The sequence below is a fragment of the Gossypium raimondii genome, chromosome 4 (assembly GCF_025698545.1).
Source record: "Gossypium raimondii isolate GPD5lz chromosome 4, ASM2569854v1, whole genome shotgun sequence".
In the NCBI taxonomy this organism is placed as follows: domain Eukaryota; kingdom Viridiplantae; phylum Streptophyta; class Magnoliopsida; order Malvales; family Malvaceae; genus Gossypium; species Gossypium raimondii.
In genome coordinates, this window is record NC_068568.1 from 37,182,627 (window position 1) to 37,254,715 (window position 72,089).

The 72,089-nt window shown below is 33.3% G+C and overlaps 3 protein-coding genes and 1 non-coding gene across 9 annotated transcripts; 2 read left to right on the forward strand and 2 right to left on the reverse strand.

Moving 5' to 3' along the window:
• Positions 1–5,867: 5,867 nt before the first annotated feature.
• LOC105778965 (E3 ubiquitin-protein ligase ATL59) lies at positions 5,868–6,382 on the reverse strand. Its single transcript, XM_012602718.1, has 2 exons — positions 5,996–6,382; positions 5,868–5,888 (listed from the first exon to the last, which is right to left on the reverse strand). The coding sequence occupies exons 1-2, from the start codon at positions 6,380–6,382 to the stop codon at positions 5,868–5,870; spliced, it is 408 nt and encodes a 135-aa protein (XP_012458172.1).
• Positions 6,383–23,208: 16,826 nt separating this feature from the next.
• Positions 23,209–31,565, reverse strand: LOC105779788 (NAD-dependent malic enzyme 62 kDa isoform, mitochondrial). Its single transcript, XM_052629573.1, has 20 exons — positions 31,218–31,565; positions 30,976–31,072; positions 30,749–30,867; positions 30,026–30,193; positions 29,287–29,415; positions 28,712–28,772; positions 28,104–28,207; positions 27,875–27,958; positions 27,515–27,621; positions 26,803–26,914; positions 26,275–26,388; positions 25,984–26,049; positions 25,481–25,553; positions 25,308–25,394; positions 24,991–25,045; positions 24,829–24,900; positions 24,225–24,287; positions 23,998–24,118; positions 23,839–23,908; positions 23,209–23,540 (listed from the first exon to the last, which is right to left on the reverse strand). The coding sequence occupies exons 1-20, from the start codon at positions 31,395–31,397 to the stop codon at positions 23,527–23,529; spliced, it is 1,896 nt and encodes a 631-aa protein (XP_052485533.1). The 5' UTR covers positions 31,398–31,565; the 3' UTR covers positions 23,209–23,526.
• A 170-nt stretch (positions 31,566–31,735) lies between these two features.
• Positions 31,736–33,580, forward strand: LOC105779789 (basic leucine zipper 19). Of its 6 annotated transcripts, none has more exons than XM_052629575.1 (2): positions 31,736–31,833; positions 32,406–33,580. In XM_052629575.1, the coding sequence occupies exon 2, from the start codon at positions 32,458–32,460 to the stop codon at positions 33,205–33,207; it is 750 nt and encodes a 249-aa protein (XP_052485535.1). In that variant the 5' UTR covers positions 31,736–31,833; positions 32,406–32,457; the 3' UTR covers positions 33,208–33,580. The 6 variants fall into 6 exon arrangements, with proteins under 6 accessions (XP_052485535.1, XP_052485537.1, XP_012459164.1 ...); XM_052629577.1 differs by having other exon boundaries at positions 31,815–31,833; positions 32,464–33,580; XM_012603710.2 differs by having other exon boundaries at positions 31,823–31,972.
• Positions 33,581–52,416: 18,836 nt separating this feature from the next.
• LOC128040688 (small nucleolar RNA R71) lies at positions 52,417–52,523 on the forward strand. The gene has a single exon (XR_008195494.1). It is a non-coding gene; the product is annotated as a small nucleolar RNA R71 (small nucleolar RNA).
• The last annotated feature ends 19,566 nt before the right edge of the window (positions 52,524–72,089 follow it).

Below are 72,089 nucleotides of genomic sequence, written 5' to 3' on the forward strand. Positions count from 1 at the left end.
GATATTTTGGCCTTGTGATTCTTGAAACCGTTGGATATAGTTGGCATGCCATAGGATTGTTAGTATTGACTTATATGTTATATGATTTGGGCGTTGAGGCCCTGAGACATGTTTGGAGAAATAAGGGAATGTGAGTTAAGCTCCATTTAACGGGACATGTTTGGTGTGTTGGAGAGCGTTAGCTTTATGCTTCACTTTTGGTACATGTTTGACTTTATGAGTCTATGTGGTGTGTTGGAAATCCATGTATCCGATGAGTGGTGATAGTGTCCACTTTTACGTTTCATAGCTCAAGTGTCAATTTAACGTAAACATGTTTTTTAGTATTGTGATATATGTTTGAATGTTATGTGATTACATGAGTTTTGTGATATATGCTTAAATGTTATGTAATTATATGAGTATTGTGGTATATGCTTAAATTCTATGTGATTATATGTGTAATGTGATATATGTTTAAAAGTGAATATGATTACCATGTAAAAGAACTAGTAAATAATGCACGAGTAAGTATAATATGACACTAGTGTTGGAACTGTTGAGGTTGTGGTATATGGTTGTTTCGTTAATACTTGATGAATTATTTGCATGGTAGTTGTTCTAGGCATTCATTGAGCTTGTTAAGCTCACCCACTCCTTTCTTAAACCCTTGCAAAGTAGTTAAGTGCCGGTGTGAGCAATGTGGTTCCGAGGAGTGATCCAAGCAAGTTCATTTTCACTTTTTCGTAGGTGTTTATTGTTTATTCATTTATGTTTCAAGAATAAGGCAATGTGATAGAATTTGTGCTAGTTTTTGCCATGATGTTTTGGACGTTCCATAGCTTAATTGCTTTTAGGATTTTGAGATTTAAATCGTGTTATGTTGATTACTACTCGGATTGATTTTCGATGTTGAAACTATTATTATGGTCATTTTAACGTTTATTTGATAATGTGATGGTAGCATGATGAATTGGTACAAGTTAGAGCAATCTTTATGCTTATGTATGTTGTATTTTTCTGGTCTGAAGCAGGGGTATTGATATTTGTGTGTTAAAAATGATACCTCTTTGATTTTGAAATGTGCAGGAAGTCAGAATCATAAATTGGTATCGATACCCTATCACGAGTATCGATACTCGAGGTAATTTTATCGATACTTTTTCAATTGTACCAATATTTTCTTGTGTTTTGCATTTTAAATGATAAACAAAATGCTGATTTGGTACCGATTTTCCATACGGTATCAATATCGTGTGAGGAAAATATCGATACCTACGTAGCCCGTTTCGAAATTTTGCTAAATGGACCTTGTGCATGTTTAACTATTAGTATAATACTATTTGATGTATGATTAGCATGTAACGATGATAACTAAAGAGTAAGATGGACTTAAAACATATTCAAATGATAATATGAAAGACGTTTATTTTAGAATGAGCTTTTATTTGTTGTGTATGACATGAGATGGTGGTTTGGCATCCTAATATTCGGGCTTGACAAACGAGCCGGGTATAGGGTGTTAGAAAATAGGGGAACATGGCCGTGTGAGGGACCGTGTGACCCACACGAGCGGGCTACAAGCCCGTGTGGTAGACTGTGTGCACCTTGGTAGTTTTAAATTTTGACTCAAATTTTCGTAAAAAGTCACCCACCTTACTTTCCCAAGATCTCAGGCGACTACCCCACGTTCAAGCTCAATCCAAACACCTACAATGACTTTTCAATTGACAAAACGGGATGATCAATGAGGGGTTTTCAAGATTTGAGGGGATTTTTGACAAAAACGTTAAAGATTGATAGCAGATTGGAAGATTAAATGAAACAACGAAATTCCAAAATTGACAAGTTCTAATAAATCGAAATGAGAATTCTTACCAAAATTTTGATAAAAATACGGGTTGTAATTGACAGAAAATCAACCGGTAGAAAAACGAGTTGAAATCGGGAATAGAATTTGATTCAGGAACAAAAATAATTATCAACAATGGAGAGAAAACATTTTCAAAGGTAAAGATGAAAAAAATGGGAATAAATAGAAATAAGGAGGATAAATTCTATTAGGATAAGAAGATATGAATTTTTATTTTTAAAGAAGGATAAGAGATGAATTCTTGTTGGGATTGGATTAGGGTGAATTTCCAAGCTTTACAAATTTTTGGGCGTCATTGTAAATTTTTCAAAGTTGAGGGCTGATTTGGTAATTAAACCATTTTATCGAATTTATTAAAAATGGAAGGCATGACTGGAACATAGGTAAGCAAAGGAAAAGAGTAAATATTAAATCATTGAGCTATTACCCATTTCTTAGTCATTTTTTACCACATTTGTTTCTTATACTAGATTAGCTTTCATACTTAGTTGCTGAAAAATATAAAGGAAAAATATAAAGGGTGGGGCTTGAACTATTTGTTCCCTAGGGGTTTTACTAAGCTCTTAACCATTAATACTAGGGCTCATTTCATGCTAATTTTAGTCACTTAATTATATATATCTATTTAGGGCTTAACTTACCTATTCTTTATTAGCTTATACTTTCAATCAATTTTTCTTTATTAACTTATTTAACTTTATAATTTTAATACACTCCTATTTTAATTTATATACAATAATTAATACTCATAGTTAAGACTCATTATTAATATTTTAATTTATTTTACCCAATTTTCCAATTAGGTCATAACTCAATTAAAACACACTATTTTTTAATTAAATCTAGTAATCAAGTTTCGTTTTAGATTAATTAATAAAACAAAATCTGATTATATTATTTTAATACTTTAATTAATTATTTAAAGCAAAGTTTAAGGACTAAATCGTAATTTTAATAAAATATTTTAGTAAAACCGTTTTGATAAAATCGAGAGTAAATTTATGGAATTATCCAAATAAGAATTAATTGTTTAAATTTTAATTCATTTCATGCATTTATTACAATAATTCACTAAGCACATGCACATAATCCATTATTCTACCAAAATTTAACAATCAAACCTATTTAATTACTTGGTTATTTATTTCATCATCCCTTATGTTTTGGGGTGTTACAAGTATATATAATATAACAATGTACAAATGTATATAATGATGACAAGTGGAACATTTGTTTTTCTATTTAATTTTTACAGTTTTTTTCAAATAATTTCTATAAATTTTTGTTATTCATTTAATTTTAATAATCTTTTAAAAAATTATTTTATATCTTTCTTTTGATTTTATTTAAGATGATATAAAATAAAAATAAACCAATTTTTTTGCTTTTGAGCCGGGCTTGAACAAAATTTCTTTTTGCTCTTGGGTCGGGCTTGAGTAAATAAAATTTTTAAATGTTTTATTTTAAATTTAATTATAAAATAGGTTAATATTAATTTATTTTTAATAATTTATTATTTTTAAAATAGTGATGAGTTATTTGAATGGGGTGACGAGATATGTTTATTTATTAAATGTTTACAAAATAAGTTACCTTTTCTAAAATATATATAAATTTCTCAATAGAATTTTTCTTTTCACTTTCCAAAACCATTTTATTTATGAAATATTGAAAATTTAAAAAAATTATCAAATAAATATAACATAGTTTGATAAATACACACAACCAATTTTTTAAAAAGAATATAAAATACTGCTAAAATATTTAAACCTCTTAATGATAGAGTTCTTGTTTAAAACAATGATACAATTTAAAAAAATTAAAGACATAATGTAAAAAATAAAAAAATATTATAAAATTTTAATAGTGTTTAAAACTTCCAAAATTTGTTGTTTATAGATTAAAAGTTGTACAATTATTTTAATATTTTATTTTATTACGCTTTAAAATTGATTACTACTCAAAACTGAAGTTTTAAAAAATTCATGGTTATCCAAGTATATACAATTTAATTTGAAATGTTGATGGATGATAATAAAACTTATTATTATTTAAAAAATCAATTAATTTAAAATGGTCATTATGAAGATGTCGCTTTAAACTTATTATATTTATAATTGCATATTTTAATTATTTAATCTAAACAATTAAATTCCAAAGTAATATATTTAAAATATTACAAATCATATATAATTCCAAATAATTTATACATTTAGTCAATTCATGCATCGCACGGATAAGAAAATTAGTAATGTTTTAATATCCATGTGGAGTACTTGATGATTTGAAAAAATTCTACATGTCAAATTTTCATTAGTTTAACAATTCATTAATGATCATAATAAAAAACATGTACCACATTAAATATTTTATGAAAAACACAGATACTAAATTTAATATTTTTAAAGTATAAATATCACATTAATAATGATAAAAGGAAAGAAGGTGGAACTGCAAGTAACCTTACAGCTTATTAGAATGTCTTAGATTGATATTTTAAAATAAAATAATTATAAACTGATAGTATGTTATTTATAACATAATGGTAAGTAGTATTTTGCAACCAAATTAACAACATAGAGGTAAAAGTAAAGATAAATAGTTTATAATACACAAGTAAAGAATATTGTGGATAAAATAATAATAAATAATGTATAACACAAAATAAATATTTAATATTAAAAGATGATAGTAAATTTTATAATTATCAATTATGTAATTATAATTTTTTATAAATATCACCATCTTCATAATACCTAATTGGAAACATATATAAATATTAATATTCATAATAAATAAATTTAAAAAAGTTACAATTTATCAATTATATGTTTAAAATTATTATATCAAATTAATTAAAAAATACTGCAAACAATTATGGTATTCATATTTTACATAAATTATATGTAAATGCGTAAAATAATAAAATCTAAAATAACTATAGATTTATTTTATATTTATAATTTTTAAAAAAACGTACCACTGATTTTGTGGATCCAACGCAGATTGATCTCTATTTTCAAATGCAGAAGGTGGGGTGGTTGGGGTTAAAGTTGAAGCACTATAAGAATTCAAACCAAACACAAAAACAAGAATCAATTCTTGGCTACCTACCACACCATTAACACTCCCTAGTTGGACTCAAAAACAAATTAATTATATATGAAGGAACTTAACCTAAAACAATATGTTAACTTTCATCTTCTTCTTCTACCAAAACCAAACATGTACTTCTCTCCCTCAAAAAGAGCAATATTTGTGGTTCCCATTAATCCATCCCAAATTTGCTATTGGGTGGACTGGCTGACTGACGTGCTCATTATGATGGTCAATCATGATACATCAAATTGCTATGTATTTGTATTTCTCTTTTAAATTCTGGCTCTCGTTTCCTTCACAATCCCACTCAAACATTAATGGGTTGGTAGGATTACACAGAATTATGCGTAACTCCTCAAAGCATAAAACAGCCCCACCCTCCTCTCAATCTCAACTGCTCTCTTTCACCATTGCATTTGCATGCCCTTCCCATTACTTGTTCCCTTTATTCATTTACTTAAATCTTTAATTGAATTCAACTATGGAATGTATATTTGAAATAAATTATATTTTTATGAAATTATTTGTCTTTTTTACATTTTAAACACAACCAATAAAAATTTTTAATCGGTTTATACATTTTCATATTATTATACAAAACTTTTTATTTATTGTATGTGACTTTTACCTATATTTTGCATACATGATTTGTTTCATGATAAAACAATTTTGAAACTTTGGATAAAGAATTCAAGCATGTAATTAAACCCTTTTTTTCTGTCATTAGCTGCAGTTCTTTGTATACTCTGATCCATATATCTATGGCAGATGTATTATAGATGTATATAGAGGTTTCTATGATCAATATAAATAAAAAAGAAGTCGTACTTGCTGAAGTTACCAGTTATTAAAGATAAATGAATGTACTAGTACTGAAGAATCAGGTGTTAGCAGGACTTTTGGGACATTGAGAAAGTTAAGACGAAACAAGGTCTCCCTAGAATAAGAAAACAGGAAATGTAGTAGCTAGTGATGTATTTTCCTAAAAAGATTGTGCAAAAAAGAAACAAGTTGATTGTGTGGGCGGCGGAGGCCAATAGAAACCTCATTTCTACAAAGAGGGCAAGTGGAGCGATATTGGAACCAGGCATCGATGCAATCAACATGGAAGCAGTGTTTGCATCTGGGTAGCCGCCGCAGCCTCTCCCCTTCTTCTGCTTCATATAGACACACACAACAATAGGGTACTGTTACTGTTGCGGCAGCCTTCTTCGTGGTAGGATTGTATTTGTAACGGAAGGTGAAGAAGACATTGAAGTTCATAAAGTTGAGCAATTCAATTACAGACATTGCACAACGAGGAACGGCGAACAAGAAGAAGATGACGATGAGAACAAGGCAGCAGTAGCTACTTGTAAAACCCAACCAACTGCCTATCTCGTCCATCAATTCCATCTCACTTCTCATGCCTACTACCGCCTTCATATCCATCGCCACCTGCTCAATTCCCTCTTTCTGTTTTTATCACCTATTCACAACATGAATGGAATAATATTGAAAGTTTTTCATGTTGCACTCCTATTCATTTCTTCTTCATCACACTTGTTTTTTTTTTTTCTATACCATCTCTCTCTGTATATATAAAGAGATCATATATGGCACACAAAGATAGCACAGTAACTCTAGTTTTTACGAAAGACTTGTAGTATATGTTAATGTTTTAGTGGCGTTCAAGCATTCCGCATAGATATAAATATATAAATATGATGAATGGTACTTTACCCAAGTTTATACCTAGCTAATGTTGCCATTTGGTACATAATTAATCATTCCCCTCCTTTGTTTCTTTTGTTGAGTTTATTATTAATGAGCAGCAATTCATGAAATGAATAGGTTTGGTAAGACTTAGTTTAGTGATACAAAACTGGGAAATTAAATATTGGCAGACTTGGTGATTAACGTGGATTGAAGCAACCAATTGAGGGGCGGGAGCAGAAAACAGGTGTACCAACTACAGCACTGCTTTGCCTTTGGGTTATCAAAATTCAACGTATACGTTGCCGATTGCCACACGTTTCAAATGTTCTAAGGGTGAGGTGAAAGAGATGCTTATATATACATACATAAGATGGGTAAGAAAACAATTGTTCAAATCTAATGTAAGAATCGACTCACCTACATTTTGGGAACATTTGCAAGCTTATTAAGACATAACATAAGTGGTCAGTTTCAGGTTATCAAAGGTTGAACTTTATTTTAAGTACTTTCTTATCTAAGAAAGGAAATCCCTTCCAATGTTGAACTCCTCTTCCGGGTTTGGTTTTTTCGTACACCAAGTTATGCAAAGAAGAAAATTAAACTTTCAACATACAAAAACATCATATTATAACAAGTTAGATATTTATATCATTTCTATATAGAAGATGTCTTAATATATACATTTTGAGATTCTTTTTTCATATTTGTTATTTCACAAAATTGATAGACATAATTTGTTAATTATAAAATTCAATAATTTAATTTGATAAAATTAAATGTTTATGACTTAGGTGAAAGTCAATATACTGATGGACCTAAAATGCAAATTAATCCCGCAAAACAAGGTAAATATTATATATATATTAGATTATGACATATTTAGGGCAAATATAATGGGTGGGGCCTACCTTCCCTCAAAGAGACTTGTAATTCAACCTTGGGTTTTTTTTTTAATGATAAAAAAATGATTATTTATAAAAATAATCCAAATGAAAAATCACGAGAATGACTTGAAATTTATAGTATTTGTCGGTTTCGTTTGCTCTCAGTGATGTCCCAATCATTGCATTTAAAAAAAAAATTGGTGACCAGTATGTATTTTTCAAAAGACTCGTATTTTTTACGGATATTCAGGGAGGAAAAAATAAAAAAATATTTTTTTAATAGGCATTGAAGAAATTAAAAAAACTTATTTTGTCAAATAGAAAAATAAAAGAAAAAAATTTGTCAGGAATCGTTTTTGGTGTCGTCAAGCTGTCTGGCGGCATCAATGTCGGTAGGTAAAAAAGTTATTTTTTCTGTGCCGCCATGTGATCGCCTATAAACGAGTAGTTAAATATAACACCAAAAATAGAAGAATTAAGAACAGCAGTCTCTGCAAGTGCACGGGTCAAATTGTAATATAGTTTAGTACAATAAAATACTTTGGAAGTATTCCGAGGATTGTACCTAGGAGAGGATGAAATAAATAATGAAAACGTTTTTACAATAATAAGTCTAAGTAGTAGTAATTAACTCCTATATTACGATAAACCATAAAATAAGTTGAAGAGATAAAAATAAGTAAATAACGAAAAGAAATAAATAAAGAAAAATAAACAAACGAAATAATTCAATAAACTAATCAGGAAGATTTATTCGCTTTAGGGTTTGCAACTAACTTCGAATTAGGGTTGTAGAGTGGACTAGCTATCGATTAACCAATTATTACCTTCCAGCCTCTAATGAACTAAATCGATTGGTTGATACATGTTTATCTCCCAACCTCAATTTCTCAACCAGGATAAATTACGATTTACTCGATTCAACTTATCTCCCGACCTTGTCTGGCCTATGATAACTTCTTAGGCTTGTCAATCCTAGTGGTTTGAGCATACGCAATTCATACCAACTAATCCCTTTCGGGAAACCCTAAATCCTCTGTTAATCACATTCTTATCCACTCATTAATCTCCCCTAAGGGATTTAGCCACTCATATTATTCATAATCTCTATCTCGATTGAATAAATTATGTGAAGAGCACAGTCGATTCGGGAGAGAAAAGAGATTTGAATAATCATGGATTGATATTGAATGGGGAACGGAGTAGCAAATATCGTGATTGGAATAGAGAAATAAATCGAAGGCAATAATAAATAAACTGAAATACTTTAATTAAATAGATAGACTCTTGAATCAAAACTGATTTCAAGAGGAAAAACAAAAGAGTTATTGGAAAATCAAAAAGAAAATAATCTACTTCTACTCCTAAACTACTAGGGTTTTTGAAGGCGTCTAGGGCAACTTAATTACATCAAATCCCTAATGTCTTATTTATATAGGAATTGGAAGCCCAAATTAGGTTTTAAACACGTCATAGGTCTTCGTAAAAGTTTGATTGCGCGGACAAAATAACCCCGAATTACTTAGGCAGGACGTCGACGTGTGTCGCGCCACACCTCTTGCGTGGCGCGACACGACACCTAATTCCAACCTTTTGTCATTCATTTGGTGCTTTGACATCCCAAAAATCTTGTGCATCACCCGTCCCTTGCTTCCACGTCAATTGGACCTTTATATATTTATTCTACACACTTAATTGAACCAATTGGCACAACATAAGGCCTGCGTCGGCCTATTGGGTCACAATACCTATAAAATGTGTCTAAAAACACTTATTTTATTAACTTTTAATCCTAAGGCCTAAATACCGAAAAAATAAATTAAAATATTAAATTGCTTAGAAAATAAACTCCTTAAGTGCGAAATTGACTCGAATTGACTACTACATTTGACGACAAATCAAATACCCCCACACTTAAGTCATTGCTTGTCCTCAAGTAAACTACCCAAAAACAAAATAAAACTGGAAAAAAAACTAAAACTAAAATAGGAAACAAACATGCATAGAAAAGAAAATGTACTTGAGCTAGCTTGATAGATGAGATTGGGTCGAAACATCGACACTACAAATATTTGTCTAAATATATAATTGTAGCTAGAAATTTAAACAATTCAAAGTTATTATCACCATAAAACCTTATTGACCTTATTTCCTTATCATCTTCATCACCAAAATTTCTAGGGTTTGAACTTTAAAAGAGGGGTTTTGATAAGAGTGTGATGGGGTTTGAATAAGGTAAGTCTTTAAGAAGTCTCATTGATATACCGTAATTTGATATGCCAAATTAGGCTATCCAAAACACTCGAGGAGCTTATTCTCTAGCAATTTACGAGTCTTTTCCATACTTTTGTTGACTTTTAGTTTCTATTATTAATAATCGTTTTTGCTTAGTTTTACTCCTTTTGAGACCCAAGTTGGTATGAGACCCCAACGATGTGTTTGAGTTGGTGTAGGGAGATGACGATGATCCGATCTTGAGGAGAACCATATTCAACATGGGAGTTGCAACATTGATTCTATGGATGTCGGGACATTGAGCTTCCTCTGGCTCGAGGGTGCAAGACTTCAACGAGAAATCAACATAGAGCTGACTGTTGAGAGAGTTGCGACATTGAGGGTGTTGTTTCGCGACATCGAGTCCAAGTCATGGCACCGAGTTTCCAAAGCCGCAATATCACTGAAGGTTGTTTAAGTGAAGAAGTCGTAGTCACCATCAAGGATGTTGCGAATTTGGGCAATGAATGTCGCGACATTAAGAACCCTCAGAGCCATGAGTGTGCCACTGTCGAGGGTATCGCGACATTACTTCCTGACGAGGTGAAAAATACTGCAGGGGTAGTCTTTCGTCTAACATCAACCTAAGTCGGCACACACATTCTAAGGGTAATTTTATCATTTTTAAGGTTGAATTTTCAATTGTTTTAAAGATCTTTTGGCTGTCAACTTAAAGGAGACATATTTTATTTAATATTTTTAGTTTAATTATTAGCTTTTTCTCCATTTTAGGTTTAGGTTATTAACTTTTCTTACCTTAGTTAGTGTAACTATTAGTTTTGTTAGTTTTTACTGTAGCTTTTCTTCTTCTTTTTTCTCTTGCAATTAAGTACTCAAGTTTTACTTTGAATTTTGATTTCTCTTCAAGCCCTTCAATATATTTCAGCTTTTCTTACCTTTAAAGCATAAAAATCTTAACTTTAGTTGTGTTTTCACCTCTATTGTTACTGCTATCATCTTCTTCAAAGCATCCATCCAAAAACCCCTAAGATTCCTCTAACCTTACTTTTATGTTTCTTTGAATGAATCATTTGAGCATCTGTTTGATTTTTGTTTGTATAATGATGATGATGAGTGGTAACTAAATCTAGGGTGGTTGGTTGATGGAAACGTTGTGAGATCGAGAGATAAACTAGACTAAATTGTCTAATTTGGTAAAATGGTGACCAAAAGGTAAAATTAAACCATTTAGAGGTTTGAGCCTTGTAAATCCTTAATCCAAAAATTAATCAACAACATGGAAGTCAACCAACCGCTTTTTTCCATTGAATTGTTAGTTATATACTTTTGACTATTTTACAATTTAGTCTTCTTTAGTGTTAAATAGTTAAATAGTGTAATTACCCCTTGAATTATGAATTGTCGTACTATAGCATTTAGTGAGTAGCTAGCTAGACTTCTTGTTTGCATCCATCTTCCTTGTTAATCAACTTATCACCAGAACTTTCTTGGGTTCGATTCTTGGAATACTCAAAATGTTTCATTATAACACTTATAAATATTACAATCGATCTATCACACTTGCAATAAACCGCTATAGTTAGAATTGTATTTGTGTTGGTTCATAGCCTCAACGTACGTACGTTAGGGTGAAGTCACTCATCTCTCTTATGCATTAGTTACATGTTTATTGAAATTTTTGTTGTTGTTGAGCCATTTAAGTGGCTAAATAATGTTGGTTCAGTGGTGGTTATGGGTATTTACGATGAAATTTGTTTATTTTGATTAAGAAAATCAAGAAGGAGATAGAGTTCTTCATAAAGGAAAGGAGAAAGTTAAAGATTGAAGTGGGAAGTGTTGAACTCTTCAACTCCTTTTTGTAAAATCTTTGAAAGTCTCATAGAAATTGTTTTTATAATTAATATTATAGTTCAATGGTGAGTTTAGTTAGTTTGTATAATTATAGCACCAAGGTAAGTCAAAATGTTATTAATTTTCTTATGATTATGAGAAGTATTTCATTTGAATATATATATTGAATTAACTTATTATATATATTAATTGATGTAGATAAATTGTTATTGTTGAGTTTTAATTAACTTAACAAAAATTTCATACAAGCATTGGATGAGGGGTAAGGCCACTTGTAAAGATAATAAATGTATGCTTGAGGTAAGTAACTCACCTACTTCTTAAAAATCTATTTTAATTATATGAATGTGATGGGTGTTAATAAGAAATAGATAAGAATTATGGAGGTGAAATGGAAATATGAATTTGATAATGTTCTTATGTGAAAAAGAGAGAGATTGCCCTAGTAGCTTGGTACAATAGATGAAGACACATATGGTATGCCATAAGGATTGCTATGTGTACATTGTACGGGGACATGACTTGGACCGAAGACATGATATGTTGTCATACGGCATAGCACTTTGGTGCGACCCGGGTTTACATGACATGAACTTGTGTGATGGTTGGGGGCACCTTTAGTGCCTAATATTTGGGGTGAGGGGGAAATCTCGAGTGTCCGGCACTTATTATACTAGGATATGGAGGGCTTTAACCAATTGTAAATCGAATGACTATTAAGGAATTGTACATATATTATAAAAGTTAAGAATTTAATATTACTTGTTTATGCTTTTAGTATATTTATATCGTGTGCACACTAAGTTATTCTACAAGTTACTTATTCTAAAAACTAATTTATTATTGGATAATAGTTTATTTGAGTTTCTAGAGACTTACCGAGTTTCGTGCTTAACACAAAGTTGTCCTTTGCGCGTAGGTAGTTCGACTTTGGAAGCCAACTCAACCAAAGGATCACCTGCTCAAACTATTGCCATTATTTGAAAGTATGAATCCCATATATTTGCATTTTAGCTTTCTAGCAGTATGTACTAGTGTCACGGAGCGCAGTTCAAAGCCCGTGACCATCGCACACAATGCATCCCATGGAAGTCTATCATTTACATGGGGATCATTTAACCCATGAGAGTTGTCCTGATTCAAAGAGTTGTTGAAGAAGCCTATCCATTTGAAGCCTAGGTGGCCCAATGAAGCTTATATGGAAAGATAAGCTACCTTGGTAAACATGGGAACTAACCTTAGAAGATTGAGGAGAATCATATCTTGTAAGATTATATTAGATTTGATATTGTAAATCTTATAAATTCCTTGATTTTAGGGATAGGCTAAATCTTGTCCGTCGATGTAACTTGATCTAGACTGTCAATTTTGGGGGAACTCAACTATAAATAGAGAGCCTTCCCCTCACTTGTAAATCATCCATTGTATTCCATTCTTTACTGTTTCTTGTGTTCTTTGAGAGAAAGTAATACAATTGAGAGCACTTACTCAAACACCTCTTGTGCATAGTTTTCTGTGGCTTTCTTTTCTTTTGTGCCTTCTTTTTGCTAGAGTTACTTTTGTTATATAAATTGGTGCCTTGGAGGATTTCTTTGTGAATCTTCAATTGTTTAGTGGTTAGGCTGACTTAGGCATGTTTGCATTGAAAGGATCGACTAAAGCCACACGAATTGCGAGACTAAAGTTCTATCCCCATGACACTAGAGGGCCTTGCCTAAAACTTATAGATCGATTTCATATTATCATGTTATGTAATGGATGTGTTTACAAATTCCATCTTTGAACTTAGTTGGTTTTGAGCTATAAGGCTTTATCTTTTGTATATTTGCTTGCATATTAGATTATAGTTATGATCTGAACCATTTTGAATGGTTTTACATATGTTTCATATTGCTTGTTTATTGCTTGAAGTGTTTAACATGAATGGTCCAGTTTCGATTAAGTTTTTAGTATAATTTTGTTGAAAAATTAGCTAAATTTTGATGCATGTGACCTGAATACTTTGGTTGGAGTTGGTTTGGAAGCTGTTTTCAACTTTACAAATGTGATTTTTGGACTCCTAGAGTTTGGATTCAATTTTGGTATTGTTTGGGGTTGAAAAAAGGGTGTTTAGGGGTTATTTTTTTACCTATGGGGCAGAGGTATTGATACCAAGCCCTAGAGGTACCGCACCCTAATTGGAAGAATGCCAAAATGTACAGTACCAGGGCTAGGTATTAGTTCCTTCGGCCCTAGGTACCATAGTCCTTGTACCTTTTGGGGCCACTACACTGTTTTGTGTAAAAAAGGCCCTCTAAGGCCCGAAAAGGGCCCCAGGCACCTTCGAACACCCCTAAATCAATTCAAAATGGCTTTAACAAGATTTTAAAACTTAGAAATTGATTTTATCTATTTTATATGATCTCATAAAAATGTTGTCTTAAATAAATTTGGGATTACTGTCATAAAAGTGGTTTCATGACATCTCTTATTCGTACCGGTTGTCAGGATGGATGAGGGATGTTACAACAACCATTTAAATCTTTCTTATTTTTGGGATACTGGCCGAGTAACCTTCTCATTTCTAGCTTAAGTTCAAATTCAGCCACCCCGGTGATAACAAATCCTTCAATTTGAGGACCTATAATTAAGGCTAAGGTAAGAGTCTCTAGTCTCCACCTTTTCACCAAGGTTGTAAGCATCAGTGATCGTAACAAAATAGGAGTTCTAAAAAACCTCACTTCCTCTAGACGATTTGTAAGTGAATGTATATTACTAAGAATTCGAAGATTTTGTTGCTTGATCTAGAAAGTAAATAAAAACAAAATAAAAATAATTTTCTAAATTCAAAATTGATATAATTTAATACTAAAATTAAATATACATGTCAAATAAATAAATGCTTGTTTAACTTATAGCTTAATAAGAAAATTACCATATTAGCGACTATTAGCTACTGTATGATTTGCTTCCTTAATAGAGCTATAGTAAAGTTAAAATATCAAGTTTAAAGTGAGAAATGAAGGATGATTTGAAGAGGGTTTTTTTTTGTTGGAACATTTTCAAATATTTATAGTATCCCAATAACTATAAATGAATGAGTGTAATTAATCAAAAGATAAATCTTTTGGTCATTGGTCAAAAGTTATATCATTTGATTTAAAAAAAGAATTATAACTATTCAAAATATTATTTGAATAGTTACAAAATTAAATGAATAATTATTATTATTTATTTATTCATAAAGACACCTATTGAAAGATGTCTCTATGAAGAGACATGAAAATTCCAATAAATAGGAATGGGATTTCATTTGGAAATCATATCAACAAATTCTAATATTCTTTCTTTCCTTCCTTCATTTTTTAATATTATTAGATTATTCTATAAAGTATTACTGCAGAAATCCTTTATAGAAATTGAGTTTTTTGTTATACATTGCTCAGTGCATAGTAGACTATTCTCGTCAGTGCAAAACACAAATAGTCATTGGCTTCATTGTATCCTCAAGGTTAATTTGCTTGGAACTCATTTGCACACCGAAGGTAGGTGGGAGCGAATATAACCTTAAAGATAGTGGCTTGATACACGCCTTGGAGCCTGTCCTATTTCTTCTTTTTCTGTTCGAGTTTCGATCGTGTGTACGAGATTTTCCTTACCAGAGTTTTGAACTAACAATTTTAAGGTTATATTTCATTATGACTACCACAACACATTAAAGTGGAACACTAAGGGAGTTGGCTTCCAACTTTGTTAAACTTGATCGGTTTGATGGTGGCAATTTTCGACGATGGCAGAAAAAGATGCACTTCTTATTATCAACTTTGAAGATTGCTTATGATTTGGATACTCCAAGACCTGAAGAGAATGAAAATGAATCTGTTGCTGCAACCCGAGAAAGATAAAAATGGGACAATGCTGACTACATATGCATGGGCCATTTATTGAATGGTTTATCTGATGGTTTGTTCGACACCTACCAAAACGAGGTCACCGCTAAAGAATTATGGGACAAATTGGAGGCAAGATACATGACCGAAGATGTTACAAGTAAGAAATTTCTTGTCAGTCGTTTCAATAATTATCAAATGGTTGATGGTTGTTCTGTTATGGAACAATTTCGTGATATTGAAAAGATGCTGAATCAATTTAAGCAATATGATATGAAAATGGATGAAATGATTGTGGTATCCTCCATAATAGACAAACTTTCTCCATCTTGGAAAGACTTTAAAAGAAGTCTAAAACATAAGAAAGAGGAAATATCTCTTGAGGCTTTGGCAAATCATCTTCGTATTGAAGAAGAGTATCGAAAACAAAATCAAAACCTAAATTCTGAATATGCCAAAGTACATGTTACGGAGGAAGTACAGACTACTAAATCATTCAAGAGAAAGTTCAAACAGACTGATAGAGCACCTAAGTTCAAAAAGAAACAAAAGCGTTCATGCTATCATTGTGGAAAACCAGGACATTTCAAGAATGAATGTCGATTTTTAAAGAAGAAATCATCTTCTAAGTCTGATAATAACAAAAAGTATGTTGCAATGATATCTTAAATTAATATGGCACAATATGATAATACATGGTGGATTGATACCGGAGCAATCAAACATGTGTGCAAAGACAAAAGCATGTTCACAAAGTTCACACAATGTGAAAACGACGATGTCTTGTACATGGGAAATTCTTCCACCGCAGCAATCAAAGGCAAAGGGTCTATTGAACTACAATTCACTTCTGGAAAAGTTTTAACCTTAAATGGTGTATATTATGTATTAGAAATTAGGAAGAATTTAGTGTCTGGAAGTCTGTTGAATAAGTTTGGTTTCAAACTTGTTTTTGAGGCAGATAAGTTTATTTTGTCTAAGGGAGGAATTTTTGTGGGGATAGGGTATATGTATGAGAGCATGTTCAAACTCAATATTATTAATAAGAATAAAAATACTGTCGAAACCATTTTTTGACATTTGAAAAATGGGGATCGACTTTGAAAATAGAAAACTCTGGGAGTCGCCACCGATCTTTTATTAAAGTGTGATCGGTTCACCATTAAAAATAAATTTAGGTCTGCGAATTTTTGAGAAAAGAGGTTCGGGAGTCGATTACGCACGAGGAAGGGTTAGCACCCTCGTGACGCCCAAAATTGGTACCGGTTTGATTGTTTAATGTCTTAATGTCAAAATTTTGAAAAGATTTTAAAATACAATCCTTTTAATTTGAATGAATTGGAAGATAATGCTCATTTATTTTAAAGAAATAAATTGTTATACTCAGTGAGTTAGAGTGCAACATTTCGAATCCTCAAAATTAAGCTTATCCTTTGATTTTTAAAACCTATGCGTTTTGAGAAGGATATCTGATTATTTGGGTCCGATGAGAAAATCAAAACCCAGTAAGTTAGGGTTCGATTTCACCAAATTCCCAAATACCGAACATTGCCTTTATTTTTATTTTTATATATATTTTTTTAAATCCTTGTCTCGAGAAAATAACATGTCATATCCAATGCGTTAGGACACAACGTGTCGAATTCCCGAGAATGGGTCATTTGAAATTTGTATGTTAAAAATATTCGATTATTTAGATTCGGCGAAGAAAATTGGAACCTAATATGTTAGGGCTCAATTCTCTCGAGGATTCCAAACTTCGAGTATTTTTGAAAGTTTTTTGAATGAAATAACTTTGTAATTTGTAATATTTTGAATGAATAAAAAAACGATTGTATAATTATGTACCATGCGTATTGATTATTCGTAAATTAAAACGTATACTAATGAATGTCAAATAAGCGAGATGTACGAGCAAACAATACAATTTACGTAAGAGCAATTATCTCACATCATGTATGAATACTAACATTAAAAGCAAATGAATTATAAGGAATATCAAGCAAATCAATAACAAAGTTTAATAAGTTTTAAAGTAAAATGAAATAAAAACATGCAAGGGAGAAGATTCAAAACTATCAACGTACGATAAATTATATGTATAAAATTTCGTCATAATGTATATATACGAGTTTGCAATAGATTTAAAGGAAAATGAAAAGAAATACTATGTAAAAATGTAATAACAAAACAATTTAAAGCAAATATATAAGAAAAATATATAATATACCAAATAATATACATACATAGTAGTAATATACAAAAATTAAATAAATGAAATGAAATAAAATAACAAATTTACAAAGAATAAGATTTCTATGCATGAAAATATCATTTGAAATTAATAACATATTATTTTATATATATATGCATGTATATATAAAAAAATACTATATACATATATAAAAATATGAAGTATCATTATTAGAAATTAACTTTCATAGAATATAAAGTTAAATATATATAAACAAATATAGAAAAAATAATAATACAATATAAAGAATAAATATGATAAAAAATAACAACGAATTTTCTAAGAAAACTAAATAACAAGAAGGACTAAATCACAAACAAAATCGAATTAACAGGGAATAAATAAGATTAAGCTACAGTGGAGGGCTATACTGCAATGCGCGGATTATAGGGGGAGCCGATTGGGAAATATCCCGCTTCCCCAAAACGCGGCGTTGCAGACTGGGATTAAAATGAAACAAAAATAGCATAAGAGATTAAATTCGGAAAGAAATAAAAGGACGGGATTGAAACACGCTTGAAAAGTAGAGGGACTCAAAGCGCAAATAGTCCATTTGGCTTTAAAACGCGCGGATCCCTTGCCCACTGGGCCGGGTCGTTGGGTTTAGTCCGATACGGCACCATTTTAGAGCCATTGAAACGGGCCCTAAACGGTGTCATTTCTTACAACCTGTAGAGAACAAATCAAAACCCTAAAAGCCATATCCTTCATACCTTTCTTTTAAGCCATCAAAAAGAAAAAGAAAAAAAAAGCTAAGCCCCTTTCGCCCTCCTCTGCCGCAGTTCCACCATGAACAGTGGTTGAAGCCTCATCACCAAGGGCTTCTCAGCTCCTTTTCGCGCGGATCCAAGAGCGTCTAGGTAAGAGTTCTAAACCCTTTTTCTTTTGCTTATTGTAGTATGTATATAAAAAAAATAGGAAAAATGAAAAGAACAACACCAACAAAACGCAGAGAAAAATAAAAAAATAAAAGGAGAACCACCTTCAAAAACCTTTTTTGTATTGATTTTTTTTATCCCCCACTTTACAATATTAGTATGGCCTCTTTTATGGCCAGAATTACAGAAAAAAAAAATAAAATAGAAAGAAAAGAAAATCCTCTCTGCTATCTTTTTTTTTCTCCTGCCTTTCGTGCGTATTTTCTGCTATTTTGTGCGTGGTTTTTGCGTTTCTTTTGTCCTTTCTGCAGGTGTACGGAGATGAGTTGGGACGTGGCGTGGCTCGTGTGAGTGCTGCTACATACGTGGGGAGTGGCTCGCGCGGCGCTGGAGTTGGGCAGAGGCAGGAGCGGCGGCCAACAGTAGTTAGGGCTAGGGTTTCTGATTCTTTGTGTTGGGCTTGGGACAACTTTGGGCTGATGGTTAGGGCCATAGGTTTAATTGGGTCGATTGGGCTTTTTAGATAGTGGGCTATTGGATTTAGTGATTGGGTTCTTGGACATTATGGTTTTTGGACTATTTTGTTTTATTATTTTTTATTATTGGGCCCGGGCAAAAATGGGCTATTACAAATACTATTTCTGCTTATATGGTTGAATCTTTTTGTTTGTGGCATTATAGATTAGGTCATTTGAATTATAGAAAATTGAATGACATGTATAAATTAGATTTAACTCCTGTTTTTAATAATAATATTGAAAAATGCAATACATGTATGTTGACTAAAATTACAAGAAACCCTTTCCCTAAGGTTAAAAGGAAAACAAAATTGCTTGATTTGGTACATAGTGATTTATGTGACATGCATAATACTCCTACATTAGGTGGAAAGAAATATTTTGTTACTTTTATTGTTGATTGTTCTAGATATTGTTATGTATATTTATTGCATTCAAAAGATGAAGCGCTTGATAAATTTAAAGTTTATAAATCTGAAGTTGAACTTCAGTGTGAATCATTTATCAAGTGCTTAAGATCGGATAGAGGTGGAGAATACTATAATCCAAGTTATTTTGAACTCACTGGAATTGTCCATCAAGTTTCAGCCCCTTACACACCACAACAAAATGGTGTAGCTGAAAGAAAAAAATAGAGTCTTGACTGAAATGGCAAATTCAATGTTATCATATTTAGGTCTTGGACAAGGTTTTTGGGGAGAAGCTGTTCTAACAGCTTGTCACATATTGAATAGAGTTCCTAATATGGAAACTAAAATAACCCCCTATGAACAATGGAAGAAAAGGAAACCAAATCTTAATTATTTGAAGGTTTGGGGTTGTAGAGCTATTGTAAAAGTTCCAACACCTAAACGTAAAAAGTTAGGTGAAAGAGGAATTGAATGCATATTTATAGGTTATGCACATAATAGCAAGGTATATAGGTTCATGGTAATTGAACCAAATGATTCAATTTCAATTAATACTGTTATTGAATCAAGAGATGCTATTTTTGATGAAAATAGATTTAATTCTATATCAAGACAATTACAACCACAACAATTGATTCATTCTTCAAATGAGAATGATATTCCATTGAAACAAATTGATAATAATGATGAATCTTGTCAAGAATTAAGAAGAAGTAAGAAGATTAAAAAGGTCAAAGATTTTGGACCAGATTTCATTATGTTTCTTGTAGAAAGAAAAGATGAAAGTATATGCAATAAGATACCTTATTGTTATAATACTGAATCTGATCCTATTATATTTGAAGAGGCAGTGAAATCTCAAGACTCTGCTTTTTGGAAAGAAGCAATAAATGATGAGACGGATTCAATAATGGGAAGTCAAACTTGGATCTTAGTTGATCTTCCACCAGGTTCCAAACCAATAGGTTGTAAATGGATCTTCAAAAAGAAAATGAAGGTCGATGGAACCATTGATAAATTTAAAGCAAGGTTGGTAGCAAAAGGTTTTACACAAAGACAAGGTATTGATTACTTTGATACCTATATTCCAGTAGCAAGAATTGCTACAATTAGACTCTTAATATCACTTACCTCTATATATAATTTGGTTGTTCACCAAATGGATGTTAAAACTGCATTTTTAAATGGTGAATTGGAAGAGGAAGTGTACATGGAGCAACCGGAAGGATTTGTTGTTCCAGGACAAGAGCATAAGGTATGTAAGCTTGTTAAATCTTTACATGGGCTTAAACAAGCACCAAAACAATGGCACCAAAAGTTTGACAAGGTTGTTTTAGCTAATGGCTATAAAATAAATGAATCTGATAAGTGCATATATAGCAAATTCGAAAATGGAAAAGGTGTCATAATTTGCTTATATGTAGATGACATGCTCATTTTTGGCACGGATTTGGAACAAATAGAAAACACAAAGAAATTCTTGTCAAACAACTTTGCCATGAAGGATATGGGTGTAGCAGATGTTATTCTTGGGATTAAAATAACCCGAGATGAAAGCATTATAGCTTTATCACAATCACATTACATTGAAAATGTGCTTAAAAAGTTTGATCTTTTCCACTGTATACCAGCATCTACACCTATGGATCCTCAATTAAAATTAGTATCTAATGCTGGTAGGAAAATTGATCAATTGAAATATGCAAGTCTAATTGGTTGTCTTATGTATATAATGACTTGTACAAGACCAGATATTGCATATGCTGTTGGAAAATTGAGTAGGTACACAAGTAATCCAAGTAGTTTGCATTGGCAAGCTTTGAATAGAGTACTTAGGTACTTAAAGAAAACTATTAACTATGGATTGTGTTATAATGGATATCTTCCAGTTTTGGAAGGGTATTCGGATGCTAGTTGGATTACAAGTTTGGAAGATCATGCATCTACTAGTGGATGGATCTTCATTCTTGGTGGATGAGTCATTTCTTGGGGTTCCAAGAAACAAACATGTATTACTGATTCCACCATGGGAACAGAATTTATTGCATTAGCCGCTGCATCTAAAGAAGCAGAATGGTTAAGAAATTTGCTTTATGATGTACCTTTATGGGCTAAGCCAATTTCACCTATTTCTATCCGTTGTGATAGTGAGACTACTCTAGCAAAGGCATATAGCCAAGTATATAATGGAAAGTCTAGACACATTGGATTAAGACATAGTTATTTCCGATAATTAATCTCTGATGGAGTGATCACTATTAATTATGTGAGGTCAAGTGAAAATTTGGCAGATCCTTTGACAAAAAGTCTTGCTAGAGATGCAGTAAAAAAGACCTCAAAAGGGATGGGACTCAAGCCTATTAATTAGAGTTACCCATGATGGAAACTCGACTCAACGCTTGGTATAACGTCAAGTCTTGAGTTCAATGAGACAAAGTACATCATTAGTATGTGACTGTTAGCACTATAAATAAATCCATCCTAAGATTAAAGTGCTAGGTACCCGTAATGATAAGGGAAGGATGAGTAATGTATTCTTAATGGACCCATAACATAAATATGTTAGAGTGTTATAATTACGGGAACACTTTTGATGGGATCCACCTATGTGAGTGGAAGTGTGGCAGCTTCTAGGAGCTCAAAGGCTTGGCTCTGAAAGCACTCATGAAAAGAGGACATAGACCCATGGCCATAATAGTGTCCCTAGATACTATGCATTGACCGATGTTGAAATCATTGTGTGAGATGTGTTTAGTTAATCAAATGGAATAGTTGGTTCAAAGCTTAGTCTACCATGCAATTTCGATTAACTTTAACATGTTTTCACTAAGTGAATGTTCAATCGTAAGACACCTTTATTTATGCAAATTGATTTTCAAGAATATCAAAATCTAAATATGTTGAAAATGGGGGAAGATTGTTGGAACATTTTCAAATATTTATAGTATCCCAATAACTATAAATGAATAGGTGTAATTAATCAAAAGATAAATCTTTTGGTCATTGGTCAAATAGCCATTGGCTTCATTGTATCATCGAGGTTAATTTGCTTGGAACTCATTTGCACACCGAAGATAGGTAGGGGCGAATATAACCTTAAAGATAATGGCTTGATACACGCCTTGGAGCCTGTCCTATTTCTTCTTTTTCTATTCGAGTTTCGGTCGTGTGTTCGACATTTTTTTTACCGGAGTTTTGAACTAACATTTTTTTTTCTCAATTAATGATGGGAAACAACTTTAGCTTGGGTTTATAGGTGCAGTACTCCAATATATAGGGTTTAGGTTGAGTTAAATAGTTAAAATTCAATTTCAAGTTAAATTCGACATCTATAGATGTCGAGCTTCATATAATATAGTTATTAGGGTTTGGTCTACAATAAATAGTAAAAACTAAATACATATAAATTCAACATCCATAAGTATGCATTTACTAAAATTAGGTTTACAATAAATATTGAAATCTTAAATACATGTAAACTCAATATCTCTAGACAGTTGAGCTCAATACAATTCATATATTAGGATTAGGTTTGGAATAAATAATGAAAATTTAAACACATGAAAACTTATCGTTCATGTGTCGAACTCAGGTTCAACTCATTACGATAAAAATTAATTTCACGTCTCTTATGTGTTATACTAACTTGAGATCTGTAAATGTCAAAATAACACCATCATTGCATACTTATAACTTTAGATAAATTTCACAGCACAAATTTTTCAATAAAACTCCACTCCCGTTAATGTCGAGATACTTCTGATAAATAAGGTTTACAAACAGATTTTAGGGAGTAATAAATATTGACTATATAATGGACAGAGGTGCGAAAATCACAGCCTGCCATTCACATTCTTAAAGCTCAGCCCTAATACAAATGATAAAGGCCAATCTCAGTCGGTGTGAAGTTAGCACAAAGAACAGTAGACAATCCATTCCTGCATAAATAATTACCGTTTGTCGGTCTCCAGTTCATCATCAGCCATCAATGCCTGTCATATGATATATTCATTCATTTCATTTGGAATTGAGGGTGTGCAAACAAAGGAAAGCATGAAACTAAGCTTGCTCTTCACAACAATTTCCTATCCACTCATAAATCTATACAATATATAGATAATGACGGTGCATATTATTAACCAAATTCCTTACACAAATCCAACTATTTTATGCTATTATGCCCATGACATCTGATGTCTTTGGCTGGAACCAATGACACAGCAAGATCAACCCCCTGCTATTTCTTTCCATTTGGAATAAAAATATGGCATATCCACCAAGCCAACTAACCCCTTTTGTAAACTAGAGTTGGATATTCTGGGCTCCACATGCTGTTCTCCACATATTCTAAAACTTCCTCCTGCACCATTACATCACATCTCATTCTTACAATTCATGCGTTTTAAACACAGCAAAATCAACTTTTATTACATCAACAGTCAGCATTACCTCGTTCTGACATATTTTTTGGAGCTCTCTAGCGTCAATGTCACGATATCCTTCTGCCAGATCCTCTTCTACAGCTTCCTTCACCACAGCTGCTGCTACCTCCTTTGTTATATCTCTTATCCTACAAACAAACAAACAAACAAACAAATAAATTTATGCTTAGCCTATGACACCGAATTCATTTTCTAGGTGAGATAATACATATTTCTTAAGGCCTCATCACATACTTTGATATTGGAGGGAATATCATGCCCTTGAGAACTTCATCTTCTGTTATGTAGGCAGCCAGACTGCAATTGTCAATTTAACATAACATGAGTCAGTATCCAACTCAGTACCAAAAGCCACTTTACCATCTTGCTTAAGCCATTAACTTCTTTTTCTTCTTTTCTTTTTTTTGCTCGAGGAGTTTTAAGGGAAAAAGAAATAAATTAATGATCCAAATCCATATGTCAGACAGCTTCTGGCATGCCATTTGGGAACCAACTAACAATATTTTAGTATGTTAATAATATATATTACAATTATTAGAACTTAACGCACTAGTTACTTACAAATGCCTCCAGAAAGTAGAAAAGTACAGCAACCAGATCCTAATCCCTAATTTTCTTGAAGAAAATTTTTATGTGGTTCTGAGCAAGAGGGGATCCAGTCACTGGTACTGTCTTTATCCCTTTGCATACTCATAAATTACCTAAATTTCACATATACTAATAATGGCTAAAAGTTTATTCCAAAGAACTTCAACATAAACTCATAGTCTTGGCAGGTGAAAAATTCAGAAGCATTTGGAGAAATATTTATCAAAAACAAAATATAAATTAACCACACCGTTCTGCTGCAGCCTGTAGCATGCCATCCGAAATGATCCTAGAGCCAGACAGAAGAGTTCCAAGGCCAATACTGCAGAAAAGAAGGGTAAACAATTAAAAATGATGAATTAGAGAATCGTGAAGTAAAACGAAACCTTTGTGAAGCAAATTAAAAACTGACCCTGGAAAGAGATACATGTTGTTTCCTTGGTTGCTATGCCCAATTTGACCATTTCCTAAATTGTTCATGAGTTACAAGAAGTAAGCCTTTCACTCTCAAAGAGGAGAGTAGGGAAAGAATTTCTGTTTCCTTGTATAAAAATCAAGATACTACAGAATTTCAGGCAATAAATGAGGACCTCGTATAATAAGTAGCTATAATTCATACAAGTTTAGGCATTTTTAGCAGACAAAGCCCCACATGGCAAATTGGTAAAGACTAAAAATTAAAAGCGTTACTATGTAGACAATGTCAAACAAGGTAGTCTTGGCACATACCAAGATCAACATCTCTAAATGGACTTCCACTTGCAAATATAATGTTGTCGCCTACAATCGAGAAAGCTTCCTCTGGGGTGCACTCAGCTGTAACAAACAAGAAGGGTAAAAAAGACCATGGAAAAACTCAGTACAAATATGGATGGCCCTAATTTTGTCACCAAAACTCATACCATTTTTTGTAGGGTTTGACATTGCAAAGATAGCTGGTTTAGCTGAAGTCGAACCTTTAAGAGCCTCCAACACCTAAAACATAAAATGCACTTCGATTACTTTGCAAAAAAGATTTGGCAGGAAGGTCAATGAAATGCAGAGATTCTAGGAAACAAAACAGTCTAAAATTTTTAAAATTTATTGTGTTGCAACCTTGAAGCCTATTTACCTTGAAGCCTTTGCCAAATCTTTACAATAAAATCTCAGAAAACTTTCTTCATATTTAATTATATGAGAGAGACATGCAAATATTGAATCTTTACAGGTCAAATATTCTCAGCATAAGGTTGATCACTGGGCTTGAAGATACAAAAAAGTGTTAAATTCTGAACTAATAAAAAGTTAGTTTTGCTAATTTGGCAATTGGTAAATGATGTTTAAACAGTGATCATAGATTTCATAACAGCCACAAACAGCAGAAGCAAATTTTCTGCTTGTCACCTGATGAAAAATTCAATTTTACCTCTTTGGAGAACAATCCTCCAACACCAGACAACCCAAGAAGCACATCAGGCCGCACTTGCCGCACCTGTTTAGCCAGATTAAAGAAAGGCTTTTAACTGTGAAAGAATAAAGAGACTTGACAATGTATTTGATAACATAACTCAGAAGCGATAAAAGAAAACGAAAAAGTCAAATATTGAAATACAGGTCATTCCCACAGGACTAATTTTTTTCACATGTTAAGAATAAAGTTATGCTGTAATCCATATAAAGAGCAGAAAAAATGTTTCTGTGCTAGCACTATACAAACCACTTCCACAAGACTTGAACCCTCCCTTAATCCTTGACGACCAGCTTCATTAGTGTTCCTTGCAAATGGCAGGGCGTCTGGATCAATATTTTCACGTTCGTCAGTTATGAGACCCTAGAAAAAAACAATTCATTTGGTTACAATGTATATCTAATGCAAATTGGTGCCACTCATGGAAGATAACCATGCAAAGGTTGCATTTAACCATTATATTCTAATAGAAAGAATCCAGACCAGCAAAAATGTAAACGTGACCTAAAATAGTTTTGTAATGCATTGATATAAATGAAACTGAAATAATCAAATGATGATTTCTGAATTACAGACCACCAAGAAATGTTGTGATATGGATTACAAGGAATGCGATCAGATAGTTAATTGGCCATCTTTTATCCACTTATGATGGTTCCAATTTGAAGAAGAAATGTTAGAAGAAAAAACATGTGTAACATCAAAAGCAATAAAAAGTCCCTATAAGCACAACTGCCTGGCTGAAATCCAGAGTTCTTGAGAGATTATGCTACTCACATTAGCATCAACAACCCAGAATTGACTCTTTGCACTATCAAAAGCATGCTCAGTATTTCCTAACATCCTTGCCATTGTTTTCCTTGCAGCATTGACAACCCCTATTCCTGCACTGCAGTGGTATAAAGGTTATGCAAACAATTTCTAAAGTCTCCTATTAGCATGCAGGGCCTTCCAATTAATTTTCACAGAAAATACTAAAATGATAAAGAAGAAATAGCAAACAAACAAGTCCGCAGATTCAACAAGTTTGTGAAATGTCAGATAGAATGAGAGGAAATCCACTCACAGGAAAACAAATAATGGACCAGCTAAGCCTTAACAACATAAAATATCCATATAAAGTAAGAAGAAGAATAAGCCAATGGAAACTTGCATCTTATTTTCCTTTTGTGGAATAACTTCTTTCATTTTTCTTCAGACATATAGAGAGAACAAATGAAAATGAGCTGTGCCAGAAGGATACAAGTATAATAAACTTGCTATAATCCAACCGCAGTTCATAAGAGATGAATTTCACCCTTCAACTCAGAAAAATAATGATTAGAGAATGACCATTAAATCCATTGTACATCAGGTGCCAAATGAAAACAGTCTAAGCACCACAAGTGACCATCCAAATATAGGAATAATATAATAATAGCCATGTTATCTCTTCTGTGATATCGGTATTATGATAATCCATAACTACTGGATAGGCTTGAAAACTAACCTTCCAGCACCAGCAACAACAATCTTTTGCTTAGGAAAGTCAATCATTGGCCTTCCCTGTGCTCTTACAGCTCCAAGAAGACCAGCAATTGCAACCCCAGCCGTTCCCTGCAAAGGAAATCAATAGAAAATCAAGGCAAGATGTGAAGGCAAATAAATATCTGCAGATAAAATCAAAGAGTTTTTAAGACATGGTTGGTTTAAAATTATGAATTGCAAAAAAAAAAAGTTCAGTAACATTAGAAACATTGTATACAGAACTAAGAATATTATCCAAAGAAACAGGTGAAAACAAATGGAATGTTTAGCGTTAACAAATTAAATCAAGACTCAAGGTGAATTATACTAAATTTTCAATTACCTGGACATCATCATTGAACATCCTGTGTGCATTTCTGTAACGCTGCAATAACTTGAAGGCCCACTTGCTCTGGAAATCTTCAAACTGCAGAAACCCAATTTAATTCAAGAGAAGATTGTGTTAACAAGATAGACATATCTATCAACAAGTCTTGCCATATCTCTTAAATGAAGATACTGCAATTTAATTCCAGACAAGATTACTTCAACAAGATAGACATATTACATACCTGCACAATCACATTTGGCCAACGAGTAAAAACTGCCTCCATAAATTCATCGATCACTGCAATATACTCATCACCATCAAGGCGGTGTTGTTGAAGCCCCAAGTCTGTTGACAAAATTGTGTGATCACCTTTCTTCTTAAGATCATAAAATTAACTCAAAACATGCAAGAACAAGACAACAAGCTAAGAAAATTGGGCTAGTGCTAGTAAGACCACATACTACAAGCATCAAGAGGAGAAGTCAAGAGCCTCATAATTTCTCTAAATATCTTGTTTAATAGATGATAGATCAAAAGGTTACCTCAGGGACTCTAGCCAATCTTATGCATCATTGCATTCTTAAGCCTGTAGGCTACAAGTCCGAGCCCATATGATATCTAAAATACCACACAAGTACAAAAATCTAACACAAGCGAGGGACCAAAGATGGTTGAGTGAAAAAGTCACATCTACACTTGCATGCATTTTCTGCCAAACATAGACCAGAATTTTCCTTTCTCGATACAGCACCGTTTTAACAAATTTTCAATGCAACACTACCAGCTACTTCAAAAAAATAAAGTCTTTTTTCATATGGTTCCTCAAAAATAGGGTGATGAAAAGCTTACACAAGGGGTTTTTGAGCAACTTCTCATTGTTAGTCCCAACATCAATCATGACAGGAAGTACCTAATGCAAGGGAGAAAACAAAGGAAATATTGTAAAATTCCCAGTAAATGGTCAAGCTGAGAAAGACCAGAAACATTAGCATTACCATTTTACAAGGTTAGGAAATGGTTGAAAATAGGAAAAATGAGTAAGTTAGACTAGCTGGGAGTCCACAAACAATAAAAAAAAACATGTAATAAAGTCTCACTCTATCATAATCGTTTTTAGAAGCAAAACTAACCTGAAGTAAAAAAAAAAAAAAAGGCAAAGAAAATAATTCTAAAAAAAAGAAAGAGAATGGATAAAGAACAAGAACATGGATATTTATCAAAGTACCACACAAATCTTTATTCTAATTCCAGCATTAAAATGCAGGTATAAAGATAGAGAATCATTGGGAGCCGGGGGTTGGGGGAGGATCCAAATTTTATTATTCTTGTAAAATTGTTTAGATAATTGTAAATCCCTTACCCAAGTAAGATATAAACATAGAATTTATAAACACAGATACAAGATAAGAGAAAGAATAACATACCCTCTGAGGATTGATACCAGCAGCAGCAACATACAAATCCAGCTTCCCTATAGCAATTCCAATTCCCTGAACTCCAAGGTCTCCAAGACCCAATATTCTGCTTCCATCTGTGACAACAATCATATCAACCTGTACTCAACAAAAATTAGATAAGTAAAGTGGAAATGTGTGAAGCTGTAAAGTTAACATATTTCGAGCATATTGTCATTGACAAAGCCAAAGAATTTCTGAAATTCTGATACCAAATTATACAAGTTACAAACTAAACCAGAACTGAAATGAGAGAAGAACTCAACACTATTTTGTTGCGGTACAAAGACAAATGATCATGTTACTTGAACACGAAGTAGGTAATTGAATGAGGCAATCACTGAGTTGAAAACAAATTTATGTGAAGAATAAGCCCAAATTCCAAAATTTAAGAGCAGGTTCAAACATTCAAATTCTCAAGAAATCACCTATTAAGTCTTCTGGTAGTTTAAATTAGAAAAATACACAGGATAGAAAGCAAAAGGCGAAGTGATAATTGATCTATGCAAAAGGGAAATAAATGAGAAAATAACAAGTCAAAATTGTAATAAAGCATAGGTTTAAAATTTGCATGTCAGAATATCATTTCATGTTATTAGTATTACCACGTAAGGCTGCACTGCTATAAAGAACTATGCCCACAATTGGGATCAATTCAACTAAATAAAGAAGTTTTAATATTCAATGCATCATTATGAGTAATTCATACCTGATCAGCAGGCCAGTTGTAAACCATAGACATCATTTCTCCCCGATCTTCTGCACTAAAGTACATTCCTCGAGGCCTTCTAAACAGACCACTATAGTTCTGGCAAACAAGACCGACAGTTGGAGTATAAACAATAGGAGCATATTCCTCGATGTTGGCAATTAGAACCTGTCAAAGTTAAAATAAATGATGCTTCAGGTATATCATCAAGAAGATGTCATACACACACTGCTTTACAAAATACATACTCTACAAGATGTGTCAAAAAAATTATATGCACATGCAAATTCACTAACAACATGTCATGGTAATTCTTACTCGTAACACCTTTAGGCTGATTTCATGTAAGACTGTCAGAAAGATGGACATTATCACAACGAGGAAGTTAAATAATTAACTGGACAAGATAATGGAGTCATTGGAAAAATGGACGCGACATGAAACTCGGAGGAAAACAGAAGAGAGATACTAAGTAAATAATTAGTACAACGGAAATTTAACTGAATTATTCCTTAAGATGCTGCATCAAGTAGGTGAAATGGCCATTCTGGTGGTAAACGGTAATTGGTAGACTGTTATCATTAGAAAAGAAGTTTACTACATACCCTGAACTCAAACCATGACATATTGATTAGATTAGCATTAGATGGAAGAAGGGGAAGCTTAAAACTAGCTTGAAAAGTATTACAGAGATCCGAATAAAGCAGATAAAATGAATTGTACCTTGTAGTACATAGTCTCATTTCTGTCATGCAAGCGATTAAGTATCCGCCACTTGGCAAGCGCATTGGGATCAGATGGTCCATCTCTAGCTTGAACTTCAAGTCTCTTCAAATCAACCACTGGTAATTAATCAATTAAAAGGCAAAAAATAAAAATGAAAATCATGGAGATTCAAATTACAATTATCATAGATAAAAAAGATTTGTTTGATCAATACAAAAACTTACTGAAGCGTTCAATTTGCTGTTCGGAAGACATTACATTTGGAGGAAGCAGGCCACGAAGATCCAGACGATCTCGTTCCGTCATGGAAAATGCTGTTCCCTAACATTTAAACATTTGAAAGGGTTAAAAGCTATAAAGTTTGAAGCTAAACGAAGCACAAAAACCGGAGAATAATGGAAATGATTGACATTGAGGGAAGCCCAAGAACAGGGACGTAGTAATGGAACTGAAAAAGAAGTAATACCTTGTTGAACCATGGATCGTGGAGGATATCGAGGCTGCGCTTGTGGACAAGGGTAGGTCGGTGGCCCTCGGTGGTGGTGAAACATCTAGCGCGACTGACAGCAGTTGGATTGATGACGCTTCGTTTAAGGCGTCTCATCAGAGACGAGGCTGCTCTCGTCTGATTGTAAAAGTTAGACATGTTTTTATTCTCCTGCTTTTGTCCAGCAAACACTTAACTCTGAAACAACAACAACACCAATAGTGGAGGAAGAAGACGCGATCTGGTGGGAGTGAAAAGTGGAGGATGGAGCTTAGCTGTCTCAATTTTCCATCAATTCGATTTTTTTATCACAACAAAATTACAAATAAACAATTAAAGATTGTTTTAATTTTCCATTAATGGTGGGTCTTTTTACCATTTTCAGAATTAATTTTTAATTATCTAGATAAAAAAAAAACCCATAGGCTTCAATGCCAAATTCTTATCCATAGCCCATTTACAACCACGTCTTGCAGTTCAGTGTTAGACTGTGGCCCAAACTATTGCCATTAAAGATGAAAACGATAATTACAAAGAAAAAAGAAATAGGAAGGGAGGCAGACAGCAGCCAAACTGCTCCTTGACAACTGACAAGGTGAACGAAACAAGAAAGATTTTCTTTAAAAGGGTTATCAAATGTCTGTGAGTGGGGAAGTCCTAGATAAAAAGGCATAGTAAAACTATAGAGAGAAACAAGCCAACCTATGCTTTATTCTTATTGCCTCTCTGGTCAGGTATTCCATTCTCTATTTTGACGCCACCCAGCAAAAACACCATCTCCCCTCTTAACTTTATTTGGAGTAAATTTTTCTGCTCTTATTCACTTCTATGTCAAAATCTTGTCTTTATGCTTCATTTCACCTTTTTGCGTGGTTTTTCCATCTGGGTTTTTCTTTTCATTGCTAAAATACCATTTCTTTTTTGTTTGTAAAACACCCAGTTTTTGGCTGAGATTAGGGCTTTTTTCCTCTCAAGTTGTTTCCCACTTATATTCTTGATTGCGGTATTTGATGCTCTGCGCTGGACCCGATTCATGGATATAATTTGTTTGGAATCCTTGTGTGACTTCGCATATATTCTTTTCATGTGGATTACTGATTAAAAATGTTTTAATATATATGAAGTAGCTTTAGTGCATAAAATAAAGGTTGCTGCTTATTTATCTAGGAAAAGGTGGAGCTGTGTATCTTGCAGATGTGAATTCTATTTCTGATGTTTAATGAAGGAAAACATGGAGGATGGGGAGATAGAGCTTTCTGACCATGTCCTACTATCAAACACTGCTCCATCCACCAATTTTCAAGATTCAACATCTGTAGATTTAATCATTGATGAATACTTGAAGAATACCAGAACATGTAGTCACACTCACACTTGTAATCCACCCGGCCCTGATGTTGCACATTCACATACATGCTACCATACGCATACCCAACTTCTTACATCTGAAGATGATGATTACCACAACAATAAAGCCAGCTCTGGTTTGAATTTGAAACCAAGAAGGTCTTTGGGGAACAGAGAAGCAGTTCGGAAATATAGAGAGAAAAAGAAGGCACACACTGCTTATCTTGAAGAGGAAGTGAAGAAATTGCGATTACTGAACCAGCAACTTGTTAGAAAATTACAAGGACAGACCATCCTTGAAGCAGAGGTTTTGAGGCTGCGAAGCCTTTTGGTAGGCATTAGAGCAAAGGTTGATAGCGAGTTGGGTGTTTTCCCCTTCCACAAACAGTGTGCCAATGCCACTATTTTGAAGGAAGGTGATTGCGGGGTGCAGTCCATTGGTGATACAATTAGTCTACAATGTCAGACCGATTTGCCATGCTTCCATCCACATCCAGGTTCATTATCATCACATGCCAGCATTGGTGGAAGTGAGAAAGTGAGCATATCCTTGGAAGGAAATTGTCAGCCTGCAACTGTGAACTGTCAAGCTAATGAACATAATTCAGATGACCAGTGTTGAAGGTCATCCAAATGAAAACAGCTGAACCCTGGTGTCATCTCATGTGCATCTCAAGCTGGAGAACAAGTGCAAGGAAAGAAACCATTTGTAAGTTGCCCTATACTTGATCTCGGTGTAGTGTAAAAGTCTGTCCAAGTGTATCACAGCATGCTCGTCGAGCAAACCAAATATTACATATAGACTCTGGTATATATATACAGAATAACGACAATATAAGGAGTGTATATCAGGTTATGTATGTTAGGCGAATAGAACTTTAGTCTGACAGAACCATGTGCTCTAGACATATTTTATATCGTCTTGTCTTGATCTCTAAGCGGCTTATATGATGCTAGTACTAGCATGTAAATAGAATCGTCCTCTTGCAGCTTTACCTATATATTTGTAGGAATTTGGTATCAAGAGATTGAGAAAAAAATCCAGACTCTGAGCAAAAGAACCAAAAAAAAAAAAAACTTGATCTATTCAACTAATCAAGACAGGAGAAGGGTTTCAAAACCCCTTTTTCTGTTATTTTAATTAAAAATATTAAAATATTAAAAGTATTAAAATTAAAATATATTTGCATAATTTTAACGAATGTTGCAACCTTATAGGCCTAAAATTTTAATGGTAAAGATGATTTAAAAGTTATAATGTAATTATATATTTTATGTCTTTTTATAATAAATCATATATATTTTCAAGGTTTTAAAATTATTTTTTTTTTAATTTTTAGAATTTGGACTAAATTGACAAAATGTGCTAACATTGAGGGTTAAATTTGTTGAATTCTTTAAAATTAAGACCAAATTGACAGAATATGTAAAATGTTAAGGGCTAAATTTGAAATTAAACCAATAAAAAGATTGCCATGTCAGCATTTTGTTTGGTGACCAAAGGTGGTAGAGTGACTAAAATTGATAACTTATCTAACGAGAGTGACTAAAATTGACAACTTATCTAACTAGAGTGACTAAAATAACAATTTTTTTAAATGGGTGACCAAAAAAGGAATGCGGGTAAACTTGAGTGACTAAATAGATAGTTTACTCTAATTCTTAAAAATTTTACATCTACTCAAAAGGCAATTCTCATTATTCTAAAGTGCTTGTGTAAATTTTATTTTAAGTAAACTACAAAATTGGTCATTTATATTTTCGTAAGTTTATGTTTTGATCATCGAATTTTAAAATTTATCATATGATCACTCGCATTATTAATTTATTATATTATAGTCATTTAGTCGTCAACTTTTGTTAGGTGTAACAATAAGTAGATGTGACACATTAATTTAAAAATACTTTTACACATGGATGTCACGTAGATTCCACATGTCTATAACCCTCACCACTCTTAAACACACAATTTCGTACAACATTTTTTCATTAATCGAAAACAAACCTACAATCCTCACTACTTTTAAACTCATAATGTTGGATCTAGTGCCCTAAGTATAGTATATTCATTTGTAAACTTGTATTCTTTTTGAACAGATTGGTTTAATAAAATTATTCATAAATTACATTAATCCTTTCTATATTGTCTTCAATGGTTTTTGCACGTAAAGCAAAATGGAAGCAAATATTAGCTTACCGATTATCTAATATTTAACTAATACTAGAGGTGTTCATGGTCGGGCGGCCTCGGCCACCGACGGCCCGCCTTAGAAATATGGGAGGGTTTGGGTAAAAATATAGGCTGAAATATGGGCTTGGGCAAAAAAATGAGGCCCGTTTAGAAAACGGGCCGGGCCTCGAGCACCACTTTTTGGCCTGCCCGGCCCAACCCTACCGAATATAATAAATATATATTTTTTATTTTTAAAAATATTTTAAAATACTTTTTTTATTTTTTAAATATTTTTAAAATACTTTTGTTAATTTTCTAAATTTTTTTTTGTGTTTATTTAAAAAATGGGCCAGGCCCGGGCTTAGGAATTTTCCCGGCTGCCTCGACAAAATTCCAGCCCATATTTTGGTCGGGTGGGCTGGGCCTAGGACTCTGGTCGAATTTTTTTTGAGCCCTACCAAACCCTACCCTACCATGAACACCTCTAACTAATACTAAGTGGTATTACTTGGTCGGATTGTAATACAGAAAGACAACTTGTATTAGTTGATAAACCTAAACATATCCTTAATGTAATAAAAAATGAGCAAATTGATTGAAGGGCTAATATTCTATCTATCAAGTCTAATTGGGGAGATTCTTTGTTTTGGGCATCAAAGCGGATGATTCACAAAAGATAGAAACATAGATGTGACTGACTGGAATTACAGTACATCGGACAGAACCCAAGTAGAATAGATCTTGAATCTGTTTATTGATTTATTCACCTGTGATGTTCATAGTGTGTCATACCTTAATCTTGAGTGGATGATGGACTATGTATGTGTGACTTGTATACTTTGGTATAAGTAAAAGTTTGAGTTCAAATAGATAAGGAATCGAAAGTTGGTGCGTAAGGTATACGACTTCTACAATATGTAACGTCATTCATAATAGTGGAATTCATAGCCCAAGATATAGGTAAATGATACCCTCATTGACATTACATGATAGATGAAAAGAAAATGTGGCCACAGGTCATTTGTCTTTGTGATGAATGACTTAATTACTATTAGACAATAATTGATTTTTCATGAAGGAAGATATTATGGCTACCATGAGATAAAATAGGATCATATTGGTAGAACAGATTTATCCCAAAGAGATTAAGGATATCCTAAGAGGGTAACACACTTATGACAAGGTCATTAGACGAGTACTGATCGAGTAGCTTTCGTAATGATATGTTATTAATGAGAGCTCAATCACGATACTATAGTGGAATGACTTCGTGACTAAATGAGTTTATAATTAATAAGTGAAAAGCTTAAACTTAATTATAAATCATTTGAGTCCTAATTACATATGTCTAGTCGGTCCCTCTGCTAGCTCATTAAAACCATAAATGAATTGCATGTTGAATCAAAAGAACATAAATAGATAAAAATGATAAAGTTAGAAAAATGAGTTACATTCATAAATGAATATAATTTCTCTCTAAGTATGGAAATGACCTAAGAATTAATTTAAGTTTTTCAAATTATTATTTAATTAAATAATTGAAGTTCAAAAATTAAATTAAATTAATGGTTATTGTGAACCTTTGAAAGTAGAAATTAAATATATTTTTCATGATTCTTTTATGGTAAAGTTATCATAATTTTAAAGGAATTAAATTTGGGTTGAGAAATTTGTTTAATTCAAAAATTAATTAATTAAAATTAATTTAATCAATAATTTCCATTTTAGAAAATAAAAAAAACATATATTGAGTTGGATTAAATGATAAAGTGTTGGGTTAAAAGTCTAAGAAACACATGTAATTGGGTCTAATACAGGATAGGCCCAAAACCCCTTATAACAAGTATGAGGGGCGACAATCGTAGTAAAATAACTAGGATTAGCTGTCCTTCTCTCTCCTTATTCAACTAGAGGAATGTTTTCTATTAAATAAATACTATTTGTATTCTACTAGTTCAACTAGGGTTTTGCTTCCTCTCCTTAGAAATAGATGGCACTGGTAGGACTAAAAACCAACCAAAAGAACAGAAGTTCTACATATATTTTCAATATTGTTATTCTGCTTGAAAATAGTCATAATTTATTTCTAAGTATAAATTCTATTTTCAAGAATAACGATTCTATTGCTTTCTATGAGAGAAAAAGATTTACTTTCCTATTGAAAGTAAAGAAAGTTATTTTTGGTTCTGTGTTTGATTCGAAATTATTCGAGCCCAATTCATGGTACAAGAGCGAAGAAGACCGTTCAGTTGAAAGTTGGGAACATTTAAGACCCGTCTGCTCAAAGTACATGTATTATTTTTGGAAAAAGTTTATTGCTATAAATATAAAAAATCGGCTCGATTTTTAAAATTTTTATTTTTTCGCTCTGCAAGAAAACTATTTTTGAATCATCAAAAAGAGAAAAGATAAAAGCCAAAAGAAAAAAGAGAGGAGAAGAACTAAACTAAAACATATGCACAGGGAAAGAAGCGAAACAAACATCGGTAATTACTTAAAAAATCAAAAAAATGGAGAAAAAAGGAAAGGGGTCATGATAATAATAATAATAATAATAATAATAATAATAATAATAATAATAATAATAATAATAATAATAATAATAATAATAATAAACAACTAAGTTAGAGGCGCTTCGATGGTATGCATGCTAATTCTATCGACTAGAAGGTAGCGATTCGTGTGGATAATCGCATATTGAAAAACTAGTCCAATCTAACGATGCATAATGACGGATTGGGGTTGTTGGTGTTGAGACTTTGCTAGATTTTTATAGATTTCAATTGTTCATATGGGAAATATAAACCATTGGATGTATTAAGAGTGAAAAGAGCTTCCATTCAATGGTGGTTTTGTGCTTGTTTATAATTAGTGATGATCGTTTGAATGATTTGGAAGAAAAGGAATGAGAAGAAAAAGAAATAAAGAATTGGGAGAAAAACGAGATACCTTAAAAATACTAAAAGAGGCGGTGAAATGGTGTATAAAATTTTCTTTAAAAAAGCTAGAAAAGTTGAAAATAAATTGATACAACGAGTTATAGTGGTTCAGCCTCAATTGTTTACCTCCACTACTTTAGTCTTTTTTGCTAAGGATTTTCTCCATTTTCTCTTTTAGAATTGATACATTTCATGGCAAAGTATAACCTTTACAACTCTCAATTTTTTACTAAGGTTAAGATAAAAACTTATCTAGTTTTTATGGCTTAACTAAAAACCCTCTCCCTCTTACAAAGGTAATATTATGTAAAAAAGGAAAATCTCCCTAAGGTAGGTGCTTATATCACTGGACTAGATCTTTCGTCTCGCAATCCGTGCGGCCTTAGGCGATCCGTTCGCTCCAAACTCACCTAAGTCAGCCTTTACTCCCAAAAGTGAGGATTCCTTTAGAATTCCTCTAAGGCACCAATTTGTATAGCAGAAGCGATTGAGCTAAAATAAGCTACAAAGAACAACAAAAAGCCAAAGAAAGAATGCACACAAAGTGTTGAGTAAATGCTCAAAGAATTCTATTACTCTTAAGAATTCAACATACAATGTATGATTACAAATGAGGGGGAAGCTCTCTATTTATAGTTGAGCTCCCTCAAAACCAACGGTCAAGATACATTTACATCGACGGATGAGATTAACCATATCTCTTGATTTTAGGGATTTACAAGATATGTCGTATCAAATCTAATATAATATTTACAAGATATGATTCCCTCAATTTTCTAAGATTAGTTACCAAATTAACCTAAGTTGTCATATCTTTATTATCAGGCCAACTAGGCTTCAATCTGATAGGCTTCTCCAATAGTTCTTTGAATTTGGTCAGTTCTCGTAGGCTAAATGTTCTACATCTAATCGATAGACCTCCATGGGGCGCATCTTGTGCCATGGTCACGAGCTTTGCACTTTGGCCCGTGACACTTATAGATTCAAGCTCTTTCAAATTCAAATAAACATTTTAAATAAAAGAAATAGAACTCTATCCAACAATTGTTTATGTGCAAAGTACGAATGTGAGAAGAAAAAAATAGTAAATCTTGAATTTTGAGCTCTTGATCTTTGAAACTTTTGTTGGGTCACTAGAGCACCACCGAAGAAACGAGAAAACAAATTCTAGAAAATCCACACCATGAATCCATGTACAATAAAACGAATTCGGGATAGGGCAATGTAACACCCCAAATTTTTCGATATAGTAAGTGGCACTACTTTGAGATCCATTATAGTAAAATTTCAAGAAAAAGTTAAAATGAGATCAATAAAGAGAATGTTTGAAGGAATTATAATTCTTTATGGTTGGAAAACAATGAAGAAAATTATGGATGTGAAAATGTTGACAAAGTATGAGGATTAATATGTAAAGTGACCACTTAGAGAAAATATGGATTGATAATGATTCGTTGATATTAAATTGACATGGAAAATGTGTTTCAAGAAAAGCGAGTTTGGACTAAATTGAATAAAATGAAAAGTATATGGTCTAAATTGGAAATGTTCTATTTTTGGCCTAAAAAGGATTAAAATGCAATTTTTGCATGGTTGGATGGTATTATGGGCCTTTATGATGTTATGTGAAACTTAACTGTATTAAGTGTCATATTTGATATAAATAAGTGAAGTGATAAGATAAATGAACTACAAGTGCAAATCTTCCATTAAAGAATATTTTGGGCATTTCAAGACTTTTATAATGAGGATCTTAGAATTAAAAAAATACAATGATGTGAGAAAAATTGATTGCTGTAGATTTTGGAATTTTTAAGTCATGAAATAATGTGGGCCACCCATTTAATATTTTTGAGTTTAATTTTGACTATTTTTAATGAGAATAAAAGAAAGAAAAGATTTCATCTTTTTCTTCTTTTTCCCATCCCCCTCCGTTGAAGAAGAGGAAGTTTTATCTTCTCATTTCTTCTTTCTCTCTCTCAAATCCGACCAAAAATCTTCAATACCCAAGTTATTTTCTTGCAAGAATCATTTCTAAACTTAGTTCCACCATCATATTCATCATTGGAAGAAAAGGTTTTTATGATATAGTAAGAGAAAGCTTAAGTAAGTGTGAGAAAGTGAAGAACAGGGAAAGAAAGTGCATTTTTTTCATCTTTAATATGTTTATTTAAGGTTTCTTGATATGATTTCTTATGAACATGGTTTTGATTATTGTGTGTTTTGAAGAGGAAGAGTTGATATCTGAGTCGTGGATCTTTGAACAAGAAAAAAGAGGTCTTGAGCTAGTGAAATAGAGAAATTTGGTGATTTTTCTCTTCCAAAGGAAAGTAAGTACTCAAGGAATCATCCTTACATTGTAAGAATTAATATAGACAATCTTTAAAGTTTAAATAGATGAATGCTAAAATGGGGTTAAATATTAATAATCATAATTGAATGAAATAGTTTAATTGAAGTGAAAATAGAAACAAGTATATTGGATTAAAATGAGCATATTGAGTTTTAGTGTGCTTGATAGTTATTGAGTCAAAATTGACTTGGAATAGGGTAAATGGCAATTTTAATGTTGTTGATTAATTTGTGAAGAAAAGAGTAAGTTATGACATTAAATAGGCCATTAAATGATTTGGTGTATAAATGTGAAAAGAGTATTAAAGGATTGATTAGTAGAATAATAATAAAATTTTAAATTGGAATATTGTATGAAATATAACATGTAATGGCAATTTGCAATAAGGAATGCTTAATAGCTCGTGGAGCTTTTATAAAATTGTATTATGAGATATTGAGCACGTGTAAAAGTATGGGTAACAAGCCAGATTGATTAATATTGGGAATCTCATATTGAATATGAGAGTTTAAATTCTTAAGTTAAATGTGAATAATTTCCAAATGAATATTTACTTATGTACATGAAATGTGGATACCACCTTGGGATGTACCCAATGGAAATGTGTATGCATGAATGCCTTAATGAATGTGTGAATTTGTATGCATGTTTATATGTATGTTTAAGGTTGGGATGTGGCGTCCTAAACTCGGTCAGGACGAACTAACCCAAATTTAGAACGTCATATTAGTCACTTACGTGACTTCCTTATCGATCACCAATTACACCACAAAAACATACAATAGACAGCCATGGGTACATTCGTCATTTAACATACATCACACAAAGCAACCATAAATTTTAAATTTAAAATGACTTCGTGACTAAATATTTATAACTAATAGGCAAAAAGCCGAAACTTGATTATAAATCATTTAAGCGCTAATTACATATATCCAATTGGTCCTTTTACTAGCTCGTTGAAACCAAAATGAATTGCGTGTTTGAATCGAAATGAATAGAATGGATAAAAATAGAGAAATGGGAAACATTCAGAAATGATTATGGTTTTCTGCGAAATAGAGAAATGAAATCATTTGGAACTGAATGTAGGTTTCTCAAAATGGAAACGAAAATGAGAAATGATTCATTTGTAAATGTACATCGATTACTCAGAAATGATCGAAAGAATGAGTTTATATTTTTGAGCTGTTTTAAAGCCCGAAAATGAAAATAAATCATTCGGTCATAGTGAATATGTTGAGTAGTGAAATATCAAACATATTTTCTTAAAATTTTACCAGAGGTTAAATTGTCATAATTTTACCATGGTAAAATTAAGATGAGAAAATTATTTAATATAAATATATTGAAGTCTATTTTGGAAAATAGAAAAATATGTATTGGGTTGATTTAATTTTAAAGTGTTAGGTTAAAAGTCAAGAAATCATATATAATTGGGCCCGATACAATGAGAGGCCTGAATTCCTATAAAAATACATATGAGAGGAAACACACCCTATTAGCCCCTCTCCCCTTCCTAGTTGGACTAGTGATCTGCCACAAATTGATGTGGCAAATTATGCTTTTCTAACGTACTTAAGGAGTTTTTTTCTCGAGTAAAATAGTGTCTTTAGCGTAGTTTATCATTATTTTCATTATTTTCATATATTTGGTTAAATAAGTGAAAATGTCTCATTTTTGTCTATTTTGTGACCTAAATTGGCCTGTAGTGCCATTGGGAGGCCTAACATGTGTTTGAGTGATGTAAAGATGCGTTAGAGGTCAAAAACGAGCGAGAACGACACCTAGGGCACGGGTATCTTGATACCTCTAATAATGAAGACTCCCTTCAGTGGTATCGTGATATCCTCTTTAGGTTGTGATATCCAGCTTCGAAGGAAGACCCCAATGTTCAACACTGCCTGAGGTATCATGATATCCTCTTCGTCAAGGGGATAAACTTGGACAAAAAGCGTAGTCTTTGTCTACTCAGTCCACCAATCACACAAGGCTCGTGTAGCGTAACTTTTGGCAACAAAAAGTCATCAGGATACACTTCAATAAAACCAAAAAATTACTGCGGAGGAGACACACACATTAGCTTAGTTTTAGGCTTAGTTTTCTCTAGGTTTTCTTTAGTTTTTCTATGCACTTTTTTAGGGTTTTTATTTTTCTATTCTTTTACCTTAGATTAGAGTTTATTTTTCTTCATTTTCTTCTTGTTCTTGTTATTCTAGTGTTAGTTCAATTAGTTATTACTGTAGCTAAGGTTTATTTGCATTTCTAGTCCTTGTACCCTACTTTCAAGACCTTTTAAGCTTTCGTTTAATTTATTTCAGTGTATTTTACTTTCAATATATTAAATCATGTTTCTTTTATGTTTTCTTCTTTAGATTTTCATGTTAAATGGTTTTGATTTCATGGTAGTTAAGTTTTCTTGCATAAAAATCTCAACTTTTACATTTTTCTTAAGCTTTACTTTCATGGTTGCCTTGTTTTACATTTTTATGTTTATTTTTTTTACTTTGAGTATGAGTAGCTAAACCTCAAAAGAGGTTGGTTGATGGAGATGTGGGCAAACTAAAATTTTAGGACAAATGACTAAATCGTAATAAATTGGACTAAACCGAATAGAACTAAGAACATAGGTAGTGACGCCCTTAAGGGAAAATCGAGATAAAGTAAGACCAGAAGGTAATCTTGTCGTGCACCTGCTCATTAGTCCCAGGCTAAACAGCGAGATTAAAAGATAAATCGGACCTAGTTCGTCTAAGTCGGTGAAATTGGGATCAGTAATAAAATGGAGCCATTTGGTAATTTACGCGATTTATGTCCCTTGTTCAAGGTTCGGTGAACTGCATTGAAGTTAACAAACCCTCATTATTTATTTGTTGGATAGTCTTTTAGTTTTGCATTTCTTACACTTTAGTCCCTAGTATAGAATATTTAATTTTCTTACAAACTGATCTTGTTATGAATTACCGTACTATAAAATCGTATTAGTAGCTACTTAGACTCTATTGTGTAGACTAGTTATTGCTCAATCGCATCTTCCTTTGGGTTCGACCCATTGGAATTCTTTATGTTCCATCGGAGCTATAAACATAACAACTAACACTGTACGCTTGTAGTAAAATCGGGCTTTTAAAATTTTTATATAAAATCGTTGTTTTAATGCACATGCGCATAACCGTTCAACTAGGAAATTGTTTTTTTTTTGAAATAAACCTCTACAATTCAACAAGGGTTTTACCTTCTCTCCTTATAAATAGATGGCATCGGTAGAGCTATTTATACAACTTTGAGAGATTGTTACTTTGCTGAAAAATAGAGAGAATTTATTGTCAACTAGTAAATATATTTTCTAGAATAACAATTTAACTGGTTTCTATTAAAGAAGGGAGAATTTTCGTTTTCACCCTAAAAAGAATATAAAAGCTTTTCTAGTTCTTTGTTTGATTTAATTGATTCGAGCCCACATTCAAAGTAGTTCGTGGTATGAGAATAGTGGAGAAGATTGCTTGGTTGAAAGCTGAAAAACATTAAGGATTTGCTTATCTGAAAACACAGGTATGATTTCGGTCTAAGGTTTATTGCTATAAATATCACAAACTGAGTCGGTTTTCAAAATTTTAATTTTTCGTTGTGCAAGAAAATTTTTTTCAAACCGGATTTTTCTAGCAAGCAGACTATCTAATGGAACGACGAAAATGTGCAAGTGTACACAATCGCAACAAGTAATAAAGTGACAAGTAAATGTTGAGTTATCGTACCCATAGGGACTGTAAAAAGAAATATTTATGAAATCAATGTTAAACACTTTGGTGATGGAAAATATTTTGGTTTAAAGATGATTAAAAACTAAGGGTTAAAAACTAAGTAAAAGAAATTTAAAAATAAAAAGGTTCTAATACACGATTCAAATAAGGTTTAATCAAGATGATATAATTGTGTTGAATTAATTACATTCCTTTAACTTAGAATTATTAAACTTATGTTATACTAGTACGAACAAATTCACGGCAACTCGGTAATTTGCTAACTACTGCTCATAGATACTTATTAAATTAATCAATCTCTTGAACATTTTTCAATGCCAATCCAAGTGATTAATCAATCTTCACAAGCATATAAAAGATCAAGTGAGGTAATAGAGTATTTCAACCTTGAAACAGTTTAATCACAATAATCTTGCAAGTTATGCAAGGCATATGTATCGCCAAATACAATGCTAAATTAACTTCAGCTACCTTAGAAGAATAAACATGCAGTGATTAAGTATTGTGTCGACTAATTACAATTTCAATACGATTTAATAATTAATTCATTAGTTATCTAACAATTAAATTGCAATAATTGTTTTTACTTAATCATGCATCTTACTGAGGCCTATAACAGCACAAACACAATTTCAATAATTCAAGCAGCAAAATATAATTAACCCAACACGAATTAAATTCAAGCTAGATTGATTAAAATAACCATTTCAATAGCATAAATATTCATAAACATGTTTTTCAAAACAACAACAAAATTTAAACAGATAGGGAACAAGAAGCAAATCTGATGTTTCTCCGCGGCTTGACTAAGTTCTCCGTTCTTCGTTCTCCGTTGTCCTCGGCTATCAAGGTGGCTTATGAACACTTTTATTGCTGCTAAAAAATGGCTGATGAGGACCTCTTTCCCAAGAGAAGAAATCGGCACTTGAACAAAAGGGAAAATGAGAAGGAAAAGTTGGGAGAAAGTGAAAGAGGAGAAGAGAGAATGAGAATGTGAGGGATGAGTTGAATGATCAACAAGGGGTGGCTTTTATAGCTGATTATGGCTACTAAAAATAGCAAATTCCATCAGCCAAAGAGATCCCCCTTGGCTGGCCACACACATGGCAAAGTTGAGAGATTCAACTTTGCTAAAAATAGCTTGGGGCAAATCCCTAAAGCCACCTTTTTTGGAGGGGTTTGAATGCAAGGTTGAAAGTTCTTCAAGGGCTTCTTTACAAGCTTATTTAGTCAGATAAAATGCTAATTTGGGTCAGCATATGGACGGTTCTAGGTAGCCAAATTGGTGGCTGGTTCGGTTCACTAGATTCGGTTCAACCAATGCGGTTCAACTAGACCATTTTTTTCCATAATTAATTAATAATAATTTATTTAGCCCAAATTAAATTGGGAATAAATTAAAATTAATTATATTATGAATTAACACAAATTTTTGGATCATCTTAGGCTGGAAATAAATTTGTCTCGATGCTTCAAATTGCTTCTCGATTTTATTCTTCGAGATTGTCTGCTGAGCCAATTTTCGCCTTTTGTACGAATCTGTCGAAAATAGTCAAAATTAATCAAAATTAACTATAAAATTAATTAAAATTCATCCTATTCATATTTTTAACATAATTTAATTATTTATAATATTTAATTATTTTTCAACAAGAATTTAACCGAAATAGCATGATTTTAAGTTAAAAATGGCATGTAAAAACACATAAATTTTTATGTTTCCAGACCCGAAACTTAACTCATTTCTTGTCCCGAGTAATGCAAAAATTTGAAAAGAATTTTCTCGAAAACACTTTTTAAAAAACTTCTTCAGAACAACATTGTTCCCAAAATCATGAAATCAATATAATTATGCTCAAAAATAAGAAATTTGATAATTATGCTACTCAAGTATATATATCGTTCAAATTAATCTCAACAATTACCACAATAGAAAAATTAGACTAAATGCTTCTTAATAAAGACATGTTAATCCCTACCAATTTGATTTTAATCCCTTAGTCAAAATTAAACTGCAATTATTAAGCTTAACTGATGTCTTCATATGTTGAACAGAGCAATTTCTCTCCACTAATGTAGGTAACATTGGAACTTTGAATCAATAGGCCTTTAACAAGGTTGTAACGTGGCTAGGATTAAGGGTAGGTAAAAGATAGATAATTTTAGGTTTAAAAAAAAAACCCTAGACTCAGCTTGTATCAGACCTTTCGAAATAATTACCTTCAATACATCAACTTTTCTTTCCTTTTCACATGCCCTTTAGTGCAATTCACTTCAAGTACATATGTTTTTTCTTCAAGTATTTTATTGCATGTACTACAATTTTTAGAGCATTTCATACTTCTTTGCAACTCCCCCAAACTTATTTTCAAAGAATACTCTGAATAGTACTGAGTTTAGTGTTTGAGACATTTTTAAGATAATTAAGAAAAATGATGGCTAACTTTGTAAGGGTTCAAATAAAATTAGGCCATAAAGTCTCAAAGTTGGGTTTCAAAGGATAAAAATTTCATCATGATTGGCTTGAAATACTCAAACGGTCCAAACAACAGTTGCCTAAATCATTTTCAACGTTCCATGCTTTCTAGGATTTCGCCTCAAGCAACTACTAAGTCAATTCTAAAGACTTAAACTTTCATGCATGCCTAACTTTTCTAAAGAACTAAAATTTCATGGTATGATTTGCATGCTTTATTAGAAATACACTTCATGTCATTATTAAGCTAACATAACAATTTATTAAAATAATCAAACTTTATTCATACTTAAATTTAGCATACTTAACAAAATTCAAATTTATTGAAGAAAAATATATCATATTCATAATTAAAAGAAAAATTTTATTCTGAGTGGAAATAATTTCAACTTTTGGTCCCCCCAACTTAAAATGAACAACACCCTCATTGTTTAAAGTGAATAGATACTATACACCAAGTAGGATTCCAAAAAAGAGGAAGTGAGTCAATTTGACTGCTTAAGTATCAAGCTCTTCCTAGATCTAATCCTAGACATGTATATACCTATTGCCACACTTTACTACTTGTCCATATTTACTTTTGATTCCCATCTCTTATTTTATTGTGTAGAAATAAAAAATTCCTAATTAATCCTAATTTAAGCTAAGTTGATAAAATTAATATATAAATTATAAATAATATAATTATATATTAAAGTTTATCAAATTATTAATAATATTAAAGATATTTATTTTAGATGCTTTTAAAAATATTCACAAAGAAAGGCACCTAGTTTTTTATTATTTACGAAAAGATTGACTAAATTTTAAAATAATTCAATTAAGTCCCTAGACTTAATAAAATTTAAAATTGAGTCATAAATTAAAACTTGGATCAAAATTGACCATTTTATTTGAAACTAAAATTTTATTTTTCCATTTAAGGGATAATTTCTTGGAAAATTATGTCAAAATAAATTCCCAGGAAAGATTGGAGGGGTCACAAACGATCCCGCTTAAGTTCCAATCTCCTAGACAGAATTTATTTAAAAATACTTTACCCGAAAATATACCCTAAATCGTTTATTCAAAAAGAAAAATGAAAAATTAAGTATCTGATAAAATGAACGAGGTTTTATCCTGTTCAATTTTATCTCCCCAATAATGTTTCAGGCGTTGAGCATTAACTCGGAAATTACCTCCCTTACATTAGAGTTTAACAACTCCGTATGGATAGACTTGGTGAATCGTAAATGGACCAGACCAACGTGATTTTCGCTTACCTGGAAAGAACTTTAATCTGGAATTGAACAACAAGAGTTGCTGACCTACTTCAAATTCTCAAACTCGAACGTGGTTGTCATGCCATTTCTTGAGTCTTTCTTTAAGTAATTTGGCATTTTCATATGAGAACATTCGGAACTCTTCTAACTCATTAAGTTGGAACATTCGTTTCTATTTCGCGAGCTTAGGATCCAAATTAATTTGTTGAAGAGCCCAGTAAGCTTTGTGCTCTAACTCCAATGGTAGATGGCAGCCTTTCCCAAAGACCAACCTATAGGGTGATATCCTTAACGGTGTCTTGTATGTTGTTCTGTAAGCCCATAAAACGTCATCTAATCTTGTGGACCAATCTCGTCGGTTCGGGCAGACTACCTTCTCAAGTATGCCTTTGACCTCCTTATTTACCAGTTCAGCTTACCCATTTGTCTACGGATGGTAAGCTGTTGCAACCTTGTGTTTCACTCCGTGCTTGTCTAATAACCATTTTAACCACATGTTCACAAAGTGGATCCTTCATCACTGATGATAGCTCTTGGGGTTCCAAACCTTGTGAACACATGCTTCTGTAGAAACTTCATCACAACCTTAGCATCATTTGTCGGATATGTCTCAGCCTCGACCCACTTAGACACATAGTCTACTGCTACTCGTATGTACTTGTGACCGCAAGACAGAGGAAAAGGACCAAGAAAGTCAATACCCCATACATTGAGCAACTCTACCTCAATGATGTTTGTTCGAGGCATCTCATTTCTGTTGGTGACATTTCCAACCCTTTAACATCAATCACAGCTCTTCACGTAAGCATATGCATCCTTGAATAGTGTTGGCCAAAAGAATCCGGTTTGAAATACTTTGGCCACTGTACGTGTACCTTCGAAGTGTCCCACACTTGGAGCTAAGTGACAGTGGTATAAAATCTTCGTTATTTCATCTTCTGCCACGCATCTCTTAATCATATGATCTACACACTTTTTAAACACATCTCTTCCTAGAATAGTACTTCACATCGTGAAGAAACTTTTTCCTTTGTTGATACATCTTATCAATTGGCATCAAACCACAAGCTAAATAGTTAGCAATATCAGCAAACCAAAGGGTATTATGGACATGATTTACCTTCAGGATATGTTCGTCTGGAAACGTCTCCTGAATTGGTATAAGAGGAGAATTCCCTTCTTGTGGCTCCAATCTGGACAAGTGATCTGCTACTTGATTTTCGACTCCCTTTCGATCTTTCCGATCTTGAATTTCTATATCGAACTCTTGAAGTAGAAATACCCATCAGATCAGCCTCGACTTAGCGTCTTTCTTTGCAAGTAAATACTTAATTTCCGAGTGGTCTGTGTAGACAGTCACTTTGGTACCTACCAGATAAGATCGAAACTTGTCGAAAGCAAACACAATAGCAAGTAACTCTTTTTCTGTTACCGTATAATTCAGTTGAGCTCCTATTAGGGTTCGACTTGCGTAGTAGATGGGATAAAAAATTTTGTTCCTTTGCTGGCCCAAAATAGCTCCAATTGCGAAGTCACTTACGTCACACATCAATCCGAATGGCAAATCCCAGTCTGGTGTGACGATTGTAGGTGTCGTGACTAATCGACTCTTCAAATCATTAAAGGCTTTTAAGCATTCCTCATCAAACTTGAATATAGAGTCATTCTCCAATAATTTGCATAAAGGTTTAGCAACTTTGGAGAAGTCCTTGATAAATCTTCGATAAAAATCGGCGTGGCCCAAAAAGCTCCTAACACCCTTTACAGATGTTAGAGGTGGGAGTCTCTCAATAACATCTACCTTTTCTTTGTCTACCTCAATCCCATGTCTCGTTATCTGATGCCCTAGAACAACTCTTTCTCGTACCATAAAATGGCACTTTTCCCAGTTGAGTACAAGATTCGTTTCTTCGTATCGCCTTAGTACCTTAGTTAGATTGGTTAAGAAATCATCGTAAGTATCTCCGAATATTGAAAAATCATTCATAAAAACTTCCAAATATTTCTCAACCATGTCAGTAAAAATAGACATCATACATCTTTGAAATGTAGCAAGTGCATTACATAAACCAAATGGCATGCGTCTAAATGCAAACGTACCGTATGGGCAGGTGGATGTCGTTTTGTGTTAATCTTTCGGTGCTACTGTAATCTGATTATACCCTGAGTATCCATCGAGAAAACAGTAGTAATCTCGTCCTGCGAGTCTATCCAGCATCTAGTCCAAGAATGGTAAAAGAAAGTGATCTTTCCTAGTCGTCATGTTCAGCTTCCGGTAATCGATACAGTTCTCCATCCCGTAACTATTCTAGTCGGTATCAACTTGTCGTTCTTGTTCTCTACGACTGTGATACCTCTTTTTTTTTGGCACACACTGAACTGGGCTTACCCATAAACTGTCTGAGATGGGATAGATGATACCCTCATCTAACCACTTGATGATTTCTTTTTTTAATATGTCCTTCATGATGGGGTTTAGTCTCCGTTGTCTATTGATCGTCCCTTTTTTTCTATCTTCGAGGATAATCTTGTGCATGCATACAGATGGAATAATGCCGCGAATATCGGCTATGGTCCATCCGATGGCCTTCTTGAATTGTTTCAGAACTAAGATAAGTTTCTCTTCTTGCTTAGTGGTTAATTCTGTTGAAACAATTACAGACAGAGTAGAAGCGTTACCTAAATAAACGTATTTTAAATGAGAAGGTAATACCTTGAGTTTTAATTTAGGTAGCCCCTCGATCGACGTTTTTGGTTGGGAATAGTCCATCTTTTCTAACTCCAAAGATTCAAAACGGGATTACGGATTAAATCCCCTTTTATTAGCTTCTAGTAAAGTTAAATATTCATCCTCCTCTTCATCATTTGGAGGATCCAATGTTAAAATTCTTTCCAGTGGGTCCTCAACACAGTTAAGTTCCTTCTCCAATATTAAATCCTCTAAATCTGACATTGCAGAGCAATCATCTATTGTGTCAGGAAATCGCATAGGCTTAAAGACGTTAATAAGGGTCCTTCAAGTTGCTAGGAATGGCCTTTCTAGGATGATTGGTACTTCTTTGTCTGCTTCAAAATCTAGAATTACAAAGTCAGCAGGAAAGCTAAACTTATCTACACGTACCAATACGTCCTCGATTTTTCCTTCTGGATGTGCTAAGGATCGATCTGCTAGTTGAAGCGTAACTGTAGTTAGTCTAACTTCTCCTATCCCTAACTTCTTAAATATTGACATAAAAATAAAGTTGATACTCGCACCTAAGTCACATAATGCCTTACCACAATATGTTGTTCCAATGTTGCACGGTATGGTAAAACATCCAGGATCCTTCAATTTTTGGGGTAGTTTGTCTTGAAGATATGCACTGCATTCCTTCGTCAGAGCTACCGATTCAAATTCTCCAAGTCTTCATTTCTTAGACAAAATATCTTTCATGAACTTGACGTAGTTCGACATTTTCTCAAGTGCTTCAACCAACGGGATGTTGATGTGAATTTGCTTGAGTACATCAAGGAACTTCTTGAATTGAATCTCCTGCTTCTGTTTCTGAAGTCTTTGAGGGTAGGGTGGTGGTGGTTTCATTACTAGGACTGATTTTGGTTGATTCATCTTCAGAAATTCTGCATCTAACGACGTTGTTAGTTGATCAGAATTAGCTGGTCCTGAGGTTACCTTTTCGGGTTTTACAGATTCTAGTTCTGGTGAAACTGGCATTTTAACACTTGGTTGAATCGTTTCTTAGACAAGATATCTTTCATAAACTTGACGTAGTTCAACATTTGCTCAAGTGCTTCAACCAAGGGGATGTTGAGTGAAGTTGCTTGAGTAAGTCAAGGAACTTCTTGAATTGAATCTCCTACTTCTGTTTCTGAAGTCTTTGAGGGTAGGGTGGTGGTGGTTTCATTACTAGGACTGATTCTGGTTTATTCGTCTTCAGAAATTCTGCATCTAACGATGTTGTTAGTTGATCAGAATTAGCTGGTCCTGAGGTTACTTTGTCGGGTTTTGCAGATTCTAGTTTTGGTGAAACTGGAATTTCAACACTTGGTTGAACTTATTCTAAATCTTGAGCGTCAGCTGGCTCTTTTTCAACTCCGACAGTGTTGGGCTCTACTATCTTTCTGCTCCTCAATGTCAATGCTTTACAATGTTTCTTCCCCAGATTTCTCAGATTCTCCGTGTCACTAGGTAGAGCACCTTATGGTCGGTTCCTGAGTTTAGTAGCAAACTGGTCCACTTGATTCTCCAAATTCCTTAAAGTGGTGTCGTTTTTCGCCATGTATACCTTCAATATAGCAAATTGGTTTCTGAACTTGTTAAGGGAAACTAGGCGGCTGAGTTGGTCTAGGTTGGGCGTAAGTGTTACTGGTTCCAGCCTCTTGGTTACTCTAGGAAAAATTCGGGTGATTTCACCACGATGAGTTCTAAAAGTTGGATTGCAGTCCTTGCCTCCCTCGGTTTTTGTTTTTGTTACCCATGTAATATATGGATTCGAGGTTTGATGGACATTCTTCAAACAAATGTCCTTCCCCACAATACACACAAGCTATATTCTCAAATTGGTTAGGTGGTTGGGCTATAAAATTGTTAGACCCATTAGTGGTAAGATTCTTAAGCATTGAGGATATTGAAGATACCTGAGATGCGAGTGAAGTGAGAGTGTCCACTTCATGTATTCCAGCGACTTGTCTTCCTAACGCTGCTCGATTGGTTGGCCATTGATAATTGTTGCTGGCAATCCTCTCAATAATTTCGTAAGCCTCATTATAAGACTTAGAAAAGAGAGCACCATTAGCAGAGGCGTCCACTACCATCCTCATGTGAGCATTGAGACCATTATAGAATGTCTCAAGTTGAATGCAATGTGAGATTCCATGATGAGGGCACTTTCGTAATAACTCTTTGTACCTTTTCAATGCCTCATACAGGGACTCATCAACCATTTGTTGGAAGGCAGTGATCTCATTCCTCAACTTGACATTCTTGCTCAGCGGGAAATACTTCATGAGGAATCTCTCGGCTAACTCTTGCCATGTAGAAATGGAGTTCGGTGGCAATAAGCTCAATCAGGCATGAGCTCTGTCCCTTAGCGAATATGGGAATAGCTTCAGTCGTAATGCATCTTAGGGTACTCCGGCTAACTTGAAAGAATCGCTCACTTCCACAAATAGTCTTAAGCGCAGATGATGATCTTCAGTAGCCATTCCACTGAATTGGCCCACAGTCAGAAGGATCTGGAACATGACTGGCTTCAGCTCGAATTGTTGTGCCTCAATTTCGGGTCTCCAAATAGCCAGATTAAGATCATTAAATACTGGCATGACATACTGTCGTAAAGCTCTATCCCTATCATCAGCAATAAGGATAAGATTCTGAGCAAGGTTTACTTCGTTTCCTTGATTTATATTCTCAAAGTTTATCTCTTCGGTCCTTCTCTGGTTCGCTTGTCTTCTTCGCTGTCGAAAGTTTCGTTCTATTTCAGGGTCCACAGGGAGTAAGTCGATAATTTGATCAATACTCATAAACACCTGAAATAATCACAGAAAGATTAAGTAAGTAAAGATTTAAACAGGAAAATAAATAAACCAAAATGTAAAAACAGATTCACAAATAATGACCTTTTCTTTAAAACAGTCCCCGGCAACGACGCCAAAAACTTGGAACGACGAAAATATGCAAGTCTACACAATCGCAACAAGTAATAAAGTGACAAGTAAATGTCAAGTTATCGTACCCATAGGGACTGTAAAAAGGAATATTTATGAACTCAATGTTAAACATTTTGGTGATGGAAAATATTTTGGTTTAAAAATGATTAAAAACTAAGGGTTAAAAACTAAGTAAAAAATTTTTTAAAAATAAAAAGGTTCTAATGCACAATTCAAATAAGGTTTAATCAAGATGATATAATTGTGTTGGATTAATTACATTCCTTTAACTTAGAATTATTAAACTTATGTTATATTGGTATGAACAAATTCACGGCAATTCGGTAATTTGCTAACTACTGCTCATACATACTTATTAAATTAATCAATCTCTTGAACATTTTTTAATGTCAATCTAAGCGGTTATTCAATCTTCACAAGCATATAAAAGATCAAGTGAGGTAACAGAGTATTTCTACCTTGAAACAGTTTAATCACAATAATCTTGCAAGTTATGTAAGGCATATGTATCGCCAAATACAATGTTAAATTAACTTCAGCTACCTTAGAAGAATAAACATGTACTGATTAAATATTGTGTCGACTAATTACAATTTCAATACGATTTAATAATTAATTCATTAGTTATCTAACAATTAAATTGCAATAATTGTTTTTTACTTAATCATGCATCTTACCGAGGCCTATAACAGCACAAACACAATTTCAATAATTCAAGTAGGCAAACTATAATTAACCCAACATGGATTAAATTTAAGCTAGATTGGTTAAAATTAAAATTTCAATATCATAAATATTCATAAACATGTTTGTCAAAACAACAACGAAATTTAAAGAGATAGGGAACAAGAAGCAAATCAGGTATTTCTCTGCGGCTTGATTGAGTTCTCCGTTCTTCGTTCTCCATTGTCCTCGACTATCAAGGTGGCTTATGAATAGTTTAATTGCTGCTCAACAATGGCTGATGAGGACCTCTTTCCCAAGAGAAGAAATTGGCACTTGACCAAAAGGGAAAATGGGAAGGAAAAGTTGGGAGAAAGTGAGAGAGGAGAAGAGAGAATGAGAGTGTGAGGGATGAGTTGAATGATCAGCAAGGGGTGGCTTTTATAGCTTATTGTGGCTGATAAAAATAGAAAATTCCATCAGCCAAAGAGACCCCCCTTGACTGGCCATGCACATGGCAAAGTTAAGAGATTCAACTTTGCTAAAAATAGACTAGGGCAAATCCCTAAAGCCACATTTTTTGGAGGGGTTTGAATGCAAGGTTGAAAGTTCTTCAAGAGCTTCTTTGCAAGCTTATTTAGTTAGATAAAATGCTAATTTGGATCAGCATATGGACGGTTCTAGGTAGCCCAATTGGTGGCTGGTTCGGTTCATTAGATTCAGTTCAACCAATGCAGTTCAACTAGACCCTTTTTTCCTTAATTAATTAATAATAATTTATTTAGACCAAATTAAATTGGGAATAAATTAAAATTAATTATATTATGAATTAACACACATTTTTAGACCATCTTAGGCTGGAAATGAATTTTCCTCGATGCTTCAAATTGCTTCTCGGTTTTATTCTTCGAGCATTGTCTACCGAGCTAATTTTCGCCCTTTGTGCGAATCTGTCAAAAATAGTCAAAATTAATCAAAATTAACTATAAAATTAATTAAAATTCATCATGTTTATATTTTTAACATAATTTAATTATTTTATAATATTTAATTATTTTTCGACAAGAATTTAACCGCAATAGCATGATTTTAAGTTAAAAAGGGCATGTAAAAACACATAAATTTTCGTGTTTCCATCTAGCTCATTCATCTTTCGGTTAGTATTATTTTTAAAAGATAATTAATTGAATAACAACTTTTACCGTAGCAATCCCCGGCAACGGTGCCAGCAACTCGACCTCCTCTTGATTTACGAACGTGGAGAGTGTAAATATTGCAAATAAAATATATATAATTAAGTGCGGTATTTGCAAGCGAACAAGTCAAATTGTAATATATTTTTGTTTACAATAAAACACTTGGAAAATACTCTGAGGATCGTACCCAAGGGATTGCATATTAGGGAAATTTATTATTAAATTAATTGCCAAAAATAATTACTAATCTAATTGAGTCACAAATTAGTAGCGGTGATGTAGAATTAAAATATTAATTAAATTAATTAACCTAAAATAACCTAATGGAATTTCCTATTCCTAGTGTCAATGATACGAGCTCCCAACTTATGATCGATTAAATACCTAATTATCAACTAGGCAACCAAATACTCTTAACTGAGAGATTTACCATCCTTATCTAAGAATACCCTCTCGGTCTCATCATCATTAAGGATTACCACCTAAGATACCCTCTTGGTCTCACCTGTCTAGATATTCTGCTAGGATTGTCACTTCCTAGTATACTAAGTACTCTTGAATAAACACTCTATTTTAGATAAATGATTGCTTAATCAATAAATCAGTTAAATAGCTGAATCATGCAAAATATGAATAAAACATAAGAATTAATCCTAATATTCATACAAATGTCAATTGATCAGGTTAACGAAATATAAATAAAGGAATAAAGGAAAAGATGAAGAAAATGCTCATGAATAAATAGATATAAGCTTGGTTCTAGAGCAATCTTCGCTCGCAGTCGTCTTCACATTGGAATGGAAATAACTCCGCTTACAAACACATAAAACTAAAAATAAACTAAAAACTAAAGAAAACACTATAATAAATTTGTCTAATTAGGTCGACTCCCCTTCCTAATGCAGTTATAAGGTGACTTATATAGGCTAAACTTGAGGTGCAATGTACCTATAATACCCCTAATATAATTAGGGTTTAACTAATAATAGAAACCCTAAGCGATTGTCAAAATATGACTACATTTATTCAAGATATCGTCGATCATTATGACTTGGAGGAATCCCTTATCGTGACATCGCCTCTGTTTCATCCCTAGCAGCTTCGAAGTTCCGCGCCGCAACACTACATGCCTATGTTGCGACACTGTAGTCGTCCTTTGTGTTCTTTAGCCTAAAATGGCACCCTGTACACTCTAGTAGCCCATTAGTGATTCTCGAGGCCCAAGCTGGTCTAACAGGTTGTCAAAGCACTAAAAAATGTGTAAAAACGTTTATTTTTCTAATAATTAAGTCTAAGATACTAAAACGTAAAGCAAAACAAAATAACACAAAATGGCTAGAAAATAAACTCATTCAATGTTGGAAAGTACCTAATTTGCCAAAACAAATTGTGGCAGATCAAAACTTCATACGGATTGTGGCTGGCAGGAAGCCAAACCTTAATCATTTAAGGATTTAGGGATGCTCGTCCCACATATTGGATAATGATGCAAGGAAGTTAGACCCACGGGCAGAATTGTGCATGTCTATAGGATATCCAATGAGAAAAAATGGTGGTGTGTTTTATAACCCAAAAAAGCAAACTGTTATAGTGTCAACTCATGCTACTTTCCTTGAAGAAAGTTACATAAATGACTTCAAACCTCGGAGTAAAGAGGTACTCGAGGAACTTTTGAGAAATATACAAAACTCAACAAAAATGGTTCCAGAAAAAACTCCTAATGGTAAACTGGCAAAAGATCAACAACATAGGGTACTTCGTCCTAGTAGGAAGGTCTTTCGTAGGCTTGAGTTCTTTCAATCTGGCATGTATAACCCCTTACCCGAGACCATTTCCAGAGTCGAGCATGAGGAGTTACTTGACTTAACTTAAAATTTCGGGGCATAAAAATTTAGTTTTAAAAGTTAATTCACTATTCATAATAAGTCTGTCCACCTGAGCAGCAGTTACTAAATTAATTATAACTCGAGCTAAGAAACTCAAAATTTAAATCCGTAAATTTTCCCTGAAACTATACTCATATATCTTTTTACCATAAAATTTTCAGAATTTTTGGTTTAGCCAATTAGTACAGTTTATTAGTTAAAGTCTCCTCTATTTCACAGATCGACTGTCCTTACCTCTCATCACTAAAATTCAATTATCTCATTGTACAGATTTCATATAGTGTTCTCACTTAATTCTACAGAAAATAGACTCAATAAGAAATCTATAAATATAAATTAAAACTCATAAATATTTTTGTACAATTTTTAATGATTTTCCAAATTTAGAATAGAGAATTCCAAAAACCGCTTTGACCTTGTCTAACTAAAATGCAAATATCTCAGAATATATAATTCCTCTGTCTACACCGTTATTTTTCTATGAAAATAGACTCAATAATCTTTAATTTTATAACACATCCACCCTCTAATTCATTTTCTACTACCCTTGGTGATATTTCAAATTCACGTCACTACTGCTGTCTCAAAACTGATTCACTACAAATTTTTACTCTTTCATGATTTCTATGCATAATTTATCACCTAGACATTTATAACCACAAACACCTTCATACTTAGCCATTTTAATAACTATTCTTCATCAAGCATTTACATATCATCTTTTGGTCATATTTTAAGAATATACAATCGAAATGACCAAGTCCCTATACATGCCATAGCTCAAAACATTTATCGTCTTAAAATACCGAGTTGTGGTGGTTGATAGTGTGAACGCTCTTCGACGTCTTCAAGATCCCGATTATGCTTGATAATACTATATGAAAGAAAAAGAAATAAAAGAAGTAAGCATAAAGCTTAGTAATTTTACAAATAAATAATGTCATCATTTAACATAAATAATGATATACAAGTATCATGTTCTTAATTTTTCTTTTTACTTAATCTCACTTACTTGTTTACTTACTTATCTACTTAGATAGCTTAAGATTACAACTTACTCTTCTCTTGCTGAAATATTGGTTCTCACTGATAACATAATATGTTCTTAACTGTTATAACTCACCTGAAGTTGTTAATTATACTTTTACTTGAACTTTCATAGAACATAAATTGTTTTCTAGCCCGTTGAGTCACATTGGAATAATAAGGATACTTGGTTCTCTTTTCTGATAATAACATGCCAAAGCCATTTCCCAGACATGGTCTTACATGGGATGTTTCCTGTACTGCCAATGCCATATCCCAAATATGGCCTTACATGAGAGTTCTCATATCGGTGCCCATGCCATGTCCTAGACATGGTCTTACGGGGGACCTCTCATCTCGGTGGCAATGCCATGTCCCAGAGATGGTCTTACATTGGACCTCTTTACCCAAATGTCATGACATTTGTATCCAATACATTCCTAATATTTCAACGGGGCTTGTGTCACTAATTCTCTGTCATCTTATACTTAAGTCAACATTAGATATTTTCATGAAATAAATACATAATTGCTGAAAAATAACAGCATTATTAATAATTATCAAAATATTACGTTTATTTACCGTAAACTTACCTCGGTACAAAAATGTGATCAAATCTAACACTTTAGTCCTCAATTTTTTTCTTTCCCCGATCTAGCTCCAGATTTTGTTCTTCTCGATCTATAATAGAAATTTTAGCTTATTTAATACTTACATTCATCAAAACAGTCCTTGACTCAATTTTTGCAAAATTACAATTTTGGCCCTAAACTTTTGCATATTTATAATTTTTCCCCAAAGCACGGAAAGTAAACTTCATCTCTTATTCTTATGTTTTATAACATGCTGAACATTTTTCCCTTCTATGACAACATCAAATTCTTACTCTAGCACTTATGAACATTAGGTATTTTTGCTGATTACGTCAATATACTCGTTTTCACTTAAAATCGACTAGCAAAAGTTGTTTAACATAATTTCTAGCTTCATATCCTACCATAAAAAAAATCAAAATACACACTTTTCACCTATGGGTAATTTTTCAAATTTCAACCCTAGCTCGAAATAACAGTTGAAATAGGTAAATCGAGCTACGAGAATATCAAAAATGCAAAGAACATTAAAAACGGGGCTTGGAATCACTTACTATGAGCTTGAGAAAGTGAAGAAACCCTAGCTATGGCTTCCTTCAAATTTTGGCTACAAGCAAAGATGATGAACACAATTTTTACATCTTTTTCCCTTTTAATTCTATTTATTTACTAAATGACTAAAAGGCCCTAACTTAAAAAAAATCCTATTTCACTTATCTCATGTCCATCACTAACTAATGGTCTAATTACCATAGAAGGACCCCAAATTTATAATTCCATAGCAATTAAGTACCTTTAACCAATAAAAATCAACTTTTGCACTTTTTATAATTTAGTCATTTTGACTAAATTGAGTACCCAAACATCAAAATTTTTGAACGAAATTTTCACGAAATCTTTCCGTGAAATTGTAGGCCATAATAATATAGAAAAAATAAATTTTTCCTCATGGGATTTGTGGTCTCGATACCACTGTTTTGACTAGGCCCTAAATCGGGATGTTACATTTCTCCCCCCTTTTTAGGGATTTTCGTCCCGAAAATCTTACCAATGAAGAGATTTGGGTACTGTTTTCGCATAGCCTCTTCGGGCTCCCATGTAGCCTCATCAACCCCCATGTCTATTCCATAACACCTTCACAAGTGCAATATTTTTGTTCCTTAGTTGCTTAATCTCTCGATCAAGAATCTTTACCGGTTCTTCAACATAAGTCTTGTCTGGCTGAATCTTAACCTCTGCCGGTGAGATCACATGTGACAGAACGAAACAGTAACGACGTAGCATAGACACATGGAATACATTATAAATCTTCTCTAACTCAGTTGGCAAAGCTAACCGGTATGCTAAGGACCCAATTCTTTCAGTTACCTCGAACGGTCCAATGAAACGTGGACTTAGTTTGCCTTTCTTGCCAAATCTGAAAATTTTCTTCCACGGGGATACTTTCAAAAACACTTTGCCACCAACTTGATACTCGATCTCTTTTCTTTTTAAATCTGCATAAGACTTCTGTCTATCTGAAGCTGCTTTTAAACAATCTCTGATAACTTTTACTTTCTCTTCTATTTCTTTGACTAAATCAACCCCGTAAATCTGGTTTTCCTTAAGCTCCGTCCAATACAAAGGCGTACGACATTTATGTCCATACAAAGCTTCATAATGAGCCATCTTCAAACTCGACTGATAACTATTATTATAGGCAAACTCTACCAGTGGTAAATATTTCTCCCAACTACCTTGAAATTCTAAAACAGAACATCTGAGCATATCCTCAAGTAGCTGAATAACTCTTTCCGACTAACCATCAGTCTGAGGATGGAAAGCCGTGCTAAAACTCAATTTTGTACCCAAAGCTTCCTGAAATTTTCTCCAAAATCACTAAGTAAATCTCGGATCTCTGTCTGAGATAATCGATAACGGTACCCCATATAGTCTAACTATCTCTGAAACATACAATTCAGTCAACTTGTTAAGTTAATAATCCATACGAACCAGAATAACATGAGCTGACTTTGTTAGCTTATCAATTACAACCTATATTGCATCTTTCTTTCTCGGAGTCAATGGTAGCCCTGCTACAAAATCCATGGTAACTCGGTCCCATTTCCACTCAGGAACTAACATAAGCTGCAATAAACCTGAAGGTACCTGATGTCCAGCTTTCATCTGTTGACAGATCAAGCATATAGAAACAAATTCTGAAATATCTCTTTCCATTCCTGCCCACCAGTACATTTTCTTCAGATCATTATACATCTTTGTACTACCCGGATGAATAGACAACGAACTGCTATTTGCTTCCTGTAAGATCTTCCAAATAAGCTCATCATTCTTTGGCACACATACTCTGTCTCTAAACATCAAACTATCATTAGAACTGATCTGAAAATCTGACTCTACACCCGATTCACATTGAGCTCTTTTAAACTTGCAACTCACTGTCATTTTTTTAAGCTTCATAGATTTCTTCAAGAAATATCGATTTAGCCCTCAACTCGGCTAAAATGGAACCGTCATCTGATAAAGCCAAACTGGTATTCAAAGCTCTCAATACAAATAAAGATTTTCTACTCAAGGCATCAGCAACAACATTTGCCTTACCCGGTGGTAATCGATCACTAACTCATTATCTTTAATCAACTCAAGCCATCTTCTTTGCCTCAAGTTCAAATCTTTCTGAGTCATCAAGTACTTCAAGCTTTTATGGTCAGTAAATATTCGACACTTCTCACCATACAAGTAATGTCTCCAAATCTTCAACGCAAATACAATAGCAGCCAGCTCTAAATCATGCGTCGGATAGTTTTTCTCATGTGGCTTTAACTATCTGGAAGCATATGCGATGACTTTATCTTCTTGCATAAGTACACAACCCAATCCGTTCAAGGATGCATTATTGTAAATCACAAATTATTTACCCGGTTGTTGCTGTACTAAAACAGGAGCTTCAGTCAACAATGCTTTAACTTGTCAAAACTCCACTGACACTTTTCAGTCCATTCAAACTTGACATCTTTTTGTAACAACCTTGTCAACGGGGTAGCTATCATGGAAAATCCCTTTACAAATCGTCTGTAATAACCAGCTAATCCAAGAAAGCTTCTGACCTCTGATACAATTTTTGGAGGCTTCCAATTAAAAATTGTCGAAATTTTACTTGGATCAACTTTAATACCATCACCTAAAACAATGTGTCCAAGAAATCTGACTTCCCGAAGCCAGAACTCACTTTTACTAAACTTGGCATAAAGCTTATTATCTCTCAAAATCTGTAAAATAGTTCTCAAATGCTCGGCATGTTCAATCTCATTGTAAGAATAAATCAGAATATCATCAATGAACACAACTACAAATTTATCCAAGTAAGGTCTAAAAATTTGATTCATTAAGTCCATTAAAATAGCAGGAGCATTAGTCAATCCAAATGGCATCAGAAGAAACTCATAGTGACCATACCTAGTCCAGAAAGCAGTCTTCAGAACATCTGACTCCTTAACCCTCAACTAGTAATAACCGGATCTCAAGTCTATCTTAGAAAACATAGCAGCTCCTTTCAATTGGTCAAACAGATCATCAATTATAGGTAGTGGATATTTGTTCTTTATAGTTACCTTATTAAGCTGTCGGTAATATATGCATAATCTCATTGAACCGTCTTTCTTTTTCACAAAAAGCACCGGTGCACCCCACAGAGAACAACTAGGCCTTGCAAAACCTTTATCCGTTAATTCCTGCAACTGAGCTTTCAATTCTTTCAATTCCAACGAGGCCATTCTATAAGGAGCAATAGAAATGAGAGTTGTACCTGGAACCAACTCAATACTAAATTCAACTTCTCTAACAGGAGGCAAACTTGGCAATTCTTCCAGGAACACATCTAAATACTCACATACCACTAGCACTGAATCAATTTTCAACTCTGGATCTTTAGTGTTCAATAAAAAAGCAAGATAAGCTTCACACCCTTTTCGCAAACATTTCTGAGCAGACATAACAGAAATCATTGAGAGAGAACCATCTAACTCATCTGAATCAACCCGAATAATGTCATTATTTTCACATTTCAACTCAATATATTTCTTTCCGCAATCCACAACCACGTCATGGGCAGTCAACCAATCCATACCAAGAATCACATCAAACTCATCAAATGGTAATAGCATGAGATTGGTCGGAAAACAGTGACCTCTAATCATCAAAGGGCAACTCTTACATACTTTATCTACTAACAAATACTGGCCTAATGGATTTGATACTTTAATTACAAATTCAGTAGATTCTATAGGCATGTTCATACTAGGCATCAATCTCATACAAACATAAGAATGAGTCGAACCCGGATCAATCAATGCAATAACAGTAGTATCCTAGAGAGAAAATGTAATCGTAATCACATCAGGGGAGGATGCCTCTTCACGAGCATGGATAGCATATGTTCTTGTGGGTGCTCTAACATTTGATCTAGCTGCTGAGTCTTTAGACGTACCCTTGTTACTTGCTCTAACTCCCGGGTTCCTCTGTGGTCTACCTCTAGTAGGAGCATTTCTTGATCTCGCACTCGGTATTACTTATTTTTAACTATTTCGGGACAATCTCAAATAAAGTGATCTGGTGCACCACATCTGAAAAAGGCATTTTCATTTGCTCTGCAATCTCCAGGATGACGTCTACCGCATTGGGCACATTCTGGCCTAGGTGGCCCAGTATTACCCGTACTTGAACTGTAATAGTTTGAGCTCTAGAACCCTCAAATCTTCTGCCTCTGTTTCGACTAGAATGTCTAACTAAAAAATTTGATCTACTAGGGAACTCTCTAGGCCTCTTGGAAGTAACTGAGATGATCTGCTCATTTGCCTTTTTTTCATGTCTTGCGCTTCAATTTCAGTTTTCCCTTTTCATTTTCTTTTAACAAATCCTCTGCTTTACAGGCTCGCTCAACCAAAACAACAAACTCTTTGATTTCTAAAACACGCACTGACAGTCGGATATCATCATTAAGCCCATCTTCAAATCTCTTGCACATATTGGCTTCGATGGACACAAAATCTCGAGCATATTTACTAAGTCTAACAAATTCGCATTCATACTCGGTCACAGTCATCTTACCTTGTTTTAACTCAAGGAACTCTTTTCTTTTCTGATCTATAAATCTTTGACTGATGTACTTCTTACGGAACTCCTCCTGAAAGAAATCCCAAGTAACCCTTTCACTAGGTACCACTGACACAAGAGTCTTCCACCAATGATAAGTTGAATCTCTGAGAAGTGAGACAACACACTTCATGCATTCTTCAGGTGTACAAGATAATTCATCAAAAACTATGAAATTTTTTCGAGCCAAAATTCTGCTTTCTCTGTATCATCGTCTTTAGTAGCCCGAATTTCTTCAGCCCCTTGTTTTCTGATCTTATCAACTGGTGGCCTTTCCCTGATAACTATACCTACAGCTGGAGAAGCTACATAGGGAACTTGAGAATCATGAGGGGGTGGAGGTCTAACAGTCGGATTAGTACGAACGAACTCGGCAAACCAATCATTCATAGCTTGGAAGAAAGCTTTTCAAGCCCCTCCTTCCTGACTAACTGAAATGGGCCTTTCACTAACATTAACATCTAGTGGCACCGTCCCTTCTATGGGAGAGGGCGCATTACTCTCTAGTTCATCAGTACCAGCTCATTCGGGATCCATAACTATAAAAGAAAACATTTCAAAATCGTCAGGAGTCGTTACACTATCAAAATATATAATTATGGCATGTATAGCTAGACTCTTATTCATACTGAATATTTCAAGAACCGACTAAACCTGCTCTGATACCAATAAAATGTAACACCCCTTACCCGAGACCATTTTCGGAGTCGAGCATGAGGCATTACTAAATTAATTATAACTCGAGCTAAGAAACTCAAAATTTAGATCTGTAAATTTTCCCTGAAACTAGACTCATATATCTTTTTACCATCAAGTTTTTAGAATTTTTGGTTTAGCCAATTAGTACAGTTTATTAGTTAAAGTCTCCCCTATTTCACTAATCGACTATCCTGACCTCTCGTCGCTAAAATTCAATTATCTCATTGTACAGACTTCATATAGTGTTCTCACTTATTTCTACAGAAAATAGACTCAATAACGTATCTAGACATATAAATTAAAACTCATAAATATTTTTTTAAAATTTTTAATGATTTTCAAAAGTTAGAACAGGGGATTCCAAAAACCACTTTGACCTTGTCTAACTAAAATGCAAATATCTCAAAATATATAATTCCTTTGTCTACACCGTTATTTTTATATGAAAATAGACTCAATAAGATTTAATTATATATCTCATCCACCCTCTAATTCATTTTATACTATCCTTGGTGATATTTCAAAATCACGTCACTACTGCTGTCTCAAAACTGATACACTACAAATTTTTACTCTTTCATGATTTCTATACATAATTTATCACCTAGACATTTATAACCACAAACACCTTCATACTTAGCCATTTTAATAACTACTCTTCACCAAGCATATACATATCATATTTTGATCATATTTTAAGAATATACAATCGAAATGACCAAGTCCCTATACATGCCATAACTCAAAACATTTATCGTCTTAAAATACCGAGTTGTGGTGGTTAATAGTGTGAACGCTCTCCGACGTCTTCAAGATCCCAACTATGCTTGATAATACTATATGAAAGAAAAACAAATAAAAGAAGTAAGCATAAAGCTTAGTAAGATTACAAATAAATAATGTCATCATTTAACATAAATAATGATATACAAGTATCATGTTCTTAAGTTTTACATCTTTTTCCCTTTTAATTCTATTTATTTACTAAATGACTAAAATGCCCTTACTTTCAAAAAAAATCCTATTTCACTTATCTCATGTCCATCACTAACTAATGGTCTAATTACCATATAAGGACTCCTAATTTATAATTCCATAGCAATTAAGTACCTTTAACCAATAAAACTCAACTTTTGCACTTTTTACAATTTAGTCCTTTTGACTAAATTGAGTGCCCAAATGTCAAAATTTTTTAACAAAATTTTCACGAAATCTTTCCGTGAAATTTTAGGCCATAATAATATAGTAAAAACAATTTTTTCTTCATGGGATTTGTGGTTCTGAAACCACTGTTCCGACTAAGCCCTAAATCGGGATGTTACATGGCGGAAATGTTTTTAACACTGAGTCTGCCAAACAGGAAGATGATGATCCACTTACGTATGAAGAAGCGATGTAGAGTGTTATTTCCAAGCTCTAAGAAATAACTATAAAAGTTAAGATGAATTCTATAGACTTCAAATCAATGTAGGAACTTGTAGAATTATTGGAAGGGATAAAACTCATAGGGTGTAAGCAGATCTACAAGAGAAAATGAAATACGGATGGAAAAGTGAAAACTGATAATACCAGACTTGTAGCAAAAGGGTATACTCAGAAAGAAGGTATCGATTATGAAGAAACTTTCTCTCTAGTTTACATGCACAAGTCAATTCACATATTGCTATTCATTACGACGACTCTCAATTATGAGATATGGAAATTGGATGTCAAAATAACATTTTTGAGTGGCTATCTTGAAGAGAGCATCTACATAATACAACCCACCAATTATATAGCTAAGAAAACAAGCATAAAGTTTGCAAACTATTTAGATCCATATATAGACTTAAGTAAGCATCCCAATCATGGAATCCAAGATTTGATCAAGCGATCAGGACTTTTGGATTGGAGAAAAACGTAGATGAACCTTTTGTTTATAAACGATTAGAGTATGGAAAGGTGGGCTTTCTCATTCTTTATGCCATTGACATTCTACTTACTGGGAATGATGTAGGGAGATTGTCATTGGTTAATTTGTGGTTAACCCAACAATTTAGCATGAAGGACTTGGGAGAAGCTAATTTTGTTCTAGGCATTCGAATACTAAGCGGTCAAAAGAACAAAGTGATAGTACTATCTTAGGCTTCATAATTAGACAAGATATGGGAGCATTATTCAACAATTGATTCAAAGAAGAGAAATCAACCCTTTATATTAAGTTTTCATCTCTCTTTGGAGGATTATCCTAATATAGCAGAAGAAAGAGACAAATGAGAAAGGTTTCTTATGGTTCGGTAATAGGAAGTTTCATGTATGCTATACATGCACACGCCCAGATATCTGTTTTGCAGTGGGTTGGTAAGTCGATATCAAATGAATCTAGGACCAAAACATTGGCAAGCAGTTAAGCATATACTCAAGTATTTATGGAGAACGAGGGATTATATGCTTGTGTATTCCAGAGGAAATCTTACTCCTATCAGATATACTGATTCGAACTTCCAAACCTATCATGATTTGAGGAAATAGACATCGTGTTGTTGTTTTTTCCTAGGCGACGAGGACAGGTCCATTGTGTGGAGAAGTGTTGATGTCCACAAAATCAACTAAAAATACGACAAAGGCAAGTGCACCTATCAATAAATAGTATATCTACGGTGAGCAAGATATTGTTCCCATGAAGACTAAAAGTACTAGTAATTACCGTCTTTCTATTATTTAACCGAAAAATTGGAATGATTGATTAAAACTAAAATTAGCTAAATTAATTAACTAAGAATATGGTAAAGAACAAATCAGGAAAATAGTCGATTAATAGTCAATGAGCAAAACAATACTCAGGAAAGAATCCACCTAGACTGCATCTTTCATTATCAATCTGAATTAAACAATTTATTAACTTAATATCTTGATCCGTAGAGATCTCTAAATAATGCTAATATCTCTCTTCAAGACTAAGAGCAACTGAATCTAGGTTAATTAATTAAAATTTCTTTCTAATTAAAACTCCTATTATCACATTAACTCAATCTGTGGATTCCCCTATTAGATTTGACTCTAATCCGGTAGATTTATGTAATCCTATTTCTAGGATTGCATACAACTCCACTCAATTATGCTTGATCTACTCTTAAAGAGGGTCTATTTCTCCTCTGAATTAAACACATCAAACATGAATTAATAATCTGGAAATATTACATCAAGAATTAAGCACACATAACTGAGAATAAGATTCAAGTATTTATTGTATAAAACAAAAATCAAAAGACAGAGTTCACCATAGGGTTCATCTCCCCTCGGTATTTAGAAAATTAGTTCATAATCGCGAATAAAAATATCTCAAAGATAATATAACCACAAGAAAAAAATAAACTCATAATAAGCTTCAAAGAAATCAAAAAGAGATCTTCAATCTTGGTGGAAATCTACTTCAGAGTCGGCTTCAATGATTTTTTCCTAGTTGTTTTCTTCAAAATTCTCTGACGGCCTTCACTTCACTTCTTATATTTGGTATATATAGGTCTTAGAATGCCCAAAAAACTTAAAAGTTGTGTTTTTTCGCATATTTGGAGTACGAATTACGAAATCCACACAGTCTGGCACATGGCCATGTGGCAGCCTGTGTGTCTCACACCGCCATGTGTCCAAACCATGTAGGAAGGCATAGCCTGTGGCGCTCCTAAAATCTGCTCCAATTGTCTAATTTTTGCTCCGTTTTCACTTGTTTTGCTCCCAATTGCTCTCATAAGTATAAAAACATGAATTTAAAGGGTTAAGAGCATAAAATTCACCATTTTACATCGACTAATCATCCAAAAATGTATTAAGAATGGGATTAAAATATGTTACTTTTGACACTTATCAAAAGTAGAGTTGTACTGTTGACTCCACTATGGAGTCCGAATATGCGGCTACTTCTAAGGCTACCAAAGAAACAATATGGCTTTAAATTTTTCATTCCAAAGAGATGACAACACTGCGATAATAGCTAATACCAAGGAGATGAAAAACTACACGAGGACAAAACATATTGATCGCAAGCACCATATCATAAGTGAGGAAGTTGCAAATGGAATCGTAGATGTAGTCAAGGTCACATTTGAGGACAACCTTGCAGACTCGTTTACCAAGACTAGCTAGGAGTTTTGAGAAACACGTGGAGAGTATGGGAATACATAATATGACTCATCTACTAAACTAGGGCAATTGAGAGACAGTTAGATCTGGTGCCTTTAGTGTATTATATTTATTTGTAAAATTGTAATTTTTTTGAACAAATAGAATAATAAAACAAATTCATGGATTACATTAATATACTTTGTATGATTGTCCTCATATGGTTTTTGCACACAAAGAAAAATGGAAGTAAATGTTGCTTATTGGTTATCTAATGTTTAAACTAATACTAACTGGTATTACGTGGTCGGAATCGTAATAAGGAAAGACAATTTATATTAGTAGACGAACCTAAACATGTCCTTAGTCTAATAAAAAATGAGCAAACCGATTGAAAGACTAATATGTTGTCTATCAAGTCCAATTGAGGAGATACTTTGTCTTGGACATCAGACCAGATGACTCCTAGAAGATAGAGACATAAATGTGACTGACTGGACTAACAATACATTAAACTGGACACAAGAAGAATAGATCCTAAATTTGTTTATGGATTTATTCACTTGTGACGTTCATAGTGTGGCATACCTAAATCCTAAATGGATGATGGACTATGTGTGTATGACTCGTACAATTTGATGTAAGTAAAAGCCTGAGTTTGAATAGATAAGGAACCGAAAGCTAGTACATTAGGTGTACAAGTTCTGCAGTATGTAGTGTCATTGACAACAGTGGAATTCATAACTCGAGAAATGGCTAAATGATTTCCTCTCATTGGCATTACATGATTGATGAAAAGTAAATGTGGTTACGGGTTGTTCGTCTTTGTAATGGATGACTTGATCACTATTTTATATCCATGAGATGTATAAATGAGGCGTTATCCACAAGTATACGGGTCTAGTTGTAATATAGTTACAACAGAATAGGTGAGTACTCCGAGGATTTACCCAAGAGAAGCTAGTGCTAGATCAATTTTAACCTAAGCACCAACAGATCTAATTAGTACTCAAAATAGGTTATATTACACAAATACAAATAAAAAAGGTTTTTGGGATTTTTGTAATAATAAAATTTAAAAAATAACTAAGTATCAAGAAATTGAAAAGCAGAATTGTCAAATCTGATTATGGGTGGTTAGCTTGCTTCAGTAATCTTCATCAACTATTGTTGCGATTTCCTCATCAATTAATAAGTCGATATTCTAGCAGGATCTTCTGATATGTCCACTAGAATAACGAATCAGCAAGGACTACTTATCTTCCGACCTCACAATCCAAACCGGCTTGGGGTGAAGGCGTTCACGGATAGACCATACAAATTTTGGGTTAAATCCCAACTCGATGACTTCTTAGGATAATTAGGCCTAGGGTTTAGGTTCTTTCTTCCCCAAATAGCTGATTCGTTGAGTAACCTTAAAAAATAGTTAATAAATCATACCTCTACTCGCTAATCCCCCATAGAGGGATTAGTTCTTCATGGTTTTCGTAAACAATATAAAATCGATATAAAACATAAACAAGATAATTGGATTGAAAGTATAAAGTCTAAAAAAAGCTTGATTTGTATTATGAATGAAAGTTGAATCCACAAGGTTTGATCGCAGGCACAAATCAGGTCTCTTGAAAGAAAAGAAATAACAAACTAAAAGTAAATCCAAAACCAATGGAAAGGGGAAAAACTAGATTCTAAGCTAAGTAATTGGTGTCCATAATGTGTGAAAAATAAGCCTATTTATAGATTTTAGGTGGCCATTGTCTTTAACCTTAGGTTAGTTGACGTTCCTAAGTTTTAAGTTTGACTATATGGACCAAAACACCATCTAGCTTGTGTTAATTCCCATCCAGAGTAGATGTCGCGACACATCAGGACCTATTTCGCAACGTAGCAGTCAATGTAATCTTCTTAAAGATGTCTTCAGGGGTTTGTCGTGATACCCTTAGGCTGCGTCACGACATCGACGGCAGTCTCGAAATTATTCATTCTGCTCCCCATGTTGCGACATTGAACCCTCCATGTTGTGCCATAGTGACCAATATTGGTCTACTATACACTTACAAAGTTCATTAGCTCTCCTTAGGCCTCATTTAGACCATAAAGTCAATAAAAGACTCAATTTGCATATTTTATTGAATTTAATTAAATTTACTAAAACATAATTAAAACCTAATAATAATGCTTGTTTTCAAGCTCCTAAAGTGCGAAAATTTGTTTAATCTGTTACATCGAATTACGATAGATCAATGACAAGGTCATTGGAAGAGTACTAATTGAGTTGCTTTCGTAATGGTATGTCATTGGGGAGAGCTCAATCACGATACTATAGTGGAATGACTTCGCAACTTAATAAGTTTATAATTAATAGGCAAAAGTTTGGAACTTAATTATAAATCATTTGATCCTCAATTGCATATGTCTAATTGATCCCTCCGCTAACTCGTTGAAACTAGAAATAAATTGTATGTTGAATCAAATGAACAGAAATGAATAAAAATGGTGAAATGGAGAAATAGGAAACATTTGGATATGATTAAGGTTTTCTCCAAAATGAAAATTTAGAAATGAAATCATTTGGAAATGAATGTGGTTTTCTCCGAAATGAAAATGACCTAAAATGAATTTATATTTTTGAATAAATGAAGTTCAAAATGGAAATAAATCATTTGGTCATAGTTAATCATTGAATATGAAAATATTAAATTTATTTTCTCATATAATCTTTTACAAGAAAGTCATCATGATTTTAACAAAATTAGAATTGAGTTGAGAAAATTATTTAATTGGAAATATATTGAAGTTTATTTTTGGGAAATAAAAAACAAATATTGGGTTGGATCAAATTATAAGTATTGGGTTAAAAGCCTAAGAAGTACTTGTAATTGGACCTGGTATGGAAGAGGCCCAAAAGCCCTTTATGTAATAAAGGAGGGCGACAAACCCTAGCATAATTAACTAGGGTTGTCGCCCCCTGCATCTTAGTTGAACTAGGATTTCATTTTCCTAGTTGAAATAAACTTTTATAATTCAACAAGTGCTCTACTTATCTACCACAATTCGTTGTGGCAAATTAATGTCTTTCTGGCACTCAACGGCTTGTTTTATAGCATTTTTTTGTTTTTATTTTATTTTCAGTTTTTATTCCTTTGTGTTTAATTTATGCAAAATAAGTTTTTTCACGTAATTTTGAGTTATGTTATGACCTAATGGGCCACTTTGGGCATAAGGATGATCTAACGCTCTATCTAGTGTGTAGGGCACTATTTTCGAGCTTAGAAGGCAAGGGACAACTACAGTGTCGTGACACCGGGAAGTGATGTCGCAACACCAAACATTGAAGCCAAAATACACAAAAAATGAAGGTAGTGTTGCGACACCGATCTCGTGGTGTGGCGACACCGAGTGATGAACAGAAAAAATTAATTAACGGTATTTTAGTCCTCACAATGTATTGCAATTAGAATTTTAAGCTGTTTAGCAACCCTAATTAGGTTTGAACATAAACTCTGTAAATAGACATGTTAAGCCTCATTTGAAGAGGCCTGGTCAAGTGAGCCGTTTTAG

What these genes read in the sequence shown, in the direction of transcription:
- LOC105779788 (XM_052629573.1), bottom strand. Translation starts at nt 31,397, where the DNA reads ATGTCTAACTTTTACAATCAGACGAGAGCAGCCTCGTCTCTGATGAGA. An exon ending in ATGAGACTATGTACTACAAG is followed by an intron (nt 30,194 to 30,748) that starts GTACAATTCATT and finishes TAACTTTGACAG; the next exon opens with GTTCTAATTGCCAACATCGA. An exon ending in ATATTCCCTCCAATATCAAA is followed by an intron (nt 24,119 to 24,224) that starts GTATGTGATGAG and finishes GTTTGTTTGTAG; the next exon opens with GATAAGAGATATAACAAAGG.
- LOC105779789 (XM_052629574.1), top strand. Translation starts at nt 31,943, where the DNA reads ATGCTTTATTCTTATTGCCTCTCTGGTCAG. An exon ending in CTTATTGCCTCTCTGGTCAG is followed by an intron (nt 31,973 to 32,463) that starts GTATTCCATTCT and finishes TGTTTAATGAAG; the next exon opens with GAAAACATGGAGGATGGGGA.
- LOC105778965 (XM_012602718.1), bottom strand. Translation starts at nt 6,382, where the DNA reads ATGGATATGAAGGCGGTAGTAGGCATGAGAAGTGAGATGGAATTGATG. An exon ending in GCCCTCTTTGTAGAAATGAG is followed by an intron (nt 5,889 to 5,995) that starts GTTTCTATTGGC and finishes TTCTTATTCTAG; the next exon opens with GGAGACCTTGTTTCGTCTTA.